The sequence below is a fragment of the Phoenix dactylifera genome, chromosome 12, assembly GCF_051530095.1.
Source record: "Phoenix dactylifera cultivar Ajwa chromosome 12, Ajwa_hap1_PhDact_Kaust_v1.1, whole genome shotgun sequence".
Lineage (NCBI taxonomy): Eukaryota > Viridiplantae > Streptophyta > Magnoliopsida > Arecales > Arecaceae > Phoenix > Phoenix dactylifera.
The window spans coordinates 8184938-8257026 of record NC_143201.1 but is presented as its reverse complement, the minus strand read 5'-3'; the positions used below and the strand labels follow the sequence as shown (position 1 = coordinate 8257026).

At 38.5% G+C, this 72089-nt stretch overlaps 3 protein-coding genes and 1 long non-coding RNA gene across 16 annotated transcripts in view; 3 read left to right on the top strand and 1 right to left on the bottom strand.

Moving 5' to 3' along the window:
* Positions 1–14040, top strand: part of LOC103715413 (Tetratricopeptide repeat (TPR)-like superfamily protein) — a 16489-nt gene extending 2449 nt beyond the window's left edge. The window contains exons 1-2 of one of the 8 annotated variants that reach the window (XM_089926556.1): positions 1–67; positions 1085–14040. The exon at positions 1–67 is cut by the window's left edge and continues 2448 nt beyond it. The gene's annotated coding sequence lies outside the window, so the exon portion shown is untranslated. Of the gene's footprint in view, positions 980–1077 lie in introns of all 8 variants that reach the window. The other 7 variants (XM_026807806.4, XM_088708220.2, XM_026807805.4 and 4 more) reach the window with 7 other exon arrangements.
* Positions 14041–17049: 3009 nt separating this feature from the next.
* LOC103715396 (NAD(P)-linked oxidoreductase superfamily protein) lies at positions 17050–50433 on the top strand. 2 transcript variants are annotated; one of them, XR_015971834.2, is made up of 10 exons: positions 17083–17458; positions 17780–17864; positions 18800–18916; positions 47031–47095; positions 47213–47301; positions 47440–47519; positions 47586–47697; positions 47806–47925; positions 49596–49804; positions 49923–50433. XR_015971834.2 is itself a non-coding variant. In XM_008803009.6 (9 exons), exons 1-9 carry the CDS (start codon positions 17149–17151, stop codon positions 48241–48243), a joined length of 1164 nt encoding a protein of 387 aa, XP_008801231.3. In that variant the 5' UTR covers positions 17050–17148; the 3' UTR covers positions 48244–48785. The 2 variants fall into 2 exon arrangements, 1 of the variants encoding a protein (XP_008801231.3); XM_008803009.6 differs by lacking the exons at positions 49596–49804; positions 49923–50433 and adding an exon at positions 48058–48785 and having other exon boundaries at positions 17050–17458.
* Positions 18923–47030, top strand: LOC148700391 (uncharacterized). Its single transcript, XR_016398030.1, has 2 exons — positions 18923–42903; positions 43046–47030. It is a non-coding gene; the product is annotated as an uncharacterized LOC148700391 (long non-coding RNA).
* LOC103715395 (histidine-containing phosphotransfer protein 2-like) lies at positions 50399–64707 on the bottom strand. 5 transcript variants are annotated; one of them, XM_088708217.2, is made up of 7 exons: positions 64584–64691; positions 64391–64430; positions 63751–63881; positions 63580–63648; positions 62288–62380; positions 59195–59267; positions 50399–50630 (listed from the first exon to the last, which is right to left on the bottom strand). In XM_088708217.2, exons 1-7 carry the CDS (start codon positions 64613–64615, stop codon positions 50586–50588), a joined length of 483 nt encoding a protein of 160 aa, XP_088564343.1. In that variant the 5' UTR covers positions 64616–64691; the 3' UTR covers positions 50399–50585. The 5 variants fall into 5 exon arrangements, with proteins under 5 accessions (XP_088564343.1, XP_008801230.3, XP_088564345.1 ...); XM_008803008.6 differs by having other exon boundaries at positions 62309–62380; positions 64584–64689; XM_088708219.2 differs by lacking the exon at positions 64391–64430 and having other exon boundaries at positions 64584–64707.
* Between the last annotated feature and the right edge of the window lie 7382 nt (positions 64708–72089).

The following is a 72089-nucleotide window of genomic DNA, read 5'->3' as shown; positions in this document are numbered from 1 at the left end:
TTAATAAAGAAAGTGGTAATCAGTACACTCAAAGTTTTCATGAGAGGATACATTAATAAAGAAAGAGGTAATCAGTACAACAAACTTTTCTTGTAAAGATACTCAATAAGTTGTATTAGATATTCTACAAAAACAGGAATCAGCTCGTACAGTTTTGAGCCGAAGAAGTAAGTTAGTCCACATAATTCATCAATCTGAATTAATGTCAGTTGATTTTTATGGATGCTTAATCCATTTGCTGTTCTATATTAAAAGGGAACCAATGATCAGCTTCAACTATGCAACAGATAGTTGAATTACAAATTGGTTTTCTTTAATAAGGGAGAAGGGACTGATCCAGCACATGCAACGCTCACAAATCCAGAAAAGTTTCAACAAATTATAAGTAGCAGAAACATCTCGAGTTAGTAATTCTAGTCAACATAACATGCATGGTTGTCAAGTTTCTGCATCTCCATGCCTACTCAGACTGCCGGGCACCGACAAGAATGTGGTCAGTGATGGCACAGGGAGAAGGGTCAATTTTGGGCAGCAACTACAGTACAACATGATAGAGTCCGGATAAATTGAAGCAAGTGATATGGATGAGTATGAGCCTTAGCGCAATGGTAAGGTTGACCTAGATGTCATGGATTTGAAACACGAACATAGTGTTTCTGCATGTGGGAGTAAGGCTGCAACAGCCGAGCCTCTTCAGACCCTGTGATAACAGGAATCTCATGCACTGGGCCTCCCTTTAAGTGATACAAATGAGTTAAACAACTAGGTTGAAATTTGAGTTTGGTTCTGTTCATGGGCTGATATCCAGCATATATCAGCAGGAAATTGTGAAAGCAGTTCATGCTTCGAAAACTCTGACCAATGCTGCTGGTGTAACCTTTTATGAATATTTGTTTAATGCTACCAGTTTCACTGGGCATAAATAGAAAGTAAACTTACAAATTACAGCCACATTTTCCACACCAAGACAAATTTTCAAGTATGGAATGAGATTTTATACTATCATACATGTTTTTTTCATCTCATAACTTAAAATGAATTCTCTAAAATCAAAGAACTTATAATTCTTTTTTGCAGTATGCAGGTAATAAGACTGTTTTTGGTGTTCGAAGAGCAGATGCTGGTTATATAATATCTGAGGGAGATTGATGATGCTGATAATCTAGTGATGGCAATTCAGGCAAAGAAGAACAAAAAGGCTGTGATTGTTGGAGGAGGATACATCAGTCTTGAGCTTGGTGCTGCATTGAGGATCAACAATTTGGATGGCCCTGAATGTGCAGTAAGTTTAAATCGACTTCTAACGCATAAAATTTATCATTATATATAACAGCTTCATCACCTGTTAATTCTGCCATTCCCAAAATCAGTTACATAAATATCAAATATATTATGAAGAAAATAACAACCTTGTGATTGCAGAAGAAGCGCATCCTAGGCCCTGTTTGGTTCCACTTTAGTTTCAGTTTTTGAGTTGCAAAAAGTAAAGCATGGAAACTGATGAAGACAAACATATCTGGCAGTGTGGCTTTTATTTTCTGTTTTTCAAAAATACAAACTGGTTTTTGAAAAAGAAAAGTGAAACCAAAGATTACATTCGACATCGGTATTAATTTTGTGTTTCATAAAACCTGAAAACCGAAAATCCATTTCTATTTTCTTCCTAATTTCAGAAAACATAAATTTGTTTGCTATTAACTGTTTGTTGTCTAGCTATGCAGCCCAAGAAGGGGGGGGGGGGGGGGGGGGTGAATTGGGCTTTTCAAAAACTTTAAATAAAATGCAGCGGAATGAAAACTTAATATGTGTAACTTGCAATTGAAAAAATAAGCTGCTGGTAAATATGTAAGAGGACAAAGCACACAAATTAAACACTACAAACATAATAAATTTATAGTGGTTCGGTGCTAACTCAACACCTACATCCACTCTCCAAGACACTTTTCTTAGAAATTTATACTATCATTCCTCCAAGATTATGGTACGATTGTTTCGACCGGGCTCATAACCAATCCAGTTGATTTTCACTAGAAATTAACCAAAACCATCACCAAACCTTTTTCTAGGCTCAATATAATCCAATTCAAGATTTGGATGGACCTTTCCTCAAGTTTCAATCCTTGAAACTTGTTACAACAGAGAATGAGAAATGCAACAAAATAAATTACGGTTCCTTACAAATAGACAAAGAATTAATGGAGCTCTGGAAGCAATTGGTTGGTTTTGAATGATCTTGAATATTTTTTACCAACTCTCACTTAACAGAAAAAGATGTGATCTTTTAGCTCTCAATGAATACACTTGAATCCATTCTTCATTTTTTTATCTCCTTTTCTTTATCATCGATTCTCTCTTTATTTTTTTGGTGTTTTCATGCATTTATACCATCAAAAAGTGGTTGGAAGATGCTTGTCAGGCACAGACGGGTCGACTAGACTTCTGTATGGGTCGACTCATGATCTTCAGGGTTGACTTGTGATTTTCAGGAGTCGACTCGAAATAACTCTTGTTTTTACTGCTCTCTATCTTTCACCTGTGGCTATTGTCAGGTCAACTCTTTTAGTTTAGGTGTCATCACGTCCATTGATAAGGGTCGATTTGTTATCTTCTAGGGTTGACTCATTAACATACTAAATTTTGCTGCCATTTGTCTTTTGTTTGTGGCCATTCTAGGGTCGACTTGTTTGTTTTTAGGGTCGACTCTTGTTCAACAGGAGTCAGCTCATGATTTTTATGGGTCGACTTACTAATATGTTGATTTTGATTGCTCTATGTCTTTTGTCTGTGGCCATTCTGGGGTTGACTTGCTAACATGCTGATTTTGACTGCTCTCTATCTTTTGTCTGTAGCCATTCTAGGATTGACTCGTTTGTTTCTTGGGTTGGCTCTTCTTCAATAGGAGTTGGCTTGTGATTCTCATAGGTTGACTCATGAAAATATAGATTTTCACTACTATTTGTCTGTCTTTTGAGACTGCTATGGGGTCAACTCGTGAAAGTGTACCATTTTATATTACTGTGACATGGTTAACTTATTGTATTCTAGAGGTTGACTTTTGAGATAGCCTAAGGTTGAAATCTTCTGTCTTTGTCTATTGAGCATTCCGGGGTCAATTCAAGGTATTTCTAGAGTTGATTCTTCTCGTGTAGAGATTTAAAAAATTAAGTTTCATTCTTCCACATTAAGAGTTATATAATGAAATCTTCTAGGCTTCTTACGAGCTTTCTAGTACACTTCAAGCAATTGATTAGTAAACTTTTTGCTTAAATATTTTGCATCATCAAAATCATACCTTTTGGGTCAACAATTTTTCTCTTTTTTATGATGACAAAATCTTTGAGTATCAAACGAAAATAGTATAAAAGAAATAACATCCTTTTTGATACTTAGTCAATTTATAAAGTTTACTTTTACACTCTTAATTGAATATTACTTGAGTAATGTGAAGTTTCTTTAAAAACTACCACAATTTTGCTTTGTATCATAGTTTTTCCCCTTTATGTTTAAAATATTATTTCCCTCTTTTTAGAAGTTTAATTCTTCCCTTTTTAAATATTTCTAATTCTTTCCCTTTTTATAAATACTTCTTTTGCTTCCATATTTTTCTCTTTACTCCCATTATTCTCTCTCTTTTTGTCATAATCAAAAGGGTATATTAAAGAAAGAAAGACTTGAAAGGAATGTCCATGCAAGGAGACATACACATAACATGGATAACTTTATTTCATAGCATAAACTCATAAACTTGATAAAGTCATACATTAATTCCCAACATACATAAAGTCACAATTAGGGGTGCAAATAGGTCGGGTCGGGTTGGGTCTTGAGTGATTCTGATTCGCTCCGGTTTCTCGTTCGGGTCTTAATTTTAAACCCAGACCTGATCCAATTAAAGATCGAGTCATGTCAGGTCGGGTCCATAGCCATAATTTTGACCAACGGGTCATTCGGGTCGGGTTGAGTCCATGTATAATCTAGATCCGGCCCGAATAATTCGGGTCCAGGTCGGGTTAGGTCTGGTCTGGGTCGGGTCCTAGTCCGAGTCGGGTTAGAGTAGCAGTGCACATATTTTGCAGTAAAACATCACAAAATACTTTAGGATCAAAGCATCGGTAACATCACGAGATGTTGCTTAGAAAAATGAAACATCTTCTCATTATGCATAACCATCTCTGAAGCCTGATATGCGACGAACAACCCTTTCAAAACATGTAAAATAGCTGCGCATCATGTAATTAATAAGGAATCAGAATAGCTTCCCATCTTTGCAGTAAACCTTCCACCAATTCTTCAAAACATATAAAATAGCTTTGAAACAAAAACAAGAAGCAGAAAATGCTAGCATGTAATTCCTTCATGACCCTTGCCTTCATGACCCTTCATGACCCTATAGCAGAATCAAAACATCATTTACCCTTTCAATACTAAGTCGCGTCACAGGATTAGAAGCAAGATGTTGCGTTAGCATTATGTTCACATCAAGATAAGCAGGCATATGCATCACAGCATCAGCATCATGTTAAGTGAATTTCAGAATTATATAATTAAGAATATACATAATGAACCACATTTTCCTCAATATAAAATGACCTACAAAGAATGAAAAAGCTTTGAATGCTGCTGTAAGGCAGAACTACCTATACAAAATTTGCTAAAAATCTATTCGACCACAGCTAAAAGATCACCCGCTCGGCAGGAACAATGATTCACATCTTCATCCTCCATGGCTCCGGTTAATAAGCACCCATGCATCTATGGAAAATAAAATAGATATAATTAAATATGCATAAAAAGCACAATATTCTTAATAATGTAAACATAATAATGAAGATGATTGTTACCACTTACTAGCATAAGCGAATCATCAGTATTAATAACAACAGCAACGTCGCAATCTTCAACCTTGTATTTTGTATGAGTAGGTAGAACATCTACAAATGAAAAAAATTACAAAATTAAAAATCTCATAGTTTTAGAGCACTAGTACATGATAAATTTATGAATGTTCTAGAAATTGAACCTGCAAGATGAGGTAAGATGTCTCGAAACTAATCTTGTGTGCATATCAATAGCTCAACCGTATTCATAGATAGACTACTACAAAAATCATCCAAAATCCTACTAGCACTGTTGAAGACAGAATCAGATGCAATGGTAGAAATAGAAATTACCAAGATATCACGTACTATGCTAGACAATATTAGATATTTTGATTTATTGAATCTTCAATACTGTAGAATATCAAAATTTTGATCTCCTAATGGATAAACCTGCTCAAAAAAATTATATGGCAAGTCATTTTTATTTGTATTGTTGACTTATATTTTAATGTAGGCATCCAAATTAGAGATCAGAAAATACCTTCTCTTCCAAATAAGTCTCTAATTCTGACTTAGATGGTTGGGTAACTTCTTCTTCTTGGATAAATTCTTCATAGTCATGCATAAACGATTCTCATCTCCTCTATTTTGGGATGTAGACGCCATCTCCTCCACTTGAACATGAGAGACATTTGCCCCATATAAAATTGTATAATTATCATAAAAAGTTTGAAGAACATCACGTACTTTATTGATCTCAAATGAAGCATGGTCACCATTACCATAAATTTTCTAAAAGTAATACCTAATAAGCTTCATCTTATGTCTTGGATCAAGAACAATCCCTACAACAAGAATGTGAGAGCATTCCTTCTAATACTTGTCAAATTTTTCTTGTACCTTTAAGACCATTATCATTACAACTATATTTGAACTCCTAGATCTTTAATCAAGAGCATATGTATTCTCCAAATTTCATAAAAATACAAATTTGCAGTTGGATATTTTGTTTGTGAAAAAAATTCAGTTATAAGATGAAAAATCCTTAAGAAGTTACAAATAATGATGCCTTGTGACCAATCTTCCTCAGTTGGTGCATCTTTAAAATTAGGATCCTGGGCCACAAGTCGCATAAATGGATCTTTGAATTGTATAGCATCATTTAACATGAGGTACATAGAATTCCAACAAGTAGGTACATCTATGCATATCCTTTTTTTTACCATTCACAATTCCCATAAGTAATTCCAAACTTGCTTGAGATGATTTTATATATTTAACAACCTTGCGAATCCTATGAATAGCACCTTCCACTATCTTCAACCCATCTTTCACAATCAAATTAAGAATATGTGTACAACAACGCACATGAAAGGATTTACCATTCAAATATAATTTTTTTCTAAATTGTTTTTGAAGTTCTGTTGCTACAACTGTATTTGTTGACAAATTATCAAGAATAATTGAACCCAATCTTCTCTCAATATTTCAAGATAAAATATAGCTAGCTATACAATCACTAATGACTAAGCCTGTATGTGGTGAATGAACCAACTTAAAATTGATAATATGCTTTTTAAGTTTCCAATAATTAGGGATGTAATGTGCAGTGAGACACATGTATCCCAATGTCTGATTTGATGTCCACATGTCCGATGTTAAGATGATTCTTCCACAGTTTGTCTTGAACAAATCTTTAAGTCTTCATTTTTTTCTTTTCATAAGTTTTAAAGCAATCAAAAGCCAATGCTATCCTTGAAACAATATGAAAGTCTGGTCTAAGGTTCCTAATAAACATCTAAAAAGCTGGGTGTTTAACTATTGTAAATAGCATCTCTTGTAGAATTACCATCTTTGCGAGGTCCTTACGGCTTCTTTTCCAATCAATGAATATGGAGTTAACTCGTTCAATGCAATACCATCTTTTGAAGTCACAATATTTTTTGTTTACTTTCAAGATATTTTTTTTTGTTTTACAATTCTTTGTATATTTGTGAAGATGACTTGTTCCATTTTTAGGATCAGTTGAAAAAATAAAATGGTAATAATTGCATTTAGCCTGGCCTTTTTGGTTTTCTACCTCACTATATTGATTCTATATCTCCGACCTTCTCTTTGTTCTCTTTGGAGCTATCTGTATTATAGGGCTTTATAGCTTGAGAACTACTACAACGAAGTACACTTTAAACTTCAACCATGTTTTCATTGCTATCCATCATAGACATTAACCTATTTTGCATAAAATTCAATAAAGATGTATAAACATGAAATGCAACTAAATACGATGGAAACAAAAAAAAAAATTAATAGTTTCATAATGATGAATAAGCATGCTGAACAATTGCATAGTACGTAGCCGAAGAGTAACAAAACTGTAAAGATAAAAAAAAAAGAGAAATTGTAGGATTAATTGGTGGCAACTGGTAAATAATCAGTGAAGTTGTAAAGAGAAAAATTGCAGAAAAGCTAGGTCATCTCCCGGAATTAGATAGAATAAACTAATTGAATAATATATTTTTTTAAAAAGGTTAATATTCCTTGCAAAGAGTTAATTAGGTGGCTTTGGAGAGCAAACAGAGGCACACTTATATGAAAGCTAACAAATGAAAGTAGCCTAACCTTCCTTTAAAACACGACCATCACATGATTCTATTTAGTTACAATTGAAGGCCTCCAATTATTGCAGCTTGCGTGGAAATCGCCTCCAAGTACAATTAAAGGCCTTCTTTATTGAACAATCTAATCTTTCATCATGACACGTTACCAAAATACAGTCAATATTTTTGACCAGTTTAAAATGACTCAGTCCACCATACTTTCGCTGCGCAACTCTAATTAATATTCTTTAAAATTTCTTAATGATTCCAGATCATCAACATTTTTTTTAATAATATCCAAACAAAATTTTATCCTTACTTTCCAAGTACACTAGATCATGATTAATCCTCAAGATAATTGCCATATTTGTACCATCGTATGATCAAGTAATTATATTTTATATCTAATTTGAGCTAAGCCAACTCTAAATTCTCTTGACAATTCCTTTCTACAATTTGATATTGATCTCTCTTTTAAGAATATTAATTCTACTCTCTGATGAGAAAAATTCTAGATTAACTTACTCATAAGCATATTCAACCTTCTCGAATCTTGTCTTCTAGATTGAACTCATTGAGGCCTCTCATGAAATTTCACTATCATTTCACTTATGGTGATCCATGATCAACTCATAGCCTTAATTTGTAATTTTTTTAAAAAAAAATCTAACAATCTGGTTCAAAGATTTATAGAAAATTTCATCAAGATATAAGCTCTATAATTTTATATTGAGATCAATTCTTTCAAAAAGAAAAATATTTTTGTTTGCAGTATTGCAAACATACACGATCTTGCAGATCTACTAGACTATTTGAACTAAAGAGACTAGTCTACCTTAACATAGAGGATCTACTCAAAACATCATAAGTCTATCAACTATTCATCCTTTTAGTAAGTCTCCCTTTTTTTTCTTAGCTTTTTTTTTCGTTCTCAAGACAAATAAATTAATCCAATTCCTCCAATTCTGAATCATATCCATAATTTGCAACATGATTTTTTTTGTGTCAAAACATCAACTAATGTTAATTTAATTAATCTATCACAAGATCATAAACTACCACACTGTATCCACAGTAGGACATCCGAACATAATATATTCTTCAAGAGTGCTAATTATTCTCGAATTCTTTCAAAAGCATAAGCTACAAATCTAAAAAGAAAAGAGATCTATACTAAAATATTCTAAATCCAAGATAATTTATGCATAACCAACATTCCATTAATCCTAGATTTGAGATGATAGATTTCTCCTCCTTTTTTTATAGTAGAAGAACCTACTAATAATACAATGATATCCATATCAGTCAAGAATCAAAATACTATTCCTTTTCTTTAACAACGAGATCTTCTTAACAAGAAAAACCATCAATATTACCAAATCACAGAGTGCATATTGTTGACCAGCTATAAAATAATTCAAACCACCAATATTCTTAGAATTTACTAAATGATTTTCAATCAAAATACCAATCTGCATTGTAATTTAAAAAGATCTAAAATTTCAAATTTCAAGTAAAACAAAAAAAAAACTCTTAAATTTCATTCTCAAATATATTTTTCTTCTATATAATAGTTTCATGCATAATTGTCATATATATATTTCAACCTCGAAGAGTATAAAATCCAAGCCTCAAACAACTTATGAATGAATCCTAACCTGCCACCAATATAGTTAACTTCAAGCTTGAAGTAGTATCACAGTACCCGATATCAAGTTGAACTTCCAGATTAACTAATAAACAAATAATTATATTATACGATAATATTTCATAGCTAATACTCCTTCACTTAATTTAATCAAAATTGAACTAATCATAACATGAAATATAAATTGCTCTACCGACAAAACTCCAAAATAGCCTAAACTTTTGTAGTAAAGCAGTAAAGTGGGAGCAGGTTTGAAAAAGGATATTATCGTGTCTAGGATTGGGCCAAGAGCATCTCTTAATGCCTTCTTTGATCCCGCTCTTAATGAGTTGAAGAGAAGTGCATGAAATGGTGGAGCTACCATTGGCCAACAAGTTTTGTGGACTTTATTATCATTGATCATGTCTATTTCGGAAAAGTAGTATTCTTTTTTAACTAAAAGAAGAATCCAACTTAAATTGTGCAAGGACAGACCTCATTAATTAAAAAAGAGGCTATACAATTAATTTATTATTCATTAATAAAATAAAAGGAGACCTAGACTCTATATTTGCCAACTTTTTTATTTTTTCTAAATTTTCTTAAGAGATTCGAGTTCCAAGTAAAACAAAGAAAAAACTCTTAAATTTCATTCTTAAATATATTTTTCTTCTATATAATAGTTTCATGCATAATTGTCATACATATTTCAATCTCGAAGAATATAAAATCCAAGCCTTAAAACAACTTATGAATGAATCCTAACTTGTCACCAATATAGTTAACTTCAAGCTAGAAGTAGTAGTATCACACTACCTGATATCAAGTTGAACTTCCACATTAACTAATAAACAAATAATTATATTGTACGATAATATTTCATAGCTAATACTCCTTCACTTAATTTAATCAAAATCGAACTAATCATAACATGAAATACAAATTGCTCTACCCACAAAACTCCAAAATTGCCTAAACTTTTGTAGGAAAGCAGTTAAGTGGGAGCAGGTTTGAAAAAGGATGTTATCGTGTCTAGGGTTGGGCCAAGAGCATCTCTTAATGCCTTCTTGATCCCGCTCTTAATGAGCTGAAGAGAAGTGCATGAAATGGTGGAGCTACCATTGGCCAACAAGTTCTGTGGACTTTATTTTCATTGATCATGTCTATTTCGGAAAAGTAGTGTTCTCTTTTAACTAGAAGAAGAATCCAACCTAAATTGTGCAAGAACAGACCTCATTAATAAAAAAAGAGGCTATACAACTAATTTATTATTTATTAATAAAATAAAAGGAGACCTAGACTCTATATTTGCCAACTTTTTTATTTTTTTAAAATTTTTTAAGAGTTTCAAGTTAAGAGGGCTGAGAGAATTATTACCTTTTCACCGATTAGATCATTATGAATATGAGGTGTTCTGCCATCATATGTGTGTGTGTGTGTATTTGAACCATTTCAAGTATTTCTCAACTTTGGAATTTTCTGTTTTTTGCATTAGCAACGACCACCACTGATTAAGAGAATGAACTTTTGGCAAGTATTTTGAAATTGAAGGGAAGATAAAAACCAAGAAAATTAGTCAAAATATAACAATGATAGTCGCTTGGATTTTAGTGCATACTAAAAATTTAGGAGCTGCTAACTACTTTATATAGATCTAAACTTCCTTCTCATAGTCTTTTGTAGCTACATTTGAATGAGAACATAGTAGAGGAATAAATAACCCGTGGATGCCTTGATGCTTTGGTCTCACCAAAGAGTCCATTGACCCATTAAAACGGGGCAGTTTAGGTTTGTTGAGAAGTGAAAATTTTATTTCCCCTTTAGCCAAGGTACAATGCACAAAGAAATTTGAGATTTGATTTGATCCATCATGTAGATAAGGTGTCCATTAGTTTATTAAAAGTTATCATAGGATCATTCATGAATCTCAAATTTTTCATGCATTCGGCTACTAGGGCAAGTGGAAATATAGTTTTAGCCACGTGGAATGTGTCAATTGGGTGTAGTTGCAAAAATTTCTAATAAAAAAACTTCTAGTTTACTTTGATCTTAGTCTCTGGTTGAAAGATACTGAAAAGAAATACTAATATTTTATAGAGGCGATTAAGTACATATTTTTTTTTTGAATCTCATAGAAAAAGAACGATTTGCTCTGTACCCTTTTCCTGTTTAATCACTCATTTTCCATTTAACATCTCATTCAACTAAGTAACTATCTTTCATGAAGTACTAGGAATAAGATACATAACTCGAACTAAACTAGTTTTGGACTAAACCTAGGGATAACAATACTTTGGAGGGAAACTCAGAGATATGGAAATCTATGCCTCCATTTTCTATCCAACTAAGAAACATAGCCTAAGAAATTATGTATTGTAACTATTATTAGTATCTTGATGGACGTTCTACTATTTAAGCATTTATACTTGGGAACTCAACGGGATTACTAAATCTGTGGCAAAAAGAAAAAAATCAGGAAATATCTTAACATTTTCTTGAAATTTTCAAGACCAACATCGCATTCAATTTTAAATCTAGTAAATAAAGCGGCATATGCTAATGAAATAAGTAATAATGGACATTTTTTTTTGATAGAAAAGGGTAAATATCACATGTCAATAATGTGAATCTAAAAATAACATAGACACATTCCATCATAAAATTAATTAACAATTAGCATAAGCTATCTAACATATAACTATCTTCCTAGTGGCTATATATATAGAAGCTTCAATGTTTCCTTGGTACGAAATCTTTCACACTAATTTATACCTAAACTACTCTTTTGGTACCCCACTTAAGCTGCTCTTATTTTTCTTATGAAAGGACTAAAAGGATAAAGAAAAATTCTCACCTCACCGACCCTCCTCCCTCCTCCCTCCTCTTTCCTAACTTGGATTGAAACCCACTAATCCAACATTTTCTCCATCTCTTTGTCGGTCTCAGTGTTTCTATGCACTTAACTGGATCTTTAAGCAAAATTCCCTTTCTTTGAGTCTCACTAATTAAGGTGCAGGAGCTCGAGTCCTAATTTAATTGAGTCCATGGTGTTGAGGAGTTCTTAATTGATTAGGAGTTTGCTGATTTGTTTCATGTGGCATTTGAGGAAGAGTTTTAGTTGATTTGGACTCTTTTCCATGTACCATAAGGAGTCCTAGTCCTATTAGGAATCTAGTTTAAATTTGGTTGAGTAAGTCAAATGTTTAAATTAAATTTAAAAGAGTCCTTGTTAAAGTAGGAGTCCTAATTAGAGAAGAAGTCCTTTAAATTTCAGATTGTAAGAGTCCAATTTAGCCCAATCTCTTACTCTATATAAAGGAGAGGTTGAAGAATAAATTTCAGATTAGATGTTTTTGAGAAATTTTAAGTGCTTCACGTAAGAGAAGTGTTTTCTCTTTTTCTTGGTGAGACTTCATCTTCCTTTCACGCCCACCCTAGGATTGATCCTAATCCTTAGTTTTCTCCTCTTATCCAAATCCCACTCCACCAATCCCCTTCCTTTGCTCATGCCAAAGCCATCTAGAGTCCTTCCAATAGGACTTCTCATCCATTCACGTCCTCAAGCTTCCCACGTCCAAACCCAACTCGTCTTTGGGTCCAAACCAACTCCATCCACCTCTAACCCAATTCTAGCACCTTTTCAAGTTTCAGCCGCCATCCCCTGACCCAATTGGTATCAATTAGCCATCTTCCCATCTTCTTCTTCCTCCCTTTTCCATCCAAGAACCCTAGCTACCATTGTCAAAGGAAAGAGAGAGAGAGAGAGAGAGAGAGAGAGAGTTTCAAACATCATCCACAAAAATTCAGCAACACCCATCCCCGACTGTGTCACTCACCATCAAATATATAAAGGACCTTTTTTTAAAAAAAATAAAAATGTAAGGCTATCACTGGAGATTTGATATTTACTCTGGGCAATAACTTTTTCTCCTAGAGCATATGCCTAGTCTCTCGAAACATGGTAAATTTATTATATAAGCTCAATAGAAGTAGGATTTGCCTGGTGTAAATGATCACGATCAATCATTCACGTAATTGCAATTAATACATGGACAAAATTTTGAGAGCACTGACAAAAATGAGAATGACGATGCTTTCAAGATCAACTTATGTGGATTTTGAATAGAAAGTTTGTACCAAAAATTGCAGCAAAAAGTGGAGTGTTTTGAGTGATGATGTGCAAACTACAAAGCAAGTGAGAATTGAGAGGGGTACTATAGGATATCATACAGGATGGGACTCCTATTTTACCATATTTTTTTTGCATCGATTTTAAAGAGGAAACCCAAAAGTCAACTAAGGACCAAACTTCTCTTATTAACAGAGTCCATCAATCCTGTAACTTAAAAAAATTGCATGCGCTAAGAGAAATCGTTCACGAAGAGAAACCATCTGCATCATTTGTTTTCCTCGACAAGCTTCTTCATTTATCCTTTTTCTTATCAAGCTATCTTTCCATTCATGAGGTCTTTCTTCTCTTTCCAAGTGCTTTTCTCCTCCAAATTTTTTTCTCTTTTCTAAGATCTTTGCACTTAATATTTCATGGAATCTACAGTATGGTATGTATATAGTTTTTTATATTAAATAAATCTAGAAGACTATGTACCGGTACTGATGAACAACATATTTTGAAAACTATATATCGATTTACCTAGAGGTGTGTATTAGCTTGCTAGATGATGTGTATCATCTGGTCATTTAGTGTGTATTAGTAAAAAGTATGTTCTCGAAGCTGTATATTAATTTACCTAGAGGTGTGTATTGGATCACTATTGGGTGTGTTAAATAAACTTACAGTATGTATCAGAAAGTTGACAAGCATGAATCATCATTTATATGGTATGTATTAGTAAACATGATGTTCTGGAAACTGTTTTAATTTGTTTAGAGGTGTGTATCGGGTTCTATATAAGTAATTTAGTAAATGTGTATTACTTGGTTGTGTACTATATACTGGTAAATACTATATTTTAGAAACTATATATTGATTTATTTAGATGTATGTATTGGCTTGCTAGATAACTAATTGCTTGGTGTGTATTACTTAGCCATTTAGCTTGCACAGGTAAAATGCATATTTTGGAAACGAGGGAAAAAAAAAGAATGCCACATGCAATCATTTCATTTTTCATTTTTTTTAAGCACGAGACTAAAGACTTAGGAGTTTCTGAGTTTTGGTTTCTTCTTTAAGATGGGCACTGGAAGAAACGTAGCAAAATTACAAGCCTACTCTATATTTGTTTCTCTGGTATCCACCCTATATATACCACCCTATATGATTTTTTTCAGGATACTTGTAGGTAATTTACCAGTATACCCAGAAATTGACAAGTGCATCTTGGAAGAGATACAATGTCTCCCTCGTCCACGACTATTTTTGTCCTTAGCGTTCTCGTTGTTGCCTTTATCAGTAGTTTCTCTTGCTCGTTTGCCCCCTAATTTCTATCTGCACAACAGAATGGCTACAGCTGCGACAGCCGGCTATCATCTCTTCGGCTCCAATTTCTCATCCACTCAAATGGATGCGCTTAGAATCCAATGCCTCCCTCCTGTCTGATTCGCAAAGGCGAGCGAGATGGCTGGGCGTGTCTAGCGAACAACAAACGAGACGCTACAGATATGCCGCGTGACCAATGGGATGTGGCAGGCGAAAGGAGGGTGGGGGACGATCGACCCCGATGCCGCTGTCAATGCCATGCTCCATCACACTGATGCTGGCTTCACCACCTTTGGCATGACCAATATCACCTCATCTCATTTTTGTAGGCCTCATTTATCTTGCACTCGTCTAGATGATTAGCTCACAGAAACAAGATGAGGTGATTGGCGTGGTGCATGACTACATTGGTGCATAAGGTGTCGGATATAATTTCTCCTTTGAAAAATTATACCGTACACCATATGTACCATGCCAATCACCTCATCTCATTCTTGTAGCCCCTATTTAGGGCTGTTAACGAGCCGAGCCGAGCCCGAGCCTTCGCAGGCTCGGCTCGGCTCGTTTCACAAATTTCCTGGCTCGGGCTCGGGCTCGGTACCGAGCCTTGTATTGGGCTCGGGCTCGGGCTCGGGTGGCACAGCCCGGCTCGGGCTCGGGTGGCACAGCCCGGCTCGGGCTCGGGCTCGTAAAGCTCGTTTGCCCGAGCCCGAGCCCGAGCCAGAGCCCGAGCGGCGAGCCCGAGCCCGCCCCATCCCCATCCGGCCCCCATCTCCGTCGCCCGTCGGAGAGAAGAACCCAGAAGCCGGCCATCCCTATCCCCATCCCTGCCCCCATCTCCGTCGCCCGTCGGAGAGAACAACGAGCAGCCGAGCTCGGTTCCGAGTCCCGACGGTTTGTCGTCGGAGAGAAGAACGAAGGAGAGAAAGAAAAGAAGAAGAAGAAGAGAAGAAAGAAGGAAAGAAAGAAAAAAAGAAAAAAAAAAGAGAGAAGAATAGACTCACCTCATCGCGTGCGGCGGCCGCCGGCTTCGGCCGCGAGCACCTGCACCGCCGGCACGGGCGTCGGCTGCAGGCACGGCTGAGGAAGCCGCGAGCTCGGCCGCGGGCGCCGCCGGCCGTGGCCCGACCCTCCCGTGCGAGGGACTCCTCGGCTCCTTTCCTGATTCGCCGGTGGAGGAGGGCTTCTCATCCCCTCCTCTATCGTAGTCTCGCCGGTAGAGGAGTCGGCAAAGAGAGGAAAAGGGAGGGGGAGAAACGGAGAAGAAAGAGGGGGAGGGGCCTCGCGTGCTTCTTTCCCAGGCAGCGGAAGGAGGCAGCGAGGCATCGGCAGTGGTCGGCGGAGGAGGAAGGCGAGAGGGGACTCGGGGGAGGGACACCGCCACACTGACACCGGGTGCGGGAGCCGGGAAGATTCTGGAAAAACCCAGAAGGAAGGAGAAGAAAAAAAAATAAAAAGAGAGGAGGTGGTCGGTGGAGGGAATGGGTTATTGGTTGGGCTCGTTTGGGCTCGTGAGCTGCTCGGGCTCGAGCTCGGGCTCGGGCTCGGATTTAAACGGGCCTCATTTTGGGCTCGGGCTCGGGCTCGTTTGACTAACGAGCCGAGCCCGAGCCGGGCTTTTACCGAGCCGGGCCTGAGCCGAGCCCGAGCAGCTCGGCCCGTTGACAGCCCTACCCCTATTCATCAAGTACTTATCTTAGTGACAATCACATTGGTGCATGCAGTGTAGGATATAATTTCTTGTTCGGAGCGAGGGCCGAGGAGACAAATAGGCCATAATGGGGTTTTGTTGAGAAGACAAAATAGAGATTATATCCCACACCGTACAATGCCAACCATCTGGTCTAGTTCTTATGGGCCAATCATCGAGACAAGCACATATTGAATGAGGCTCACAGTAGCCAGATCAGGTGATTGATGTGGTACGCAGATATGTGGTGCACATAGTGTAGAGTATAATTTCTTTCTCGAACATAATTACAAAAATTTCTTACCTTTGTGCATTGACCGGTCCATCTTAGTCCGACTCTACTACCATTCTAATTTTTTTTGCATATTTTTTTAAACGACAACCAATTGGCTAAACTAATAACCTGTCACAACTTTTTTCTGCATTGGAAAAGAATCGTGGGATGCCCAAGATGTGGCACATGAGCAAGCCTACTCGAGATTTATTAGTGGGTCTTAATTGGCTAAACCATTTAGAGTAAATTATAAAAAATCTCTTAAAATTAGGAATAAATTATACTTACATCTAATAGTTTGAAAAAACTACGTTTATTTTTTTAAAGTTTATTTTTATCCAATATTTTAATCATAATTTAACATGATATTAGTCAAACTATTAATCTTAAATAAGACCAAAATACCGTACTAGAAAAAAAAAGACTAAAATAATCTTAAATAACATGGCAACTATCAAAAGATATAAAAAATATATATGTGCATCCTCGTTTTTATTCAAGAATAATTACTAGCACCATTAATTTATTTAATTGGATGCAAGTGCAAACTTTACAAACGGCTTGATGCAATATAATACGCATAAATTTTATGGAGGTTTGTAATTTATTTATTTATTTTTTTAATGGCTGAGGGCCGAAGCGGGGCGCCAAATCTGTTTAATCTTATCCATTCCTCTCTCTTCCCCTCCTCCGCCGTGAAACGATGTCGGCTTTTTGTGCGGCCTACCACCCCTGCCTCCTCCTCTGCCGCAACCCCACAACGGCATCGCCGGCGACCGGTCGCCGGTGGCATAGGCGACCGGTTCGGTGTGCGACGGTGACGGAGGAGGAGAAGAGGAGCGCGCGGGTGGCGACTGTGAGTAATCGCAGCGACTCGCTGACGATATGCCGGGTGCTGAACGGGATGTGGCAGACGAGCGGCGGGTGGGGACGGATAGACCGCGACGCTGCCGTTGAGGCCATGCTCCGCCACGCCGACGCCGGCCTCACCACCTTCGACATGGCCGACCACTGTATACTGCTTTCCCCCTTTTTTCCAATTAGAAGTTCTGAAACCTTGATTCCTAATTCCGAAAGTCCCCATCTTTTCTTTTAATGACGCTGGCAACCGAAAAAATCTCAATTTTCACTAGGCATGTTTTATTCCTTAGTCTTCAGTGATTTTTTTTTCCCGTTCTTTTACAAAATTTGGATAGTAATATATATGGGGTGTTGAAATAATTGAATAGAATGGGAGATATGTTAACGAACAGTTCTACTCAATGTGCTTGTTGTGTGCATTCTACGGTGGAGATTGTAAGTGAAACTGAATTTTGAATGCTTTGGCTTTGCAGATGGGCCTGCGGAGGACTTGTATGGTATTTTCATCAACAGAGTTCGTCGAGAGCGCCCACCAGAGTTGCTTGAAGAAGTTAAGGGGTGAGTTGGAACTTGCATTCTCTCTGTTTATCATTTTTATGGAGATTAAAGTGTTATGAATTGAAGGAAACTTTGGAGTTAGTTAAATCACACCTACCAATTCATATTTGCACTATATAGCCAAATCATATAGAACCTACTTATAGCATAGTTCCGTTCCCCATCATATCTTGCCTGTTCACTCGCATAAAGATGTTTCTTAAGTTCTAAGCAATATCTGGATTGTTATACTCTATAATTGAATATGCTGAATGCTGAATGAGCTTGGATTACCAAAACATTATTTTCCAAATAACACTTTGCGCGAGTGCATGCATGCATCTAATTCGATATTGTCTCACCTGATTTTTAGTATGTATGTAAACTTTTATGGCCATGTTTGGTTGGGGAGAGTTGGACTTTGGAATGAAAATGAGAACGAGTGGCTTCCATTCCAGCTGTTTGGTTGGAGTAGTCCCATTTTCGTTCTGATTTTAGGAGGAAATGGGAATATGTCCCAATCCTCCAAAACCCAATCCCTACTTTTTCCTAGTATTCAAATCCCATTACCAGATATGGCCATTCCGACTCCAATTAAAATCCATTCCGATTCCAATTCTGATTCCGGTTGCGAACCAAACACACCCTAAGTATACTTATTGCTTTTTCAGTTTTTTGCTTCTTTTGTTTATTTCTAATTAAAATGGTGAGCTTGAAAGATATGTATTAAATAAAAAAGACTCTGCAATTATATGAGGTGTTGCTCACAGTCTCACACACAATCATGCAGCCATGCCTGGGCTGTTTGCACCATATCAAGTAATTTCTCATTATTCAATCTACTAATGCAATACCTAGTTGTTGTGGGTCTCCAAGAGATCTCATGCCCATGCATCAGCAGTAGATTCTTGCATGTTGACCATGTTTAGACTTACTTCAGAAATCATGTGCTGCAGTCTTACAAAGTGGGTGCCACCTCCAGTTAAGATGACGGGCAGCTATGTTCAGGAGAATATCAACATATCACGGAAGAGGATGGATATTGCTTCACTGGACATGCTTCAGTTTCATTGGTATTCTCTTGCACCTTTAGCATCTCATGCAGTTGAGAAGGACTGTTTTCAGTATTATGTGATATTTGGATGTGAATTGGTGCGTGATGACTTGTGTGCTTATGGAGAACAATCTCTTAAAGCAGAATCTAGATAGTTACCAGCCATCAATTTCTCTTCCCTTCTCTTTCATGGTCCATAAGGCTTGCTGTATAAACATGCATACAGAATTCTGCCACTTATATGCGAATTCAATTCACATTTTTATAGGTCCATAATTTGGTTTGCTCTATGCTACAAAACTATGCCATTATATGCATAGCTTCTTCTAATCTGCAATATATTTGGGCCAGCTAGTTCACTTGATATGGACCCAAAATCTGCTTTTCATGGTTTCCTTTCTTTTTAATATATGAATTATTTCCCAGGTTTCTCTTTCAACTGCTGAAAATGAGACAGTATGTTGTTGTGTATCCAAAGCATAGAGTGAATGATTATGTTAGGAATGTAACCAGATAGATGGTTTGCACTGAGGCAAGCCAATTCCAAATTGTGGTGAAGAACCAATGTTACTTGCTGTAGATGTTTTTGCAGGCTTCACATACATTGAATTAATGTAGCATGGATGCTTCAATTGCATCCTATGCGACAGATAAGATGCAAGTTCTAAACATTACATGCTTTGCTTGTTTTAATCAAAGTTTTATATGATTCACACACCATGTCGATGGTTGGTGCATAATTGTTGATATATGCACATCCTTCTCAGCATATGTGTGTATATATATATAATCTCCTCAATCTAGACAACTTTGGTAGTTATATTAGTGGTGATTAAATACGCTTTGAGCCTTATATAAATGTTTGGCTTTCATAAGCACTTCACACTGTGAATCCTCTACAAATTGAATTTTGTTCATGATAAAATTGATGAGTCGCATAATTGTTGATATATGCACATCCTTCTTGGTGGATATATATTATCTCCTCAATCTAGTCAACTTTGGTAGTTATATAATGGTAATTAAATATGCTTGGAGCCCCAAAAGTATATGTTTGGCTTTTATAAGCACCTCACACTATGAATCCTCTGCAAATTGAATTTTATTAGTGATAAAATCAATGAGAAAACACTTACTACAACATGTTAGAAATTTTCAAATACATAACAATGCCAAAATTGCTTTTCATAGTCAAGAAAATCTTAGAAAAAAAAAAAATATAAAAGAGTCTGGATTTTGTAAGTATCAATTAGATCTCTATGCACCATGGGTTCTCTTATGTATTGTTTGATTCATGCAAGGCTATATTAATTATACTAAGTCAACTTGTACTCCTGATGTCTGAAGGATGTGTTTTGACTATGTGGCCATAGTATTGTACGTCATGTGACATGGTCGGGTGCAAGAATTGCCGAACCGGTATCGGGTACCGTACTGGTCGGTGCCCGAACTGTTTTGGACCGGTACCGAACCAATCTACATAACACAGCACGCGCGGGCGTGCTGCCCATAGCGCGCGCGCCGCGCGCTGTGGCGAACTAGTGCAAACCGACCGGTTCGCACCGGTTTCTAGCTATATCGGATGCATCTAGTATTGGCCGGTTCCGGCCCGGCACCGTTAGGTTTTGGCCCCTATGGGGCCTGAACCATTTTCCACCACCGAACCGGACCGTTCGGTATGAACTGATAGCAACTTAGTACTTCATACCTAATAGCAATATCTATAACATAACTAACATGCTAATTTTATAACTAAGGTGGGAAGAAAGGTACCGATAGGTGACAGGCATTCTGGCTGATGACTGGTCCATATCGTGCTGAATTGCGACGTACTGGAACCATGGGGAGGGAGAAGGCCCAAGAGGAAAGCTAGGGTTTTGAGCTTTGTGGTGGGTGAATCGGCTAGTTCTCAAAAACCCTACCTAGGGTTTCCTTGAGTTTAGAGGGAGGGTGGAGTTGGGGGGGGAGGGAGTGAGGTGGGGAATTTACTGGAGGTGTTGGCGACGAGGCGAAGCGAATGAGACCCATCAAAGGTCTCGAGTTTCGAATGATTGAATGAACAGGTGGGGGAGATTGAATGAAGTGATCGAACCAATAGAGGGCTTACCTATTAGTTGGCGAGGGTGAGATGAGTGTGTTGTGTGGGCGAATGGGAGAGAGAGATCGAGAAGAAAACCTGAGTTGGTAAATGAATTTATAAGCCTAATTCGAATTTAGAGGCTGAACCGTGCCAGTAACTGACTGGTCTGGTTCAGCATGCCCTAGACTGACTGGTTTGGCATGGTTTAGCAATCCATGGTTATAACCATTATGTAGCTAGTTAGCTTGAAATCCCCATGCAACCTAACCATCAAACTCACCTTGCCCTATTCACATGGAGATGCATAACAATGGACCACCATTTTGGCCTACATGCGGTCTAATGACATTTAGTAGTTGGATGCAAGAAATGAAATTTAATCAAGGGATTGCATTCGCATATGTAGCCACATACACTGTATTTTAAAACACCACTATGTACCATGATAATCCATCTAACTTGTGCACATGCTTATCACTATATATGTGAGAACAAGTCTAGACCGGAAAGTAACTGTGATGAAGAAACAACAACAGTCCTAGTTCTGCTGATTTGATGCCACCCCATTTGGATCATGGGTTTTCCTTGTTTTATTTCCATGTTAGAAAATTTTTTAGGCATCAAACGAATCCAACAAGATGCTAGAGGCGTCTCCATTTAATGCACTTTTTAGTCTTGCTTATGACATCCTCATCTCTAGAACCAAGGTAGCGTGAGCCAACATTAAGTCCTGGCGGGATGCTGGCATCCTGATCGTCTCGTCACATTCTTGTGAAAAAATGGGACTGAGACGGTGTCGGGACTCCAAAACCCATCCATACGTGGAGAGACGAAAAAGAAAATAAAAAGAAAGGAAGGAAAAATGAAGAAAAGGAAAAAGTGAAAGGAAAGAAGAAGAAGAAGTAAAAGGAAAGAAGGAAAGGAAGGGAGAAGAAAAAAAAAAGGAAGGAAAGAAGGAAGAAAGGAATGAGAAAGAAGAAGAGAAAGGAAAAAAGAATTAAAGGGATAAGAAAATGAAAGAAAAAGGAAAGGAAAGAGAGGAAGGTAGAAAAGAAAAATGAAAGGAATGAAAGGAAGGTAGAGAAAAAAAGAAAGAAAGGAATGAAAGAAAGAAGAAAAAGAAAGAAAGGAATGAAAGAAAGAAGAAAAAGAAAGAAAGAAAGAAAGAAAGGAAAGAATAAGGGGAGAGAGATGGAGGATATTTACTAAGATGTATAATCAAGACAGCTGCCGGGATGGGGCAGGACAATGGGGCATCCTGTTCCATGGAGAAACTAGGACACCCTTGTCCCATGGGATTTAAACCCATGGTGTGAGCAATCTAAATACAGAGATGCATGGGTTAAATGTTAAATAAGTTAGTTTACATTGATTTGGAAGACATGGGAACATATTTGGACCCTTCTCCCTTCTTTCAATTGAATTTTCAATCTGGTGATAGGCTTTATTTCTTTTTAGGACATTTTCCTTGGCAGATTATTCTACCATCTAAGACAAATGAGATATGCTTTTCTGTATACATACGACAAATTTTTGTTGTCAAATAGATTTCATGACATGTTGCTCTACATTATGTTTCTATAATTTCTGGCTAAATCAATCACAAGAAATTAGTCCAATATATAGGTATAGGGCCACTAAAGAATATTAAAATGTTCTGTTGGTAGCTTTATTTCTGTTCTATTTACGTCCCTCTTATTCTCATCAATGATCATGCAATGTTTCTGTTGGGTGCATTGCTAGTTTATATTTCTGTTGCCATGAGATATATTGGCTGCTGCTGATCAATTGATCTCAATGAATTTTGGAATGGGTGAACTTGACAATATGAATCACTTGAGAAAAAAATGCATCTGTTTTGCGGCAGACCTATTACAAGATCAATTAGGATTAGCTCTTCTAATCATAATTAAAACATTTAATCTATGGAAGTATTGCCTAGCCTGGGCACTATTTAAACCTACCAGGATTTGCTGTGGCTCAGTGGTGGAGTTAGATTTCATCAAAAATCTTTTTCAAGCCTTGGCTATGCTGTAGAGCAAGAATTGTCTTTCGGCTTCTTTTATGTTTTTCTTTAAGGTGAGCGGGGAATGGTTTTGGGGAGAGGGGGCGAGGGGTGTCATGGAGATATTTGTGCTTGCTTTAGTTCTTCCTAATGCTCCTTGTGTCCGTCTCATGGTTTATGTTGGTGTTTCTAGAGGTTGCAAGTTTGCATGGAATGAAATAGTTTTCCATCAAATACATACAAAAAGGCCCTAAAGCAAAGTAATTGATGCTATATTGTGTATTTGTGCTTGTAATCAAAGAAACCCTTGTTTCATTCCACAAGAGATCAAGAGGGCACATATTGCAATACTCATTCTTAAAGATTGACTTATTAGAAGTTTGTCATCCAGATTCCATTCTTTGTTGAAGGGGCCTTTTTTGAATTATCTTGTTGCCAAGGATCTATATAAACCATCAAAAGGGAAAGAAGCTGAACCCTTGGAGATGGAGATAGGGAATGTGATGGAGATCATGGAGCCTTTTCAAGACTTACCAAAGGCGCTGACAAAGGATCAAAAGTCTTTGGATGAAAGATGAGTAGCTTTTAGTTGTCATTTGAGTCTCTAGTTATCATTAGGTATTGTTTTATGTTAGCAGTTGTGAGGGTTTGGACTTGTTTTAAACTTTATAGGGACTTTTATGTAAACTATTTTTTAAGTAGGGGACTTTCTTTTTTTTTTTTTGAAAAAAATTTGCCACTTATTCTTACGTAAAGTGGCTGGTCCTAAGATTTGCTCAGATGAATTTTACAATGAATAAAAGAATGCTGCCTTCTTCGCTGTTTTGTTTTCCTTCGTGTAAGACGAAGTGGGCATGAGGCCTCTAGGAGTTTGAGAAACTTGTATTTTCTCTGAGCTCTCACTATTTTTCTTCACCCCTTATTCTTTGAGCCTTTCTTGCTGAATATTCTTTCCTTCCCATTCATCTAGATGTCCAAAACCCTAACCTCAGGTTGTTAACATCTCTTATTGCAAACAACCACTGGTTGTGTTGTTAATGGCAGTTGTCTTCACCAGGTTGCTGTTGGCAAGGATGCGGAACTTGTTGGGAATTGTGTCCCAAAGCCAATTTTTTAATTGTAAGAAATTGGTGTATGTATATGTTTTATTAAAATGAATAAAAATTTATTCTGGCATTTTTCTATTCATCACAAGTGTTACATCTTCAAATTGAACTCCTGTGTATTGTGATGAAGTCCTTAGGACTAATTTAGTGGATAAAGGAGGTTTTATCATTTAGTTCTTAAACCAGTTCGCGACCAAATGATGAGCTGTCAATTAGACGATAGCTAGTCAAGTATAGGTCGTTGTGTGCTATTTAGTTGGTTGTCCTCTTAAACCAAGAAGTGTGGAGACACTGTATGGCATACAGGTGAGATGTAGGAGTACATCGTCACTAAACAGTGGCTCACCTGCGTAGCACTCCACTCTCAGGAGTTAGCTAGCAAAGCGTATGGGCATAAGTACCCCTTAGACCTGAGACTGTCACGGTGACTTGAAAGCAACTCAATGTACTTAGGCACTGGACGACCTGAATTTCTAATTCAGGGATCGGAAGGATGCTGGGTGCAGTCAAGTACTCGCGAAGTCTGTGTATGAGTCAAGATGGGATTGACCGCTTCAGATTATAGGAGTTGATGTCTCGTTGTATTTCGATTAAGTAAAACCTTGGCCAGGGTAAACCAAGTGATAGGTCGCTTGATTTGATTATTTGAAATACACTATGGATGACCGGACCCAGAGTTCGACAGTCCACTCTGAGCTTATCTTGAGCATCGATGGTCATAGGGATGAATTATGCAATAACCATACGTATAGGTTCTTGAATGTTGCTTTGCATATTCGACTTATCCGGACGTCGGGTACATTGCTAGATGGTCACCTCGATTAGTGCATGAAGTAGTCCATGTACTATCGGCTTAGTGTTCGAACCTATCGGGGTCACGCACATTAGTCGAGCTAAGTAGGAAGGTCTTGACCCAATTTAATTAAGAATTAAATTGTGGGTCATTTGGAATTTGGTTCTGTCTATGTTCAGCTAGCACTGAACATGAGGTACATGCTAAATTTCATGGATGAACAACTAATTAAGTCTGTATTTAGGATCAATCAAGTTTCATTTAATGTAATGGAACTTGATCAGGACTCAATTGTTGAGATTGGGTTTGATTGGGTCTTAATTAGAGTAATTGAGCTCGATCATGATTTAATTGGGATTTAATTTCGTATTTATTTTGATCTAAGTCGGACTTGGATCGAGCCGAGACTGGACCCAATTGAACCTCCCATGAGTCGGACTCATGTGGAATTTTTTTTGGTCAAAAATCATTCAATTGGGCCATCAATTTGGTTTAGAACCAAGTAGGCTAACCCAATTGATTGAACTGCTGACCCGATCCCAATTTAAATAACCCATGGACCTGTGGACCCTTAAGCTCCCATGGACCTTAAGCGTCCCCTATGAACCGCAATGGATAAAAGCTATGGACCCTTAAGAAGTGTCCTGTGAACCGCGATGAGAGAAACCCTGGGAGAAAACAGAGAATTTTCCGCCGATGCTTCAAAACCACGCCATGTCGCCATCCGGACTCCATTTGGATTGCCGTTTGGACTGGAATGTTCAGTTTTGAACCGGCTACATTCCAGTTCAATTTGATTTTTGAAATACGGCAGTTATCGGCATTAATCGCTGTTTTTTTCCCATGGTTGTTTTTGAAACAAACGTTATGAAATTCATTCATATTAGATAACGAATGAATACAATAATGCTCGGCCATTTACGCCTCTTAACTCCTCTCGGCATTGGCCTATTTGTAGGCCACCGTTTCCTCAAAGAAGAAGAAGAAGAGAATTTTTTTTCTTGGGAAGAAAACATCAGACAGAGAGAGGTAGTCTTGATTTAGCGAAGAAGAAGAAGAGAGAGGAAGAAGTTCTCTCTCTCTGGTGGTATGGAGTCCGGCTCAGATCCGGCGTTCTCTCCTGCCTTCCCTCTTCCTCTGTGATCAGGATCAAACTCAGGCGTTACTGCTCTCGGGCGTGCCGTGAAGAAACGGGAGAGAAAAGAAAATAGTGATTGCTGTTAGGGAAAAGGAAAAGAAAGAGAAGAAAAGAAAAGGGAATTTCTTTTCTTCTAGGGTCCCTTTTGCAAAAGATGTTTTGCACGAATATCAAAGTCATCCTACCTTCCTACGAAGCTCGACGTGCGTGCGAAGTAGAGGACCTGCAGATCCAGGCCTCGCAGAGCTACCTTCAGGGATTCAGATCCAGATCCGGCATACCTCATCCAACTTCTGCTACGGGATCGAGGTATGTTTTACATATTAGTATGTTTAATATTTATAATTGTTATAAATAAAAATTTTAAAACTGATTTTTCATGCCTGGCGTCCGATTTTATCAGACAACTCGGGAAATTCTCCCTTCAACTGGTATCAGAGCCAGGTTGGCTGATGGAATGGGTCTATAATATCTAGAATTATGCATGATTTAATTTTTAAATTTAGATTAGATCTAGATTTAATGATAAAATATCAATCTTGTGCTGAATTATAAAGTTGTCCTGCTATAAGATTAACCCCTTATAGTGAAAAGGTTGTCCTAGCACAAGATTGAGATTAATTTGTATCATAAAATAAATAGTTTATTTTTGTGAAATTATGCAGATGTTTATAAAATTTCAGTTTTAAATTTATTATGACCACAAAATTTAAATATAAATTGTTTGTATTTGGAATAAATTGACACCTTGAATCCATGATCATAATACATTTAATTAAGAATTAAATGTTGAATTTAAAATTTAAAATTTGAATTTCAATTAAAGATTTAAAATTCAAAATTTGAAATTTGAATTAAAATTTAAATTTGAACATGGGATTTGGGGCATGGGTTAGCACAATCAGATTAGTTGACTAGGTTAGACCTAATCATGAAATCAAATTGAAATGAACTAACTTAAGAAACATGATTTAATCTAATCAATAGTTGAACTAGACTAAATCAAGGTTTATAAAATGATCACACTCAGTAGTTGTAGTTTATCATATCCAAACATTTCAATTGGATCTGATTGTGGCTCAGTGGTCGAGCCCGAGTTCCCAAGGATAACCTAAATCAACTTGATAAATCAATTGGTGTCTAAGATAAGTCGGCATTTGATCATGGTTTTTAATTGGGGCTACCTCTTACCTGGCCAACATAGTTGGTGTCTAGAAAAGAGGTTAATGGCGTAACCCTCCCATGATCTCTCTTACCTGGCTAATTTGGTCGATCAAGTTTTGATTAAGGTACCTTGAGACTTGGCACTCACCCACGCCATTAAGAAAAATCAGTGTGACTGATTTAGGTGTTTAATAGACCAATAAGAGCTAGTCCTTTGTATGACTTGGTGAAGTCAGTGGGAGGATTTAGAATTATCGGTCAACGTCACATCAATTAAAATTCTCTAAATTATTAGGTCCTTAAAATGATAAAGTTATATAGATAACTAGATCATAGCCTTCCATTAAGGTGAATGATAATGGGTCCAATATTACAGTTGAACATGCAGGACACTTCCGTCTAGTGTTCCTCTGAATACTAGAATTATCCTTCATTATATGATAGCTTTTTGAGCTATCTAATTGTGATTAGGTTGGCCGAGTCTTCCTCGGGCCTGATCATACATTAGGTAGTGTCATCGAGTTAGTTCATTAATGGTTGGACCTAACCAGGATTTTTAGTGAAGGCCTTCGCCTACTGATTACCACCTGGGGCAAAATTGATTACTAGAAATTGTTTAGAGAAACAATTGGTAATGTACCTACTCTTAGATGCACATGGGTTGGCCGAGCCTTCCTCGGGCCCGTATGCAGTCTATGCGGATTTTAGTACCCACTAGGGAATTAAAGTAATTCCTCGAGTTAAAGGTAGAGGCTATTAATTCGATTAACATAGTGGGAGAAAACTTTAGACTAAAGTCCAAGTCTTTAGGATTAAATAAATCATATACTGATTAGTTGGGTTTTTTCTTTATTTTTCAGATATGGCTAACTCATTGTCCCTCCGAACACTATTAGACAATGATAAGCTTAATGGACCTAACTTCGATAGCTGGTATCGAAAGTTGAAAATAGTATTAGAGTATGAACGGATCTTGTATGTGATATCGGATCCTGCACCTGAGGAACGTGCAGCCAATGCACCACGTGCAATCAGAGATGCTTATCAGAAGTGGCTCAACGATCGTACTACAGTGCGCTGCATCATGAGGGCCTCGATGAATGACGAGTTTAGTCGTAAATTCGAGGAAGCGCAGCCAGTGAAAATCCTTCAAATGTTGAAGGAGTCTTTCGGCACACCTGATGATGTCGAACGACATAAGACCTCTTGCGCTATATTCAATGCCTGCATGAGGGAAGGGGCATCGGTGACCGATCATGTATTGTACATGGTTGAACAAATCGATCGCTTGAGTAAACTTGGCTTTCCTTTGCACGAGCAATTGGGAAAGGATGCCATTTTGAACTCACTTCCCAAGTCTTACCTGACCTTCCTTAGTCATTATAGAATGACTAAACTTGAAGTATCCTATCATGGTTTGCTAGGTTTACTGCAGACCTATGAGAAGGATCACCAACTCAAAAAGGAGTCAGTGAATGTGGTAGGTGGGACTTCTGCAGGACTTTCTTCCTTTAAGAAAGGAAAGAAGAAGAAGGTGCAGGAAGCTCGTGCTGGGGTCTCTAAGCCCAGCCAGACTAAGAAGCATAAAGCCGATAAGAGCAAGGCAGAGTGCTTCTTCTGTAAAAAGATGGGTCATTGGAAGCGGAACTGTTCGGCTTACATAGCGTCCCTTGATCCAAACAGGCTTAGGAAGAAAAAGCAGCAAACAGTTGCTGCATAAAGTAATTATATGATAACACCTTGTAATTTTTCTGTTTATGATTCTACTGCTTGGGTATTAGATACCGGAAGTCCAATTAATATTTGCAATTCGTTATAGGAATTTCAAGTTAGTAGAAGATTCATGAATGGCGAAAGATTCCTGAAGGTTGGAGATGGAAGATCAGTTCCAGTCCTAGCTTTAGGAGTCATTAAGCTTGTTTTTGAATCTAGAGTAGTCATATTAGATGATTGTCATTATTGTCCAGCATTTTTGATGAATATCATCTCTGTAGGCCTTTTGGCCAAAAATGGTTATTGTTTATCAATAAAAGAAAATTTTTGTGATATCATTTTGAATGGTATTAAAATTTTTTGTGGACAATTGACACATGACATTTATACTCTATCACTGCCTGTGAATGTAATGTACACTTCTAATAAACGTCCTAAGTTAGCTAATGTCAATGAAGCCTATTTATGGCATTGCCGACTAGGTCACATAAATAAAAACAGGATAAACAGGTTAGCCCAATAGGGCATTTTAGAAATCAATGATTGTGAATCGTTGTCAACTTGTGAATCCTGTCTTCTGGGTAAGATGATCAAGTCACCTTTTTCTGGAAAGGGTGAACGAGCCAGCAATGTTCTTGGCTTCATACATACTGACGTATGTGGACCTATGAATATAAGTGCCAAAGATGGTTATGCCTACTTCATAACCTTCACAGATGATCTATCCAGGTATGGATATGTCTATCTGATGAAGTATAAGTCGGAATTTATTTGAAATGTTCAAACGATTTTGTAATGAAGTAGAAAAACAGACTGGAAAGAGTATTTAGATCCTTCGGTCAGACCGAGGAGGAGAATACTTTTTCGGTGATTTCTTGACTTATCTAGAGGAGAATAGGATTCTCTCACAATGGACCCCTTCAGGAGCACCTCAGCACAATGGTGTATTTGAAAGGAGGAATCAAACTCTGTTAGACATGGTTCGATCCATGATGGGGTTTACTAGTTTGCCTCTTTCCTTTTGGGGTTATGCTTTAGAGTCTGCGTGTATAATACTAAATAAGATTTTAAGTAAGTCTGTTGAGAAGACTCTATATGAGATATGGACTGGGCGTAAGCCGACACTTTCATACCTTAGGGTTTGGGGATGTCCGGCTTATGTTAAACGTTCTCAAACTGACAAACTTGGTCCTAGGTCCGATAAGTGTTATTTTGTAGGGTACCCCAAGGAAACTAGGGGTTATTACTTCTACCTTCCTAATGAATAAAAGGTGTTCGTAGGACTTAAGGCAACCTTTTTGGAAAAGGAATTCCTTAGTAAAGGAATTGTTGACTCTAAGGTTGAACTTAGTGAAGTTCAGCAGGTGGAAGATTTAATACAATCTACTGAACCCACAGAACCGGATTCGATTAGATCAAACCCGGAGCCCAATGTAGAAGCACCATTAAGGCGATCAGGTAGAGTACCGCGTCAAGTGGACAGATACTATGGTTTCTTCCAAGATGCGGATCCCATTGAGCTCGATGAGAACAATGAGGATCCGATCACCTATATGGATGCTATGTAGAGGTCCGACTCTGAGTTATGGCTTAACGCCATGAGATCCGAAATGGAATCCATGGAAATTAATAGTGTATGAACACTAGTTGATCCACCCGAAGGGATAAAACCCATAGGGTGCAAATGGATCTTCAAAAGAAAGAGAGGTGCAGACGAAAAGGTGGAGACTTATAAAGCCCGTCTGGTTGCCAAGGGGTATCGTCAACGTTATGGTATCGACTATGACGAGATTTTTTTCCCTGTGGCAATGCTAAAATCTATTCGGATCATGCTTGCTATAGCGGCATATATGGATTATGAAATCTGGCAAATGGATGTGAAAACAGCTTTTCTAAATGGAGAGCTGGAAGAAGAGGTGCATATGATACAACCTGAGGGTTTTACATCCACAGACGAGTCTAAAGTATGTAAGCTACAAAAGTCTATTTATGGACTTAAGCAAGCTTCTCGAAGTTGGAACATACGTTTCGATAAAACTATCAAAACGTATGGCTTCGTTAAGGACGAAGAAGAACCTTGTATCTACAAGTGGGCTAACGGTTCAGTGATCCCATTCCTTGTCTTGTATGTGGATGGCATTCTCTTAATTGGGAATGACATTCCTGCATTACAAAATATGAAACTCTGGCTGTCATCACAGTTCTCTATGAACGATCTGGGAGAAGCATCTTACATCATAGGGATGAAGATCTATAGAGATAGATCTAAAAGGTTACTAGGATTGTCCCAAACCACATACACCGATACTATATTGAAGCGGTTCAACATGGAGAATTCCAAGAAGGGCTATCTTCCGATAGGCCAAGAAATTTCTCTCTAAGAAAGATTGTCCGATAACTTCCGAAGAGAGAGAGCGTATGAGTAGAATCCCATATGCTTCTGCAGTGGGATCTATCATGTACACCATGACATGTACGAGACCGGATGTTGCTTACTCATTAGCAGTAGTGAGTAGGTATCAGTCTGATCCGGATGAGAACCATTGGAAGGTGGTGAAAACTATCCTTAAGTATTTGAGAAATACTAAGGACCAATGGTTAATCTATGGAGAATCTGACTTAAAACTTGTGGGGTTTACAGACTCCAGTTTTCAGTCAGATCATGATGACAGTAAGAGTATGTCAGGATTTGTGTTTATCCTGAAGGGAGGAGCAGTCTGCTGGAACAGTTCTAAGCAGCATTCAGTAGCCGATTCCGTATGCGAAGCAGAATATGTTGCCGCATCAGATGCGGCAAAGAAAGCTGTTTGGATCAAGAAGTTTGTAAATCAACTTGGTGTTGCTCCCTCAATCAATGGTCCAGTTCTTTTGTATTGTGACAACATTGGAGCCATTGCACAAGCGAAGGAGCCAAAGTCTCACCACAGGACCAAGCACATTCTGCGTTGCTACCACCTTGTACGAGAGATCGTAGAATGAGGTGACGTCAATCTTCAGAAGATCGATGGAAAGGAAAACCTAGCTGACCCATTCACTAAAGCCCTTTCTGTAAAGGAGTTCGATTATCACAAATCGAAGATGGATATAAGATACTGTACAAATTAGCTTTAGTCCAAGTGGGAGTTGGAAATTGTGTCCCAAAGCCAATTTTTTAATTATAAAAAATTGGTGTATGTATATGTTTTATTAAAATGAATAAAAATTTATTCTAGCATTTTTCTATTCATCACAAGTGTTACATCTTCAAATTGAACTCCTGTGTATTGTGATGAAGTCCTTAGGACTAATTTAGTGGATAAAGGAGGTTTTATCATTTAGTCCTTAAACCAGTTCGCGACCAAATGATGAGCTGTAAATTGGACGATAGCCATGTCAAGTATAGGTCGTTGTGTGCCATTTAGTTGGTTGTCCTCTTAAACCAAGGAGTGTGGAGACACTGTATGGCATACAGGTGAGATGTAGGAGTACATTGTCACTAAACAATGACTCACCTGCGTAACACTCCACTGTCGGGAGTTAGCTAGCAAAGCGTATGGGCATAAGTACCCCTTAGACCTGAGACTGTCACGGTGACTTGAAAGCAACTCACTGTACTTAGGCACTGGACGACCTGAATTTCTAATTCAGGGATCGGAAGGATGCTGGGTGCAGTCAAGTACTCGCGAAGTCTGTGTATAAGTCAAGATGGGATTGACCGCTCCAGATTATAGGAGTTGATGTCTCGCTGTATTTCAATTCAGTAAAACCTTGGCCAGGGTAAACCAAGTGATAGGTCACTTGATTTGATTATTTGAAATACACTATGGATGACCAGACCCAGAGTTCAACAGTCCACTCTGAGCTTATCTTGAGCATCGATGGTCATAGGGATGAATTATGCAATAACCATACGTCTAGGTTCTTAAATGTTGTTTTGCATATTCGACCTATCCGGACGTCGGGTATCATTGCTAGATGGTTACCTCGATTAGTGTATAGAGTAGTCCATGTACTACCGGCTTAGTGTTCGAACCTATCGGAGCAGCATATTAGTCAAGCTAAGTAGGAAGGTCTTGATCCAATTTAATTAAGAATTAAATTGTGGTTCATTTGGAATTTGGTTTTGTCTATGTTCAGCTAGCACTGAACATGAGGTACATGCTAAATTTCATGGATGAACAACTAATTAAGTCTGTATTCAGGATCAATCAAGTTTCATTTAATGTAATGGAACTTGATCAAGACTCAATTGTTGAGATTGGGTTTGATTGGGTCTCAATTAGAGTAATTGGGCTCGATCATGATTTAATTGAGATTTAATTTTGTATTTGTTTTGATCTAAGTCGGACTTGGATCGAGCCGAGACTGGACCAAATTGAACCTCCCATGAGTCGGACTCAGGTGGAATTTTTTTTGGTCAAAAATCATTCAATTTGGCCATCAATTTGGTTTAGAACCAAATAGGCTAACCCAATTGATTGAACTGCTGACCCAATTCCAATTTAAATAACCCATGGACCCTTAAGCTCCCATGGACCCTTAAGCATCCCCTATGAGCCCGCGATGGATAAAAGCTATGGACCCTTAAGAAGTGTCTTGTGAGCCGTGATGAGAGAAACCCAGGGAGAAAACAGAGGACTTTTCGCTGATGCTTCAAAGCCACCCCATGTCTCCATTCGGACTCCATTTGGATTGCCGTTTGGACTGGAATGTCCGGTTTTGAACCGGCTACATTACAGTTCAATTTGATTTTTGAAATACGGCAGTTATCAGCATTAATCGCTCTTTTTCCCCCACGGTTGTTTTTGAAACAAACGTTATGAAATTCATTCATATTAGATAATGAATGAATACAATAACGCTCGGCCATTTACGCCTCTTAACTCCTCTTCGCATTGGCCTATTTGTAGGCCACGGTTTCCTCAAAGAAGAAGAAGAGAGAATTTTTTTTCTTGGGATGAAAACGTCAGACAGAGAGAGGTAGTCTTGATTCAGTGAAGAAGAAGAGAGAGGAAGATGTTCTCTCTCTCTGGTGGTATGGAGTCCGGCCTAGATCCGGCGTTCTCTCCTGCCTTCCCTCTTCCTCTGTGATTGGGATCAAACTCAGGCGTCACTGCTCTCGGGCGTGCCTTGAAGAAACGGGAGAGAAAAGAAAACAGTGATTTGCTGTTAGGGAAAAGGAAAAGAAAGAGAAGAAAAGAAAAGGGAATTTCTTTTCTTCTAGGGTCCCTTTTGCAAAAGGTGTTTTGCACGAATATCAAAGTCCTCCTACCTTCCTATGAAGCTCGACGTGTGTGCGAAGTAGAGGGCCTGCAGATCCAGGCCTCGCAGAGCTACCTTCAGGGATCCAGATCCATATCCGGCATACCTTATCCAACTTCCGCTGCAGGATCGAGGTATGTTTTACATATTAGTATGTTTAATACTTATAATTATTATAAATAAAAATTTTAAAATTAATTTTTCATGCCTGGCGTCCGATTTTATTGGACAACTCGGGAAATTCTCCCTTCAACAGAACTGTTTTGACCGCCCGGTTTGGGGCATATTGAGCCATGCCGGCGGCGGACTGAGATGGTACCGGCATTCAAAATGGAAAACCAGCGGGTGAGGAGAGAGGGAGAAGGAAAGAGAGTAAAAGAGAGAGAGGAGGGGAGGAAGGGAGAGGGAGAGGGAGGGAGGGCCGCCCGAGGCCTCTGGAGGCTTTCGAAGGGCGCTAAAGTGGCCCTGAAGGGCCAGAGCAGGAGCTCCGCCCTCTGAACTCCTGTTTCGTTCGAAATAAGGGTTTGTCAGGGTTTCTTTTTTATTTTAAAAATTTTAAGTGAAGTCTGCAAGAGGTTTGCCAACCTCCTTTTTTATTTTAAAAATTTTAAGTGAAGTCGGCAAGAGGTTTGGCAACTTCACTTAAAATTTTCAAAATAAAAAAAACCCAAATTTTAGGTAAAGTCGGCAAATTCCTTGCCAACTTCACTTCAAATTTTCAAAATAAAAAAGAATTCCCAACAAACCCCTACTTCGAACGAAGTAGGGGTCCGGAGGGTAGAGCCCCTGCTCTGGCCCTTCGGGGCTCCTCCGGTGTCCTCTGGCGCCCTTCAGCAACCTTCCCTCCCTCTTCCTCTCCTTCCCTCCCTCTCTTTTTCTCTCTTTTCTTCTCCCTCTCCCGCTCCCTCCTCTCTGCCGTGTCGGTACGGGCCCGACATGGACCACACCGGGGTGTACTGAACCATGCCGCTGGCTGACTGGTATGGGCTCCGATACCGGCATGGTAGATCTTGGTTGTTGGCCTGTCTATATACCTAAAAATAGGCTTGATCTGGTCCAGAAACAGCCAATACCAGCCACTTTGCAGATTTGCGTTGTTTCCCTTTGGGTTTAACCTTTTCTTTGATCCCCATTAAAGACTCCCTTATTCTATCCAAACATAAAGCCCTAATGACCTTGGGTAATCTGAAGAGTACTTTTTCAGGCTTGTTACAACTTGCTGTTATCCCACCATCATAGACTTTGAATACTGGTAACATACCTTATACCATTTTTCAATCAAAAGGGCATGGTATATGGTACTAGTACTGGCGGCAAGGTCGGTAAAACTGGTACCGGGTACCTACCATTTCTTCGGTGGCACGAGTCAGTATGGGCCGTGCTAGGCTTATACCGACGGAGGAGATGACATGCAGATCGTGGGAGAGAGGAAAAGAGAAAGAGAGAAGGGAGAGAGGGAGGGAGAGGAAGGGCGGCTGGCGGAGGGCTAACAGATGCCGGCGAAGGACTGGCGGAGGTCGATCGAGGCCGCAAGAAATGAGGCCGCGGCCGGTTCCTCTATTTCGAACGAAACAGGGGTCCGGCCATGACCTTAAAAAATTTTGCGATTTTTAAGTGAAGTCAGCAAGCGATTTTTAAGTGGAGGGTGGAGCCTCTGCTCTGGCTCTCCGGCGCCCTTCGACGCCCCTCTGGCACCCTCCGAAGGTCTCTGGCGGCGCTTCCTGCCTCTCCTTTCCTCCCCTTCTCTCTTTTTTCCTCTCTTTTGTTCTCCCTCTTCTGCTCTCGTGCCCTTTTCTGCTATGTCGGTACGGGCCCGACACAGAATGACATGGGGGCGTACCAAACTGTGCCACCGGCCGATCGGTACGGGCTCCTATACTGGCACGACAGACCTTGTTACAATACTTTCTAGTTGCTTATTTTGATTTTCGGCCTTAATAAGCTTCCGTTGCATAGGTGTCTACACAAAAGCTAACTAATGGTAGAAGGGATGTTGTTGCTTGGGATCTGATGGTGGCTAGTTGCCATCGGCTATAGCTTGCTTCAAGATCTGCAATGGTTGCCGACAGTGGTCTAATGTCGACTAGCTTCTAAAAATAAACAAGTTGTCCAATCTGAATCTTACAGTATGTTGGTTGCCATTTGATGTGATTTGCTTAGAGATGCATGCATTGACCTGTTGCAATTAGTTGATGGCCCATGGAAACAAGATGCCGCCGGCAATTGAAGCTTTAGCCATGTTAGTAGGCTGGACCTATTTTAGGTTGTGTGTATGGGGTGTGGAATGTCTGTGAGTGATTGACAAGCTAGGATGCAAATGCTGCTGAGATAACCCTAGGGAACCCGAACAAGCCCTCAAACCACCTTGATGAAATAAGTGAATTTCTAACACACTCACAACTCAAGCAAGAAATTAAGCAGATCTCAAAAGCAACTAGGAATTCGAAACTAAGCAGGACTTGGAAAGCAAATTGTATTTCAAAATAATCATTTTTATTTTTAGTTTTTTTGAAAATGGTGATGAGTCCTAATTCAATTGGGAATCCTACTTCAACTAGGAGCCCCAAGTCAAACTAGGTATTCTAAAGCAAATAGGAATTAAATAATAATTTGAAAAGATCTAGAAATTCTAACTTAACCAAGAAAGAATTTGCTTTGTTATGAAATTTGTGAAATCAGATTTGGAGTCCAAGTTGAAAATCAACTTTTTTTGACGTTATTTATAAATCCTAAACTAGAAAAAATAGATCGTTTCATGTAGTATGCTAAATGGGAACGATGCAAGGAACCCAATGGGTATCCTTAGCCTCCACTAGATCAAAGTAGCACATCAAAAAGCAAGAACTAAAACCAAAATAGTAACTAGAAGTAAATAAGATTAAACTAAAAGCATGAATTATTAGGAAAAGAACTAGAAAATAACTAAAAGGTAAAATTTGAAGAGAAAACTGGAACTAAAAGAGAAACTAAGATTAAAGGGATAACTAGAAAGCCTCACACCTTTGTTGTTGGACACTTGAACCTTCAGCCTCGCATCTTTGGTCTTTAAAAGGACCCGATAGAATATTCTAGGCCTCTCACCAGTATGCTCTCTTCAACCATGGCCTCATAGCATGGGCTCTTGTGCAACCTCACACCACACAAGAATTGAGATGAATCTCAAAAAAAACTTTACTTAATTTGCTGTGTTTTATTGAAAATTGAATACAATTGGGCTTTTTTAGAGGAGAGATTTTCTAAATCCAATGGCGTAATTCTCGTTTAATACAGTTTGCCTTAAAAATAAAGAGATAATATCCACTTATAGAGGTAAAATAATTTTCTAAGCTCTTTGGGCTTCTAACTCATCTAATATGACTTTGTGGAAGTAAAAAACAAGGAAACTTTGGTAAAAGTAAAGGAAAAATCATTCTTAATTGTGGAATGGCATTTTCTTATATATCTGGACCTTCGTCAGCATTGACATGTCTTCGATAAATTGTCTAGACCTCTCTCACCTGACCTTTGTTTTAGATGATTCAAGTTGTGATGGAAAGCTAACTTGATATTGCATGCAATGGAAGTGATCTCATACGGGAATTTTATCGTATTGGCAAAGTTCTCTTGGACTGATATGCATTGGATTGCTCTTCTCAATTTGGCTTAATACAAAAATTGGATTTTAAGTTTATTAGGCATCTGCAAGTCAAGTATCACCTTGTATGGTGATCGTTTGGTGTATCCCATGATGCTAGTAGATCTTAGCACGGATCCAAGGAACTGGCCTTCAAACTTTTTTAAACATAGGTTTCACTGTAGCCATGCGATTCTCTTGAGTTTCGTTGAACTTTTGCTAACATGTGACCTCTAGAAGACCTCTTTCTGCATATATATAAATCCTTCTTAGTTCCAATATCACCCCAGGTTGGAATGCTGCAAGTATGGGGTCCTCCATCTGCATCACTGAATTTAAGCATTGTATTTTTTTTAAGGGTCATATGATACGTTCATTGCTTTACTGCTTTATGTAGGTGATATGTTCACTGTCAACAATGATCTAAAAGATAACAAGTATCTAAAGATTGATATGTCTAAGCACTTTTGCTGCAAATGTTGGACCCAGTTTGTTTCGGGAAAAAAAAAACAGCTAAGAAGGTTTTTAGCATACACATTCAAAGAGGTAGCAAGCATGGTTTGGTCTCAGTCTGAGTGCACATCTGAAATTCTTGAAAGTTTTGGCATGCATAAGTATAATCCTATTCAGCATTTCAGTCTGAGTGCACATCTGAAATTCTTGAAAGTTTTGGCATGCATAAGTATAATCCTATTCAGCATTACTCAGAAACTTCAATTGTCCAGAAGAAATTCTCCAAAGGGTGAGATTTGAAGAAAGAAATGAGGAATGTTCCCTCCCCTCAAAAACGGAATGAGGAATGTTCCCTATATTTCTACTGTGGTAGCTTGATGTATGACACAATTTGTACAAGATCAAACATATGCAGTTTGAGTTGTTTCAAGATGAAAGGGTGATCTAGGACAAGAACATCAGCATAGAGTGAAATGAATCCAGTATTTGAAGGGGACACTGAGTTTATGCTTGTTATTTGGAGGTTTTTTGTTGGAGGTTGTGGTTTTGTTGATGCAATACTGGTTGCAAAGAACCACACTCCACTACTGGGTATATTTTAATAATTTGTGCTGCTGCAGTTAGCTTTATGAGAAAGTTTCAAGACATAGCTGGCTTATCATCTATAGAAGAACAGCATATTTGCATTGATGGAAGCAGAAAATGAGATGGTTTGCATAAGGATATCTCTTGGTCAGCTTGGAGTGGACTAAAGAAGCATTGTGTGCATTGTGTTTGCTAAAGCAAAAACCATCAATGCAGCTTATCACTCTAAAAGCATATAGATATCTAATATCCCTTTATTCAATTAGATTTGGAATGCTGTCACGTGTAAGCAGTCAAGTTTCGAGCTAAGAAAAACCTTATGTTGACAAAAAGTTTTTTCGTGCTAAAAAGAATTACATGTGCAGGAGGCTTTCTTATTAATAGAAACATAGCATAGGTGAATGTAAAATAATGCATGAAGAATGATAATTGAGTAATTGATAGTTGGAAATTTGTTTTCAAGTGGGAGATTGTTGCATTATTCCACATGAATGCTGAAATCCCCTTACCTCTCCTTTTACTTGGTCACTTATGCATGTTTATTCTAAGCAGTTGGATCATGAGTTGATGTAAGGGCTGCTATTGGGTTTAACTTACAAGGTTGAAATGTTTATTCTAAGCAGTTGGAGTGATGTAAATTCTGCTATAGGCTTTAACTTACAAGGCTTCATATGAGAATGAGAGAGAGAGGGAGAGAGAGAGAGAGAAGAGGGCTTCTATTCTTCTAGAATTTTAGTGTATTTTGACTTTCTTGAAGAAGATCCCATCATTCTTAAGGCCTGTTGTTATCCTCTTTCGCCAAGTAAAGAGATTCCAAAAAAGTTGTATACATCTTCCATAAATTTCAATATCCTTGTGGTGAATGGACCTAACTTTGTTTTGTTCTTATGAAGGTGCCAACTGATTCTGTTGGTAAAGTCACTGATTGTTTGGTACGAGTGAACTAGGTTTGAACCCACCTCAAAACTGATTTCGGTTGAGTTCTTTCGATCATAGTTCTAGAAAAAAGGGAAATAAAGAAAAAAAAGAAAAAGAAAAAGAAAAAGAAAAAAGAAAAAGAAAAAAGGTCTCTATTGTCTTTAATGGAATAGGCTGTGGATTTGGCTAGATGTAAATACTTGCTCTTACTTGTGGCTCATGCACAAGGAGCAAGGATTGCAACTTGAAAGTTTGTCTGAAATGAAATAGAAGTCCATCAAATGCATGCTAAAAGGCCCCAAAAGGAATTCGTGAATGCTTTATTATGCATTTCTGCTTTTACTTAAGGAATGCTAGCCTCAATGGGGCCCCTTATCTTTTGTTTGTATTGTCTGATTGTACCATCACCACTTTGGTGGGTTTTTGTTAGTGCTAACTTGTGAAGAGGTATAAAGAGAGTACGCTGCTCCATGTGCTCTATTGGCTGCTATAAGATTTGGATCATTTTTCTTACATTTTTGGAATTGATTTGTGAGGCATCTTTGTTCTGTCTACCTACATTTTTCTTTAAACAAGGAAATGGTAGAGGTGGCGAACCAAGGTTAGCCAAATTGGTACCAGGACCTTTACCGGTTGGCTACCAATTTGGTACTATACCGACACAGTATGTAGTGGTGTGCCAGTTTCGAACCAGCATGCCATATTTTTTTCAATTTTTTAAATCTTTAATGAAAAGTGATCAATTGTTTTTTGGTTTTTTGAATGATTTTATGTCTAATTTGATGTTTCTTGATGTTTCTATTACCTCTGTACATCTTAAATGATTTTTCTACATTACCGTGGCATTGTTCTAAAACATTGCAACTTTGGGCAGGCAAAAATGGGCAAATCTATGCAATTGGGTTTGCTACCCCCAGCTTTTTGCATTAGCGTTAGGCGAAAACCAAAATGCAAAGAAAGAAGCTAACGACTCTGGCATCACATGTGAGGAGAAGCAATATGAAATATCCTAAAATCAATTTGTGAGATACAAAACATACAATAGTACAATCAATTATATATATCTAAAGTACAATATATATACTGGCATTTAGAATCTCGTTGAGTGGCGATGCTTCTTAGAGATATCTGGATCATTAGCATAATCAAGAGGCACATCAGCCCATTTCTCTAACCAAACGGCATTGTAGTCTTGTACACTCATCCCATAAGATACGTGCTCGGGTTATAATCAGTCTCAGATCTCTTGTTAAAGCTCTAGCTCTAAGAGGTATTCTTTGGCTGATAATATGGCTGATAAAGCTCTGACTCTTCCACTCTCCCCATTTGGGCTGTAACTGCCTTTTCTTTTATTTCAGGCTGCATTGAGCATCTACTTTCTTTTCCTTGGTGCCCTTCTTTACTTGACTATGCTAGGAGGATGGATGTTGCCCTCTTGACTGAGTCAACTGGGTAGCATGATGGCCTCATCTCTCAATCATATCTCTAGGAGGATTTCTTGGATGTGGAGTCGTATGATGATCGGCTTCCTAGTAACCCGTATGGCTATGGCTGATCAGTTGAAAGCATGCATGGAATATTGCGATCTGCCTATTGCTCTGCATCCACCATAGCTTTGCTAGCTATGAAACTAGCCGGTTGTAGAAGTGATCCTAGTTTATCAAGCTCTGGCTCCTGCTGCTGGCCTGCAAGCCATTCGATCATAGGATCATCCTTATCTTAAACAAAAGCGTTATAGATTGGATCCGCATACTTCAGTTGTACTTCCTCTTGAATGTACTTTAACCTCAATCTCATATTATAGTGAACATATACGAGATTATTAAGGTCCCTCTGTGTTAGACGGTCCCGTTGCTTGCTGTGGATAAGGACAAAGGTTGACCAAAATGAATCTACTATTTAGCTGCAAAAATATTGAAGAAAATTATGTAAGATAGTATTATATTAATAACCATAAAATGTTAAGTACTAGTTATCGTTGATATCTAATATACTTGGATTCATGCTTTTCTTGCTTATGATAGTTGTCGAGACTCCAAAGCTGTCAATGCCCTCCCTAAATATTTTCGTCTGTGAAAATATGTGTTATAATATGTTAATGTTGAAGACACGAGTTAACTTATGCATGCCACTTAAGTTAACTTACCTCTTGTAGACATAGGGCTGCGACTTCGAGATTAGGCTCCATTTTGTAGATCACATTATTTAGGGCAGCCAGAAGTTTTCTGTCCATATCGATCCCAGGTAAGATATATTGGAATCTCGAGTTTATATAGTAATTTGCAGATAGAGTTTGTAATTGTTTTAGTAAAATTGTACAAGTGCAATAATCAAATTTTCAATATTCTTGCCTACTTGCTAGATGCAAGTCCTTACCTATCTTATAGTCCCACCACTGCTTAATGATGTTCATATACTTTTATGCATGCTTCAGATCTGCTTTTTTGATTTAATTCTTTGCCCTCTCCATCATATGATATAGGAAGTCCATCTAAGGGTACCTCTTGCTATTCACGGTCTGAAGCACTTTGTATAATGGTTTGATAGCCTTTACTATCTTCGCGGCCTGCTGCCTGAAAATCTGTCTCACAACAAGTTCTTCTCATGGCTTCCCTTCGTGTCAGCTCTCACAAATCTGCTTTTCTGCTACTCGACACTGACAAATATCTGACACATGCCTGTTTTTCTCTCAATGAGGCTATCAAGTGCAATACAGTTAGCGGCAAACCGTGTCACATTTGGTTTCAAGATCCCTTACCCTACGTACCTCCTTATTAGTGATAGGACCTTTGTGTGGTCATAAATAAATTTGGTGATGGACTGAGTTGTCTCCACTATCTGCTACATCCTACGAATCTTCTTAATCTTCATCAACATGAGGTAGATACAATATGTAGCACATGTGGTCTAGAAAATATGTGACTGCCGTTCCATTAAGATCTTCCTGGTGGCATTATACTATGTTCAATTATCAAGGATGACCTACATGACATTCTCCTCTCCTACCCGATCAATTACCTTCTCCATCAATCTGAAGATGTATATGGCATCATGCACCTGATTGGAAGCATCAATTGACTTTTGGAAGAAAGTCTTCGTGTTACAGTATGCAAGAAGTTGATGATCTTCTGCTTGGTAGAACCGGTTCAACCATCACACATCATCGTCAGTCCATATGTGGGCCACTTGCTGATGAGGTAATCCACTTTTGTAGCTTCTTGTTGTTGTCAAAAGGCTCACCATAGATATTCTTTAGTCTTGGAGGATCTACACCCGGATTGGCAGCCTATATGGACGAAATGGCAGACTTATATTACGTATTGCTCGCCGTATTCGCAGGGATGTGGTTGAAGTAGAACCAAGATCCAATAGCTCGCCACATATTCTTCTTTTTGTCGGTGTCAACCCTATGTTGGTTCGAATCCTTGTTGGAGAAGGCATGTGAATCTAAATGATGGATGGTGGCTTATGGTGGTATCTCTCTTGAGACTTTCTTGCTACCAAAAGCCCTCAGCATAGATGCAATATGGCTACTGCCTCTACTGACGACCTCCACAATTGAGAACTCTGGATCTACTCCATTGGTTGCAGAACCAGAGCCCAACTCGTAGTGTGAGGGCTCAAATCAAGTTCTATGCCTAGCTACCTCATCCTACTACTACTGATCATCTAGGCTTGCTTGATGGTTGTCTGGATCTATGCCTCTTCGTCATCTGGAGCGGAGGCCTCTGACTTTTTGGAGTGATATGAAGGTAGCTTTGCTGCTCGACTGTCTATCTTCGCCTTCTTTTTGGCCACCCTCTCTTTTGCTATTTAAAAATCGGCAAAGTGCTTCTTCATCAGCTGTTGGCCCTCTTTTAGGCATGTTGGCATATAGATACGTCGGGATAACTACTAGCCAGGTGCTGCTTCAACTTGGTTACCTCTCATCTCTTGAACTCTATGTTGTACCAATTGTACGTCTAATGGTGCCGATCCAAGAGTATTTGCCTATAATTCTAACCAATGTCACGCTCTAGGTTCTTTTTCCTCAATATATCCAATCTTGCTGGTTTATCAAGCGTGTAAGTTTGTTAATTATTAAAAATAGTAAATTTTTTATAATAATAAAAAAATTACTTTAGAAAATACTTTTGAATTATCTAATACATAGTACTAATTTTTATTTTTATATTATTTTTATATTTTTATTAATTTTTAAAATAAAAAATAATATCAAATATCAAAAATTCAGAAAATATATTTTCTACTTCAGAAAATACTTCTAAATTATCTAATATACTAATTTTTCATATTTTTTATTGAATATATATTTTAATTATTTTTTAAATTAAAAAATAATTTTTGGATACAAAAATTTTAGAAAACTAATTCAAGCTCAGATTCATATAGAACCCTATCATGGCTGTTAGATATATTTTTTTTAGCCTATGAGCATGAATAAAAGGCTACTTATTTTTCAATTTCATTCAAATTTGAGCTTAGGCTACTGTGTGTATGAGTGGATCCAAACGTAAATAAATGGATACCATATTTAGATATAGAGTAGCTTGCATGCTTCTAAACAAGATTCTAATTTTATAGTTATTTTTTGAATTTTATTTTATTTTATTTTATTTTTAATCTAAAAATATATTTTTTAATTTAAAAATTATAGCTTTAATGAAAATTAAAAATTTTAGTTTAATTGTATAGATTACTCATAGATCTATAACTTTCCAATTTTCTTAGTATTTTTCGACGTTGAAAAAGAAAAGGGAAGAAATAAGGTGGGGGAGAGCTATCTTATCTTGTTTTGAGTTGGATCCTTCTTTAATCATTGAAATCATTGAGTTTTTGTCAAAATCGGAGGGGGGTTTTGAAAATGAAAGTCAAAAAAGGCCTGAGAAGGCAAACTAGTTCAAACAAGTGCGAACCAACTAGTTCGTACAGGTTCGGCTCCGAACCATCCAGTTTGGCTGCGAACCATCTGGTTCAAAGTGGTTCTTAGTTTTTCTCAGAAATACCAGCCGAACCGTGCCAATTCCGCACCGGTTCGGTTTTGTACGTGGTAAACCGGGCTATTCGGCCTGGTTTGGCATACCATATAGTGAGCAGTTGCAGTCTCGCTTCCTTTAAGAGTTTATTTTAAAAAATAATTTGCTGTATTTTTCTATTCTTTGTTGCTTTTCCAATGTTTTTGAAGGTTTGTTCATTTATAGCTTTGTTTAATTTTGCTAGGATAGCGTTTTCTTGAGAAATAAAATTTATTTCATCAGATAGATTGTTTTGCGAGGAGTAGTTGATGTGTTCTCTTATGCCTTAATTGCTAGAGAGAAGTTGATTTGTGCAAAAGTTTCCTGCATGCTTAGACATTTTTTGGTCTTGGTTTAAGGCTTTTCACTTTTCCCTTCGTGTTTTGATTTCCTCTGTCCTCTTTTTCCCTTTTTTTCTTGTTTATTTTTTGGAGGGGACTAGGATGTATTTTAGTGTATCATGGGGTTTTACCTTGTCTCTTTTTATCTTTTTCCTTGGTGTATCTTGAGGTGCAGGGCCGGCCCGAGCCCTAGGCGACTGAGGCGGTCGCCTAAGGCTCCGGGCCAATGGAAGGCCCCCGGGAGGCTGACCAAAAGGAAGCAAAGGCCCCGATCTTGAGCTGGCTACGAGTCTTCCCCCTTGATGGAAGGGAGGTGGAGAGTATCCAGGCCTGCAGAGGGGCAATTTGGGATGTTGGGGACAGTAGTTTTGTTTTGGGTGGGGAGAGCGAGAGAGAGAGGAGGGATTTGGTTGGCTTGATAGACGCCTGAAGCCACTCTTATCTTTCGTCCCTTCTCTTTTTTGGTTTTGGTCTTGGTTTTCCTTCCCTCACATTACTCCTGATCCAGCTGGGCCATCCGGAAGAAAGATAGGGGGATTGGAGATGGTCTTCTTCGAGGGTGGAGATTCTTTTAGTTTTCTCCTCTCGGTTTCTTCTCCCCTCTTGGGTGGTAGAGAGAGAAAAGGAGGGAGGGGGTTGAATGGCTGCTGTGCTGTGATATTGCAGTTGCCGCTTGGGTACTTACTTGAAGGGGAGATGGTGGGATGGGGTAAATTTTCCATAATGACCCTACTTTCTCTTATCAAGAGGTTCCTTTATGGACAAATTCTTTTCTTTACCTTGACCATGAAGTGCCATGGGATGACCTTTTCCTATTTGGTTCTTGCTTGACATGGTAAACAGTATTGCCAAGCATTATCTCAGTTATTTAATCAGTTTCATAGCCCTTCATTTAGTATAATTACTTTTATGTGCTTCCATTCAAGAATTATATTAAATTAAAAAGGCTTTTTGTCTATCTTTGTTAGATTCATGTATCTTTGTTAAAATAGTGTACTTGATAGCTATCTATTTTTATATATTTTTTAAGTATTTTATATTTATTAAAAAAATTATTAAAAAAAAAAGGCCTCGTTCATTGGATTCGCCTTAGGCCCCAGAATGTATTGAGCCGCCCCTGTTGAGGTGTTTTTGGTTGTTTCATCATTTTCTTCTAAAATGTTTTTTGTTTAATTCATTTATGTTTTACTTTGGTTGTCCTTAGTCTGCAAATTTTAAATTTTTATTACTGTTTGGTTAGAGTTCATGGGTTAAATTTGCATTTGCTATAGAAAGCCAGCTTGTATCTTGATTAAGGATGCTGCATCACTGCATCTGTAATTAAAGTATTTTTTATGGTAGGATGCTATGGTATTTAGTTATGGTATTTCACGCTATCATTAATCAATAGCAATTGTCAAGATGTTTGTGTGTGTATTATGGTTAGTCGGCTTAGGATTTAAGATTTTGGTGCAGCTGTCCGTAATAAGTGCTTGACCTTTTTCTTGACATTATGCATCTCTCCTTATAGCTATTTTTTCAAAGATTAAATTGTGTGCGTGTGTCTGTGAGAGTGAGTGAGTGAGTGAGAGTGAGAGAGGGATTTTAGTGCAGGTGTCCATAGTAAGTGCATGAACTTTTTCTCTTGACTCTGTGTATCTATCTGCATAGCTGTTTGTTTGAAGATTAAAAATGTCCTTGATAAGGGATAGAAGACTATATGCAAAAAGAAGATCATGCGAGTCATTCAAGCTAATCTTTGAAGGAGAATAATAGAGGATGCTCTCTGCAGTGAGCAGTCTTTTCCCCTTTAATTTTTGTTTTGAGAGGAAAACTGCAATGAACAGGTTAATTGGTTGTCTAGTAATTTTGGGAACATATAAGTGCTTTGATTTAATGAAGGTAGTGTACAGTTTATGAAATTATTTCCTTAGTGACATTTTAGTTCATTCCAACTTAGTGTTTCTGTTATGGTTTTCCTTGAGACAGGTGGGATTATTCCAATCCAGGATACCTTGATGCCCTAAAACACCTAACTGATCTGAAAGAAGAAGGTCAGTAAGGACGATATATTGTTATTATCCAATTGCTGACTTTAAAAGTGTGTTATTGTTTCAACTCTTTAGGGTTTGTCCTGATCTAATCAGTTTTCAACACTGAAAAACATGCAGGTAAAATCAAGACTCTAGCTTTGACCAACTTTGATACCGAAAGATTACATATAATACTGGAAAATGGGATCCCAGTTGTTAGCAATCAGGTAATGGATTTCCTTGAGAAAATTCCTCCTCTCAGTATAGAGAAGGGGCAACAGATTGTTTTTAACTTTGTTTTTATTTGTTCAATTGTGTCTTGTTTGGTGCCCTGAGATGTTTATGTAATCAAATGGTGCTATTAGGTACAACATTCTGTCGTGGACATGCGCCCTCAGCAGAGAATGGCAGAACTTTGTCAGCTTACAGGAGTGAAACTTATAACGTCTCTCTCTCTCTCTCTCTCTCTCTCTCTCTCTCACAATTAGAGCTGATAGATTTTAAGATGCAGGTATGGAACTGTAATGGGCGGTCTACTGTCTGAGAAGTTTTTAGATACCAATGTGTCCATTCCCTTTGCTGGCCCTCCTCTAAATACGCCATCTCTGCAGAAGTATAAAAGGGTACGCTTTTTTGATAGACAGGCTGCTTTCTTACACTTAACTGTCGACACAGATGTGCATAATTTGTTTTAAAATCACATTCCGGGCATTCATTGCAAACTTTGACAGATGGTTGATGCTTGGGGGGGATGGAGACTCTTCCAAGCTTTGCTGCAGACACTGAAGAGGGTAGCTTCCAAACATGGGGTCTCAATCCCAACTGTTGCTGTTGGATACATACTGGATCAGGTAAAACCAATTATATCAAATTACGATAAAATGGTAATCTAATATTTGTTGTGAATAATATTAGTGGATCGACAACTCTTACAGTGATTGATTTTCTTATTGTATCTTGTTTTGGTTCAATTGTGAGAGCAGCCATCAGTTGCCGGATCAATGGTAGGTGTTAGACTTGGTCTTGCAGAACATATTCAGGATACAAACGCTGTGTTTTCTCTAGCTTTGGATGAAGAAGATATGAACGAAATCACAGAGGTATCCAAAAAAGGAAAGGATTTGCTTGAAGTAATTGGCGACTGCGGTGATGAGTATAGGAGAGCATAAATTTATGCTAGGCCTAATATCGCATACTTTTTGATGGTGAGACAGTGGCTCTCCTGAAACTGCCATTTGATTGTAACATCAATCAATCAGTGGCTACCGGATATTGACAGATTTGGAATCTGTGGTATATTGAAAATATAAAATGCGGCTGAATGTTCTTCCTGTCTGCCACTAGAAGCAGCACCTGATATTTTTCAAGTGCGATGACAACCGTTGTACAGTACTTAGATTCGCCAGTACTTAGATGATAGTGCCAATGCTCCGCTTGATTGAGATCCTGAAAGCAAAATGACAACTGTTGCACAGTGTACTTTTTATATCACCGTTTTGGCAGTGTTATCGCTGTTATAATGGCCATTATTAGAGTTTCTACTAGTTATCATTATGTTGTTAAGGAACATACAGTGGAGTCTAGCAAAAAAAAAAAAAAAAACATACAGTGGAAAATATAATGGCCGCTATTTTTTATTATAATGTACTGTTATAACATAAATATCCTTCATTACAGTGGAAAATATAATGGCTGCTATTTTTTATTATAATGTACTGATATAACATAAATATCCTTCATTATTTTCTTTTGCGTGCTGCTTCAAGCACGTCTCTATCGTCTCTATCTACGCATGCATATATATATATATATATATATATATATATATATATATATATATATATATATATATATATATATATATATATATATATATATATATATGTATGTATGTATATATGTGTATGTATGTATGTATATATGTGTATGTATGTATGTATGTGTATGTATGTGTCCCAAATGCAAACATGTCAATGATATGGGAGTTAACATGTCAGTTTCGATCAGCGATGGGCTACAATCCAAAACTAATTCATTGTTGAATTGGATTAAAAAATGGAATTCAAACCTAATCCAGTTCCTTCACATTCCATTATATTGGCAATAATTTTATCAGTCCATCAAATTTTTGGTTCAAATTGGGTCAAAATTAATTTAAGCACATATTATAATAAACATAGTTAATTGCTTATCTAATTTTATCGTAAATATATGTAATAAAATAATAGTAAGCAGCATGTAAATTTATCAAAAATTTATTCTACATAGGATTCGGTTGACAACCATGCATAATTATAATCCATAAATTATTAACAAATCATATAATGAGAAGAAGACTAATATACATACATACATACAACATATACACACACACACACACACACACACACACACACACACACACACACACACACACATATATATATATATATATATATATATATATATATATATATATATATTCAATGAAGGTTTGGAAATATATAGTATACTAGTTCTAAATTGATTGAGGTCGATTCAGGTTCGTATTGGGAATTGAAGAATCCAAAGCCAATACATATCCAAAACAGGTCATGTTTTCCTCCGCTCATCAACCCATAGATCTTGCCCCCTTTCCAGTCTCCCTCCTCCCATTTGAGTACTGGGACAGTTCGATGTCTGCTACTGCATTTGCCACCAGAGGTCCCCATGTTGGATTCAAGGATCAACGGCTGTTATTGCCACCTCTCTGTGAGAAATTTGATGATCAGCATCCACTTTCCCTTTATTTTTCCCTTTTTTTTAATGTACATTCTGGTGCCCCTAGAGTGGTGCCCCATAACATACATGATCTTTGTCTCATATGCAGGGCCTAAAACTGGTGTTGTACGTAGACAGTAGATTGCACCTTGCAGTTCTTCGTGTGTCAGCAAACGGTTTCTGAAAAATTCACGTCCACAAATCTCCAAGTTTGCACCCTAACCACATGCATGTACGTACAGACAACACCACGACGCTTTTGTTTGTGTGCATGCAGATTGCACAAATACTGCTCGTCAGATCATTTTATCAGCAAACATCAAACAAAAGCCTTCTGAAATGTATATGCTAAGGAAAATTGCTGTTATTATTCCATCTACAAAGATGTCATCATCCTGTTCCTTGCGTAAAGAAGCCAGTGCAAGACAACAAGCACTCATCATTCAGAATGCTACATGGCAACAATATAACTAATAAGCTTCCTGCTGAATGTTGATCCAAAAACTGTAACACTGACACAGGCTTCAAATGCTGATCAAGCATTATCGCCCATTTTGAAAGATTAAATTACTTTACAGCACCAAATTTGGAAATGGTAAGAGGCCATGACAGTTTAATTATCAACTACCCTGCAGAATTTTTGATTTAATTTACATAACAGAACTTCTTACACGATCTCACCATGTATTTGTCGTACAGTTATTTCAGGATACTGCAGATGTTCAATAACTTAAAGAAACAAGAAGCTACTAAGATGATATCACCAGAAATTCTAATTTTGCTGTTTATTTTCATAAGCTTGAATTCTGCTCTCCAGCTGCATTAAACAAAAAAAGTCCATGAGAAAACCAGAGATTAATAAACAGGTAACTAAACTCAACTAAGCCTTAACCTCAAACTAGTTGGGGTCAGCTAAGATGAATAAACCGGTACACAAATTTAATAAGGTACAAGTATCTCAAAACAGTTTTGCTAATTATAAAACTAATGATGAAAACATTCGAGGAAAATCCACTAAACCATCTCACTACTGATTCCCTGCATTCGGTGTCAGCAGCTGCTGTAAAAACAGATGATGACTAATTCAAGAAAGTTAATTATAATGTCAACACAACTCCATGTTATCATGGCAATTTTCAAAATTAACTATTTAACACCACTATTAGAAAATTTTCTTAATAGTGCAAGTGTCAACCTCATTCAGTTATCTAGTAAAGCTGGAAGACAACAAGACTTGAAGAAAATGCAGCAGCACCCTTTATAAGGAATGCACTTAAGGGCTCATAAGAAGGGCTCAACGATCATAATTTAAACCAATTAAATAACAGCATCTCTAATGAGGAATGCAAGTAAGCAGTGTTACCTCATGTCCAGCTCCGAAAATCCATGTTGGATATCTATCTGACTTGGATACATATCGGATACTTAGATACTTACGACGTTTTTTTAGTAGACACTTTTAAAAATTAGAAAAAAGTTGGACTCTTCCAACAATGAGTGAGTTAAACTCTTTCAATAACGAATTTGATCCTCAAATTTGATATTAGAAGCGAGTAGTTGTTCTTTTTCGAAATTTTTTAAGAATGCGAACATTATAACATCTTTGCAAAATATTAGTTTGTTACTAGCCTTAAATTAATTAGAAAGTTCAAAAGAGAGAAAAGTATATTAAAAGATCTTAGCAAATAGTGCCTTTCTAATGTTTTCCTTTTAATGTTTAAATAGATAACATTTAAAGGTATAAATATATAATTTAGTTAAATTTATATGTTATTCTAAGTTCCCATATCTCTCTTCTATTAAAAGATCTTAGCAAATAGTGCCTTTCTATTTAATTTATATTAAAAGATCTTAGCAAATAGTGCCTTTCTAATGTTTTCCTTTTAATGTTTAAATAGATAACATTTAAAGGTATAAATATATAATTTAGATAAATTTATATGTTATTCTAAGTTCCCATATCTCTCTTCTATTATATTATATGGAGGCTCAGTTGTGCAAACTTCTCCATTCGCCATATAGACACAAATATTAATCGTGCCAGTATTAATATGTTTGGTCATCATTAAAGATCACTGCTTACATGCAATAAAAATTTGACTATTAAAGCTTTCTTATTATAATGTGTTATATTGTTATATTGCATTTCAAAAATAGTTGGAAAAAGAAAAAAATCCGCATCACACAGGGTTCATATTAAATATGCCAGTTGTTGACGCTCAAAATTCGAACTGACAGATGGACAGGCTGACAAGTGAGCTGCTTTGTTCGGTAGAGTTGGAGAAGTGTAGCGCGGCGCTGGAGTTATTCTACAACCACATAAAACGATCAGGAGGTCACTAGAAACATGTCCAACTGAGGATCCTCCGATGCTTTAGTTAGTTTTGAGAGGAAATAGGAGAGGTAAAAGAGAGGTAGAAATTTCAGAATATGGTGATGGGAGCTTCCTTTGTTGTACCGAGGGATCCCCGTGCTAGATATTTATAGAGAAAGGGATGCGAATCTGCATGATTAGGGCTCTGAGATTTGCGAACGAGCAATTGAGCTCTTTCCATATTTGCTAATTGGGGCGGTGGGGATATTCCTTTTTAGGTGCGCTATAATTAAGCACTTTTCTTATCTATTGGTCAGTTACAATATTCTTTTTTGGACGGATTGAGATTGCACCAAGCTATAACAATCGCTAATTATTTGAAGATTTGCTTGACTGTTGATTTCATTGGACGCCTATTGTCGTTCGATTCGGCAAGCTAAGCTGTCATGCGATATTTTAGGGATTGAAAATCCAAGCCATATCACTTGCCCCCCACTTTTGAGCCCAAGCTGTACTTGCTCGACTCAAATGAAGTAGTTAAATCATTTGTCGAGTGAGCCAACAGAGCTAAATTTGAGTTGTTAGATCAACCTTGGGCACTCCAAAAAAACTGCATTCAATGACAGGCATGATTCCACAGATCGGTTTTGTTTTTGAAGCATCGCATATACGGGTAAAATTTTTGCCGCTACCATCATTCCTTCTCGCAATTTGATAATGGAACAATCTATGGGAGCGCATAAACCCAAAATGTTGAGTTTGCATGTGGCAGCTGATAGACAAATGAGTGGACAGATGATGTGATCAGCATCGTCCGCAGCTCTATATAAGGGGCGGAAGCCTGAGGCGATTCCTCCCACTTTGCAATCGCCTTTCCATCTCTTGGAGCTATCTATTCCGATGGAAGCTTCCACCCTTTCCCTTCTTTCTTTCTCCATCCTTTCTTCGGCGTCCTTCCATCGGTTATCCTTCATGACGAACTGCTGTAGGTTGGCTTCCTGATGTTTAGGCGAAACGAAGTTTTATAGCTCGTTTTCCTACGCCTAAGCTGGTCGAGATTTGTTCAGGCTGCCTTGGCAGCTTGTCTTTGATTTGGACCAATGTGTCGGAGTCCGAGGCAGGAGTTGCCTGCTTTGTGTGGGGATCTTACTCCTCATTCTCAGCTTATTTTGTCAAGGTTGTAGACTTGTCCCTTTTTTAGGCATAGGCATATAGGTCGTAGATCAGAGGTTGGAGTTTACTGAGTCCCTATTTAGACCAGATGAGGTCGAGAACTTCAGAGCAGATTTTTATGGGTGCGTTCATAGTTAGGTCGGACCCTTGTCCCTTGTTCGTAGACAATCTTTGGTCAGTGGGTCATGCCCATGTTATCATTGTTGTGTAGTTTGGGTTCCGATCTTGGTGCCTTATTTCCTCCCTACAGAGGCGGGTTATTCAACCCTCCTAGTATTTGGTCGGAGTTCGGCTCTTCATCTCGGTGTCCGATTCCCCTCGCCTAAAAAAGATGGATCGTTTGGCTCTCTGGATCTTTGGTTATTTGTTCGGACTTCGACTCTTCGTCTCGATGCCTGGTTCCCCTTGCTTGGAAAGGTGAATTGTTTGGCTCACCAGGAATTCTATCGATTAGGTTTTTTGGATAGCTAGCATCTGGTTGATCAAGCCGAGCATACTTCTTCCCATTCGAGCCTAGCCTTGACTGGATCTTTCATTGGTTCTTGGCCATTAATAAGCTGGTGGCTTCTCCAAAAGCTCGTCCTAACCTGCGGCGCTCAAGTGCGGCGCTGTCAGTGGTCTCTTGGAAGACTCATCCAATAGTTCATCCATGATTTGGCTATTCGATATCTTGGGTAGGCCCGCGGGAATAACATATTGGTAATCTCTTGGGAGACTTGTTCACCCTGTGACGCTTGAGTGTGGTGTCATCGATGGTCCCTTGGGAGACTCACCCAACATTTCGTCCATGCTTTGACGCTTCAGCTTTTTAGATAGGCCCACAAAAATCTTGACTGGGGGTCTTTGGCAAACTCGCCCGATCCATCGTTATCAAAGATTTCTTGGTCAGCGGTGATGTATCAAAACCAGCATTACTCAGCTATTTTGGAGCACAAAGACAAACTTTATTTATTATTAGCAATAACGTATAGAGTTCGAAATTCTCTTACCAGTGGTACACTTGGAGGTTATCAGAATTCCATGCCCAAGGTACTGGAGTTCCGTCAGGTTGTTCAAGTCAATATGCATCGGATGACTTCCGCAACTCTGTACGGTCCCTCGCACTTGGGTGCAAGCTTCCGGCGGTCATCTTGTTAGGCAACCTTGGCTTTTCTGAGGACGAGGTCCTCTTGTCGGAAGAGCTTTGCCTTGACTTGGGAGTTGTAGTATCGGGCCGCCCGTTGCTGATAGGCAACCATCTTGATCCAAGCTCATTCCTTGACTTCATCCAATAGGTCCAAATCGGCATAGAGGTTCTAGGCATTAGCTTGCTCGTCATATCTCCACCCAATAGAACGGAATGCCAATCTCCATAGAAATGACGACTTCAGTGCCAAAGGAGATTTTAAGAGGAGTCTCCGATCGGTGTCTGATGAATTGTTCGATAGGCCCAAAAAATACTAGGCAGCTCATCTACCCAGAGGCCCTTAGCTTGATCAAGTCTAGTCTTCAAGTTTTGCAAAATAGTGCAATTAGTCACCTCAGCTTCTCCATTGGCTTGGGGATGGTCGACTGAGGTGAGCCGATGGTCGATGTCGAGTTCGAAGCAGAATCTCTAAATCGAGCATTATCAAATTATTGGTCGTTGTTGGTGATGAGAGCCTGAGGAATCCCGAACTGGCAGATAATGGATTTTCAAATGAAGCTGTGCATTATCCTCAGTGATCCGAGCTAATGGTTTCGCCTCGACCTATTTTATAAAGTAGTTGACAACGACGATAAGGAACTTCCTCTATTCGATAGCTTGTTGGAAGGACAAAGAATGTCCATCCCTACTCGGCGAATGGCCACGTAATGCCGATCAGAATTAACTCCACAGTCGGTTGGTGCTGAATATTGGCATATCTTTTGCACTAATCGAACTTCTTCATAAACTTAGCAGCATCTTTCTACAATGTGGGCCAATAAAATCCATGCCTTAGTTCTTTATGCTCTAGGGCCCTGCCCCCTAAATGAGCCTTCATGAACTTCTCGAAGGGCATACTCGGTCTCAATAGGTTGAAGGCATTGGAGGTATGGCAAAGTAAAAGACCTCTTATATAGTCGGTCGCTGACCAAAGTATACCTAGTAGCCTGATGCTTGAGTCTACGAGCCTCCTTCTGGTCGATGAGTTCTCCCTCCTTGAGGTAACGAACAATGAGATCCATCCAACTTGGCTCGTCTTTTATTTGGAGTACTTGGTCATGATTCTCATCAATGCTGGGTTTGTCAAGTGCTTCAAGGTAAGTCTCGCTCAGATCGGAGCATCATGGGCTGGCTAACTTGGATAGGACATCCGCCTTCATATTCTCTTTTCGAGGTATCTGTAGAATTTCAAACTTGTCAAAGATAGAGGAAATCTCCTTCATCTTCTATAAGTACTTCACCATTGTAGAATCTCGGGCTTCATATTCTTCTTGGACCTGATTAACAACGAGCTAGGAGTTGCTATAAGTCTTGAGTTAGGTTATCCCAAAGGTTTGGGCTAACCTCAATTCGGTGATTAGTGCTTCATATTCTGCTTCATTGTTGGAGATCTTGAAGTTAAACCTTAGGGCATACTCGACCACGACGTCCTCATGGTTGGCGACGATCAGCTCAGCTCCACATCCACTTGCATTGGAGGATCCATCAACATGAAGCATCCAAAAGGGTTGTACCTCTGATTCTTGTTGCTCGAGCTCGGCTTCTATCCTCAGACTTAGCTTCCTGTAGCATCATGCACTCGACAATGAAGTTGGCTAATGCCTGTACTTTAATAGCTGACCGGTGCTGATAATTTATCGAACTCTTCAAGCGTCCAGAAACTTCTGGCTTCTGTAATACCTACTTCAATAGTTGATCAGTCATGTCAATGATAGTAAGAGCTTGGAAGTATGGTCGTAACCTCTAAGTTGAGATCATTAGAGCGTCAGCCATTTTTCCATTCTTGGGTACTTTGTTTTGACACCTGGAAGTAGCTTGCTCACATAATAACAAGCTTCTAATTTCTGAGCTCTTCCCAAACAAGAACCGATCTAATTGCTGAGAGAGGCAAGTTCTTTGTTTCCTCATCGAATAACAAGCCAATATGAATTGTCTGATTGTCTTCTTCGTCAAAAACAGGAACAGAGATAAGTTCCTTGGCTAGTTCTCCACACTATTCCTTCTGCTCATGCTGGATGTCTAGATCTTTGATGGGTAATGTCTTCAAGGATTTGGTGGTTCTTTTGAGGATGGCGACGTAGCACTATCGAACTACTGCCTCATCACCTCTTAATTCGCCGACTTTGTTGCTCATAGGGAATCTCATTATCAAATGGTAGGTTGATAGCACAACTCACATCATGTTTAATCCAGGCTAACCAAGGATTGTGTTGTATGCTGAGGGGACCTTAACAACCAGAATGTCTAGTGTGACAGTCGCCTGTCGAGGTTTCTGATCAGCTGTGACTGAAATGGTGATTACTCCCTCCACCAGTACAGAGTAACTAGAGAAATTGATCAAACAAGAGTCAACTCTCCCTAGCCGATCTGCATGCATATTCATTTTCTAGAATGCCTCGTAGAACAAGATATCTGTAGAGCTTTCATTATCTAGTAAAATCCTTCGTACATCATGGAGGGTCTGTACCCCCTTCAGATTGGCACCTGAGAAAGATGACTTTCTCGAATCTTGGTATCTTCAGGGCCAAGTCCCCACTTTGAGTTGCTCAAGCATAATTCTTTTGAGCCAACAAACTCGACCGTCCTATTGCAGGTCCTTCTAATATCGTATTAATGACCCTACCATGGGTCGGTGGTATTCCAACTTCTCCAGTAAGTGCCTATCCCATCGCGCTCCCTCTTCTCGGTGTTGGTTCTCCACGTACTGACCAAGATGTCCTCGGCCGATAAAAGCTTCAATCTTATTCTTTAGTTTGACGCACTATTCAGTGTCGTGGCCGTGATCCTTGTGAAAATGATAGTATTTTCTAGGATTCTTGATTGCTGATGAGGTCCTTATCTTTAGCCGCTACAAATATTCCCGACATTCTATCTGGATTCTAGGTATGTTGAGAGGAGTATATCCGTCAAATTTTGATTGTGGGCTATTTGATCATCGACGGTTGTCCCCTTCGCATATGGGCCTCTTGGTGGGTTCTCTTTCTTCTCGGCCCCTTTTTCTACCCTTTCTAGCTCTATTCTCCTCCTTTCGAGCTGCCATTGCCTCCTCGATCTTGATATACTTCTTAGCTCGAGACAGCAGCTCGACCAAATCTTTCGAAGTCCTCTTTTTCAAGAAGTAGAAGCAACAAGATTTCAGCCTACTCTTTGTTGTTCATTCTGTGATCTTCTCATCCAGATCATGAATCTGCAACATCTCCAAGTTGAAGTGGTTGATGTAACTCCTGAGCGACTCGTCTTCCCTCTGCTTCATTGTGAATAGATTTGTGGTGTCCTTCTGCCTTCGATTGCTCACAAAGTGAGTCACAAACTGTCGATTGAACTAATAAAAAAAAATGAATGGGTTGTGGTTGGAGGATGGAACACCAAAGGCATGCTGCTTTCCTCAGAGTGGCTAGGAAAGCTCGGCATAAGACTGCATCGATAGCCCCTATAACATTATGAGAGCCTTAAGCTCTCGAGATGGTCCATCGAATCCGAAATGCCATCATACACCTTGAAATGGGGCATCTGGAATGTCCTTGGCAGCGGTTCGTCCATAATTGCCTTGGAGAAAGGCAAATTGGTGGTAATTTCCAAATCTTCTCCCTTGTCGGCTTGCCTTTCTCCCAAGGCTTCCATCTTAATATTCATCTCCTCGAATTTTCGATCGAGGTCAGCCTCTTTTTTAGAGAGCCTTTTTGGCTGGAGGGATTCCAAATCTATCAGATTGGAACACATTTTGGAAAGCCATATCACCGATATTAAGGATGGAAGTTTCTGCATAGAAGCACTTGTGTAGAGTTATCCATTCACCATGTGGATGCCAATGACACAATGTAATGTCTCACTTTCAGAGATACCCCTTGAGTATATTTTGTTATATTACTAAGTTGCATATCAAGAATAGTTGGAAAAAAGGGGAAAAAATCGTACCCTATGCATCGCATGGGTTCTATGCTAGTTTTTCCTATTATTGAGTCAAACATCTGAATGCGTTTTTGAATTTGAATCTTATATTCATGTCAATGCAACACTGCAGGCAGTGCTCACAATAAAGGCCCAGGATCACCAATTTAACTAAATTAATTGGGTGTTGAGTCGGAAACCTACATATGAATTTCAATAAAGATAGGCATGAAAACAATCTACTCTACAGAAGACAATTTGGTGGTGTGGAACACAAACCATGCTATTTCATATAAGATGACCATTTAACTCCTCCAAGATTTGCATCACTGATGCAGATGCAGGCACCAACAACAAGGAACAACCTTTCTTTCCGTTTGAGCAAAGTGAAAATGAAGATACTCATCAATGTTGTAGAGTTCACAATTTCAATATGACATCGAGGAAAACTATAATTACCCCTTAAGATATCATGTTGTTTCAAGATGCATAATCAAGCATTAGTATTGAAGCCTAAAGTTTTACCAAAAATTCTGGCTTCACTCCTTATAAAGAATACATGGAAAAAAGAAAAGGAGGAAGCAAAGTGGAGCCCAACCTAAATATGCAGATGCTAGCAAATCCAAGAACCCCATATTCCAAGGAGGCTTGAGGTTGAACTTTAAATTTCTCCATGAAAGGAGAGAGAACAAGTGAAGCAAAGAGAGTTGAAACCTCTAAATATATAAATTAGTTTTCTGTAATCAAAAAATAATTAATAGGTGATGGAAACCAAAGAAAGGTTTTCTCAGATATGCTCTCAATTCCAAATGTAAAATTAAAATTAGCATATCAAAATTACCTGCAACATGGTCTCAAATTTGCTTCGCAGATGACAATATTCATGCTTGACCACATTCAGAGCCCTCACACACCTGATGAGAAAATGAATTTGCATCAACTTGGGTAAAGGTCCTCAAATAAATTAGACATAAACACAATAATGCCAGTTACTTTAAAGAGAGTATAAAAGGAAAGTATAAGAGCTGTATCCATAGCAATATCAACTTAAGTATCTTAAAGGTTTCAAAGATTCAGTAATTAGCTTCACTAAGCTTATTTGATATCTTCAACATTCTACATGCATCAAAATAGTCTCTTCAAATGAATTGGTGTTTATGTTTTTAGTCATTACCTTAATATCATTATATAATTTGAAGTCTTTTTTTTTAAAAAAAAATAATGCTTTGAAAATCCATCTTTCAAATTCATCTATAAAAATAACATCATGTGCCTAGCAGGCACAACTAAACAAGTGTGTTGCTTCTTTTTCCAAACGGAGAAGGAAAGGAATATATAAGTTAAAGTGGCATATGCATTTCAGAAAAAACCTGGAATCCACCCAACTAAAACCACAGAGAACATTTCCATTTTCATCCAAAAACCATTCATAGTTTCCTTGCAAAAAGGAGACGATATAAGAAGAAAAATAGGAAGAGATGGTGGTTGGCGGGTTCAAAGTTAAGGTTCATCCTTGAATGAACATAGCTTTAGTTCTGGAGCATCCATTGATTAAATTTTATTATTGTGGTTCCCCATTTAATAATAAATTCATTAGCTAGCTTTGGGCAGAAACTTGGTTGATCAAGTGGGCGAATATTTGCATATCAGACGAGAAGAAATAGGTGTTGCCGCATCTTAAGATCCTAATTGTCATGGTTCCACAACATCAGAAGTGATTGTGAAGAAATGCCATTCTAAAAATACTCCACCTCTATTGCCATTCCGTGACGTCTTTGCTCCTGAAAAGGTCAACGAGATCTATAGAGAATTTTCTCCCAACCAATATAAGAGCTCGAGGTCATTTGCAAGGTTGTCAAAATGCCTACGCAATGGTCGCTGAAATGCCTAGGCTACAGTCAAGCAGATTGCCTCGAGTTAAAAAATCTCTAAAAATTAATAAATTTTACATTCTTGCCTTTTATAATCAAGTTATAGCAGATGCATGAATTTTCTTCATAGAAAATACATGGGAAAACACTGTGTTCATTAAATATACCCCAAATTACTAGGTAGCAACTAAATTCTATACTATACATAAAGAATCATGGCTGGAATTTAAAGTGATAAATAATATCATGAATAGGCACCCTCCTTAGCATCAAAAAGTGGCGAAGTGCCAGACTAGGCACCAGCCTAGCTGCTCAGGCAGTTGTCTCACTCAGCAGCTATGAAAGCATGAGGTGCCTAGGCATTGTGGTTGCCCAAGGTCTTGGTGGGACTGCCTAGGCATGTAGGCACAACACTAGCCATTCACTATTCAAGCACTACTTTCTATAATTTGATGGCTAAGTTATTCCTTTATTTCTAGATCATTTCTTATTTGTATGATAAGGACAACCCTATTGGCATTATTAAACATTGCCTGCTCCATTACTTTATGATTCATGAAACAGACAACTGGAAAAGAAGTGAATTCCAGATCAAGCAACCTTCCACCAAAGGAACCTTCCTTTAAGAAACCTATCCAACTACCTCTCTTCATAGATCAGCATCAGATGCATGTGCTACCTCCTTGTGGACCACTTTCTTTGTACTTTGGCTAGGTGGATGTGTTGCATTTTCCTCTTTTCCTTCAAATATCAATCCTCAAACTTTATTCTACCGACAGCTAACTAGCCCTCTATTGAGATTTAACCCCTGCTGCACAAGTCAGCTGTTCCAGAGCCTCTTCAAATCATTTGTTTATCTTAACGTTAGTCCACCAAAAGGGGCTAGAAATAAGAAAATAAAAAAAGGGAAAAAAAAAAGAATATGCCAAAAAGTGCTGTCTCATGCAAAAGAATGAGAACAGTGCATGGAGTTGCAGGTATCACCTCCACTATGTGCCCTGTGTTGGGGTCAGATAATCAAGATAAAATTCAAAGACAGAGGAAAAGGAAAAACAAAATAGAGTGAAACTTGGAGTCACACATATCAGAGTTCCCATTATAATAGTATATTGCGGATTCCAATTTGAATTTGGTAAGGAAGTACTCTCAAACTTTCTAGTTTCATATCCTTGGTACCACATTCTTTGAAAGTCCATCTTTCACACTTCAACTTTAATCAAAACTTAGGTGCAAACTGAAATTTCCAGCAATTTTAATCCTTGTTATCAGAAGGTCCCAAGTCTGGCTGCTACCTCTCCTATGACGTGTGACATATGAAGGCAAAAAAGACAGATATCCTCAGCACTAGTCTGGTCCCATCAGCATATCTATCTATGCCAGATGATTTTTTTTTCTAAGGAAAAATTATGTTTATGATGTGACTATAGCAATCAATCACTTCGGCACAGGTTGACTTTAGGTTGACTGTGCACCTAAGGTGGCTAGACCCTTTTTTTTTCTTTTTATTGGGCCACTTTTTCAAATAGTATGTTCCCCTTGTAGACCGTTCTACATCACTGGTATTTCCATGTGTTCAAGTAGCAATGCAGGATGATCTGATAAGAATTTCGTTTTGTGTAATACAGCACACTATTCTTTGATAGTAAATTTTGTCTATAAAACTTAACTGTTTTCTGTCCCGAGGAATCACTCATGATTTTAATAAAGCTTTCATAAATACTATGCTGAAGAAATTTTGAGAAAATAGATCTTATGCTAAAAAATGAGAAAGAGAAGATGCATGGAGCCATCCTAAATTTATACATCATTCAACAAATTTTACAGAATACATTTACCAGGCACGTGCAAAGAAAAGTTGACAAAATTGTAGATTCTGCAAATTGGTGAGTTTCAGCTGTAGTGAAATGTAAAAAGGCAGGACAGACAACTAATAAAATATCACATAAGTTGCAAAAAAATAGAAAAAGAAAATCCAGTAAGTTGTGTTTAAAACTAGAATTAGTTTAACATGATGAGTTTGAGAATAATAAAGTAAATTATCTGTGATTTTAGTTTCACACAACTGAAAATATGCTAATACCGACCCTTCCTTGTTATTCTCCTCACAGAATTGTCGGAACTGAATGCAGGCCAGTTTCACGTTCTGAGCACCCACGCTGCAAAATAGGGACCCCACTTAGAAACATGTTAGACAAAGTCCTCAATATAGAATGAAGCACAAAATAAGAACTCAGAAGGAGATATCAGATAAATACAATTTATACCCACTAAGTATGATGTTAAACCTGCTCTATATGCTAATTAAATTAAGTAAATGTTTTCCAGGATGATCTGAACATGAACAGAATGCTGTTTCAACATTGGCATGTGCTTGTCACAACCTTACAACAGCATTCAGTGGATGGCGGTCAGTAAGTCCTGGTTGGGGTATTCATGCATAATAACCACCATAGTATCTAGATTGCTAAAGTCAAGAATCTCTATATTTGATTGGAAAGCCCAGATTCCAGCATGCATGTGGAAGCCTTATGCCTTCTCACTCTTGCCTTTTTTTTTCCTTAGTATTTTTATTAACTTCTCAATTTGTCAGGTATGGGCCCTCATTGCAAGACTGCTCTATGTGAAGCCAGCCTTGTTTGGAAGACTCGGCGTGGACACCAATCCATCGCAACCACCAAATTTTTTCTCCTACAGTGTTAGTTTCACCTCACATGCAGTGCACATGTCGGACTTTAGTAACCTTTAGGTGAAATTTGTATGCTTTTTCTATATCGTATTATATATAACATGAAAGCCTTTTTGAGGCTGCCTTCGCAACCCTCTAGCCATGAAACTTTTAATAAGGATGCAGGTGCAGGGATGAGTATTCAGGGTGATGTTCAAGCAGACCAACTCTACCTGTGGTTGTGAGGGGAAAAGAAAGCGAGCAAGTAAACAAGCGCATGCGAGAGAGAGAGAGAGAGAGGGTTTCCTAGTCCAGTCACACGAATAAAATATTTAAAAATTCAAACATGGGAATAACCAGTCAAGACAACACCTAAAAGATTATAAAAACAAATTTGAGAAATTTAAAACCACAAAATAATATTTACCTTAAATAAGTTTTAAGGTTAGAATGGCACATCCAGTTAAAGCTAAGGATTCAATGATTTCGGCAATTATTAAAACTAAAAGAGAGTCAGAAATGGATATCAGGAGAAGGGTTATAGCATATCAGGAGCAGCTAAATGATTGTCTCAAAAAATCTTTTGCATATAGCAAGGTGGGAAATAATGTCAATCCTGTCATTAAAGAATCCATAATAAAAAAACAGAAATATGAAAGACAAAATAAAAAAAAGGAAAAGGACAATAACCTAGAGCTGCTTCCTTTGAGTTGGTGAACGTAAGCATCCACCTTTGAGTAATCAACAACAGCTTGATCCCTGCACAATAAGCACACGGCACCATTTCAGAATCAAGTAAATCAGCAAAAAGAGCTCGAAATCTATATCCAAACAGACATGAAACAAACATATGGGCAATACATTAATTTGGTCAGCTCTGTAAGTATCCTCTCTGAATCCTCGCAGAACAAGGTCACCACCTCTGCCACGAAGCCAGGGGTGCTCCCATCTTGTAGCATCTGAAGCTGCTGAAACTGCTGATCCAACAATCCCTGAAACAACAAAAGTGCGTCGCTAGATGACACAAAATCGTCGTAATCTTTTACGTCATACCCCATCCTCACTCCCTAGTCCACTCAAACCACTCAAATCAAATACTAAAAGAAAAAAAAAACACCACGAAAATCTTGACCCATCTAATCGAAGACGAGATTTTTGAAACACTAACATGGAAACAATGGAAGGAGAAACGAAAATTTCAACCAAATCGAAGCCAAATCTGTCGAGTTTGGTGATCCAAGAGGCTGGAAAAACGCTGAACGATCATGAATCGACAGAAACAAACTTCCTTGAGATCTAGAAGCAGACTAGTTAACCAGTCGATCAAAATCAGTCTGAAACAAATGAAATCAAAACCAACAAGAGAACCAAAGATTCGAGAAAAAGAACAAAAAAATAGCGCAAAGTTTTCCCGCGAGAAACCCAGGAATGAAAACCCCAAATACCAACAAACGATTCTAGAAGAAAGAACAAATCAGATGCACTGAAGGGATTAGACTACCTCCGCAAACATGGAGTTCACCAATCCATTGAGCTGCTCCCTGAGAGCCGTTGCAGCCATGGAGAATAAGATAGAGAAAGGCGGACAGAGAGAGCAGAGGAAACAAAAATAATGGGTAAAAAACAGAGAAAAGAAACCCTAAACAGAAACGAAGCGAAGAGGAAATAGAAGGGAGACAGAGAGCATATCCTGCCTGCAATTAAATGACTCGCGTAAACTTTCCATATGAAGCTCGCAGGACGAGAGGCGGAGAGAGAGAGGGAGGGAAATTAAAATAAATAAATAATAAATTAAAATAAATAAACAAATAAAGAAGATGATAAATAATAAATTATAAGAAGATAATGTAAACACCAACTAACAAATAATAATGAGTATATTATATTGGTCTGGGGTGGTGATGCTGTTTGCTGTGCTCGGTTTTTGGTAGTAATATTCTTTGACTTTATGAGGTGGAGGGGGGGGCAACACCATCTCTGGCATCTGTTCTCACTCCCTTCTTCTTTTTATCCCCCTCTCTTTCCCTTTCTTAATTCTTTTTGGACCTAGGAAGTGAGCGTTGGACCTGGATGCCAATGTGACTTTCTTTCTTAATTCTTAATTTTGAGGATGTGACCAATGGAGATGGGACACATTGATCCGTTGACACATGGTTCAGAGTCCAACGAGCATCATTTTAATATTAATTTTAATTTTTTAAATATTTTTTAAATATTAAATTTTGCATGGATACTTACACACACATATATCTATATATATATATATATATATATATATATATATATATATATATATATATATATATATATATATATATATATATATATATATATATATATATATATATATATATATATATATATATATATATATATATATATATATATATATACACACCCCTCTTCATAAAATACTTATTTTATTATTCTATTCTTTTTTTAGTCTTATTTTTGCATATGTACCCATATCATCTAATGCCGTTAAAAAAATAATGGTTTCAAATTAAAATGACTAAAATACACTTAAGAGTTGATGTGCAAATAGAACCATTTACGCAATCGCGATGGGGACAAAAAAATAATTTCATATTTTTATTTTATTTTTACTAAAATAAATATGGTTTTTATTAACGATGTTAGAAAAACCATTATATTAGGGTATTTGTACAAAAACAGTGTTTTATGACGATATAAAAATAAATATAAATTTTAAAAGAGTGGTCATGCAAATTTGATTTTTTTCGAAAGATATTCATAAAAAAGAACTCTATTAATTTTAGTAAATTGATAGCCGGTCTCTTGATTAAGTTGGTTATAACTTTTAGTCTGAATTTTAATACCCACTACCTGTTTCAAAAAAAATCTTTAATTTCCAACCCTTAACAATTGTGCACGCTCATTCTCCGATATGAATAGGGCTATAGATAACCATATAAGTATTTACAGAGGTAATATTACTGTATACAGAAAAAAAATATAACTGTATGCAAAAACTAGTATAAAAATATATAATATAAGTGCAAATGTGTATAAATCCTGTATAAATGGGTGCAGGACTAAAAATTAAATGTGTTAAATTCTGGTCAAAGAAAGGATCAGATAATAAGTTTCACTATTATTTTATAGAAATCTTTTAAGGGTTCGGTGGATACATCATTCTTTTTTGCATACATTCATTACATATGTCTCCTCAGATTAGCATGTATATCATTTGCTGAGGAAGCAAAGAGGGGGAAAGAAAAAAGGATAAAGAATGCCAAGAGGATGGAAAGCCATGATTTGAGTTTTATAACTTTCAAGTGAAGTATTTTACTAAATACTATTTGAAGAGGTTTAAGAACAACTTCGCTTCTCTAGAGAATAAATAATTTGCATGACTTGCTCCACATTTGTAAAAACTAGTTCCAAAGATATATCTAATGGACTTGAGTCATTGGGTGCCCATGATAGGCTAACCTAATGCGACCTAACTCCATCTAATTTTGAAAGAGCTAGAGAAGGCATGATTTTGAGCAGTTGAGAAACCACCCAAGACCACCCTACATTGATAAACTCGCCCTCCTCTCACTTCTGTCAGTTTTATATATAGCAGAGTCTCTCTATTCAAGAAGGCTTGATTTCGAGACTCTAATATGAGAAAAAAGAGGAGAGTAATAGGCTCTATCACAAACTATCTGCCTACATATTTTTTTCATTGTTTCACCTTAATATGCTCATATGCTCCATTGAGCCAAAAGAACAAAATCTCCAATTTCGCTAGCCATATATGATTACATGTTTCATGTAACCATCATGTTGATAAACTATCTAATTCTATCTTTCTCAACTTTATTTAGCATATTAGAGATCTTTTGCTTGATAATTAGTTACGCAAGAGTCTCTTCATGATTAAATATGTATACAATATAGAAAATCCAACTGAATTCTTGACAAAAAAGCCCATAACTACTGAAACAAAAATAAAAAATAGTTACAGCACCCTACACCATAATTCTTCAGGATGTACTAGCATGCTACAAAATATAAATATTAGCATATGCATATATGATGCACATGAAAGATCGAGCACATTATATTTTCTTATCAAAAATGTAGTCATAGATTCATCTTCAAAAATTAAATTATAAAATCCTAAAAATGTTAAAATTTTAAGTTATCAATTAAAATAGAGCAGGCCTCTATTTTGTTCATTTAGTGGAGTTATATTACATTATGAAACATGGTCTAAGGAAGTGATAAAGTAAAAAGGAAGAAATAGAAGGTTGGAAATCCCTAGACATTATTGACAACATAGAACAAGCTAATAATTAGTATCAAGATCTCCCTCACTCTTTGCATAGAATATCTAGATGATACCCTACAAGTATATATCTTTCTTGAAAGAAAGAAAGAAAGAACAATTGTGTACAAAATCAAGTGTCAAAAATGCTGTTGCCCAGATAGACAACCCAAGAGGGGGGGGTGAATTGGGTTTTAAAACAATTTGGATAATTTAAAACGTTATGGATGATTAATTAAAAACTATGCCAAGTTATTTAATTAATTACTATGTGCTGTGAGCAATATGAAATGAGAAGAGGAAGAGACAATCAATCACAAACACAAGTTTTATAGTGGTTCGGAGCTATCCCTTGCTCCTACGTCCACTCCCCAAGTTTCTCTTGGGAATACACTATAACCCCCTTGGATTACAGCCGGTTGTTTTGCAAGCTCACAACCAAACTTGTTGTTTTACGAGCTAACAACGAACTCGGTCGGTTTTCCCAGGCTCACCGACTAGAACCAACCCCGATTGTTTTCCCGGGCTCACAATCAAACCCTTTCACACGTTGGTTTTAAAACTGGCTCACCAACTAACCTTTTTCCCTTTGATTCAATCCCCCGATTGAACCAAGTAAATACACGTAGTAGAAAGAAAACAGAAAATAAGCTTCTCAAAAGCAGGTATGAAACAATATATTCAAGGATGAGTTTAGAAGCCCTCAAACGCTTTTAAGCTTAAGTAGAGGAATGGCTTCTTGACTCTGGTCTCCTCTTGGATGAGTGATCGACTTGAATGTAGGAGGAGGAAGCTTTGAATGCTGGGGAGAAGTTGGTGGCGCAGTAAATGCTGATCTCCCCTTTTTCTCGTTGAAGAGCACTTGCAAAGCTTGAAGACTTGAATGCTTGGAGTGGAATGTATGTTCTCTATTTTGCTACAGTCTTCTGTGGCTATTTAAGCCAACCCCCACGGAAACTAGCCGTTACTCCACTTTTTCTGGCCGTTCTGCACACTCTGCGCAGCCTGACAATGTGACCGTTGGTGGGTTGGAGTCGACTCGCGCGATCAGGAGTCGACTCGGCTGTAGCGGGAGTCGACTCAAGCTTTTCAGGAGTCGACTCGGCAACTGTTCCAAGTTTGAATTAAAGTTGCCGTCACGACTGGGAGTCGACTCGTCTTGGCCCGGAGTCGACTCGCCAACTTCTGGCGCTGACCTGGCAATTTTGGAGTCGGCTTTTCCTCTGTAGACCGTGGATACAAATTTGAATTTTGCCCTCTCGAGTCGACTCGACTGTCCTGGGAGTCGACTCGAATCTCAGAGCCCGAACTCCCGATTCTCTGTCTTTTGGCTCATCCAGTCTTGGAGTCGACTCGAACTTCCTTGGAGTCGACTCGGCTCTCAGTTTCCGAAAGTTGGTCTTCTGCCTTTTGACGTGAAGCTTGTCTTGGTGTCGACTCGAGCTGTCTGGGAGTCGACTCGAATCTCAGTGGCAGTAACATGGTTTTCTCTGTTGATGGTCGCACAATCTTGGAGTCGACTCGCGTAATGCGGGAGTCGACTCGAATCTCAGAGTCCATAAAACACTCTCTGACTTTTTCTTTGTGCACCGGTGGGAGTCGACTCGCGTTCCACTGGAGTCGACTCGAATCTCAGAGTCCATAAAATACTCTCTGACTCTTTCTTTGTGTACCGCTGGGAGTCGACTCGCGTTCCACTGGAGTCGACTCGAATCTCAGAGTCCATAAAACACTCTCTGACTTTTTCTTTGTGCACCGCTGGGAGTCGACTCGCGTTCCACTGGAGTCGACTCGAATCTCAGATCTGAAAGACTGCTCTTCTATCCTTCTGTCTGTTTTCAGTCGGAGTCGACTCATACTGATTAGGAGTCGACTCGAGCTCGTGCCAGTGACCTTGATACGCTTGGAGTCGACTCGTGAAACTCGGGAGTCGACTCGAGTCTCAGACATTGGTTCAGCAGACTTCTTAACTTATCCAAAATACTGTAAACCATGTCTAGAAACACTTGAGCAGGATTTTCACTGAAACACTCAATTGAATTCATTAGTAATCACACGATATACTCAAATGCTTTGAGCTCATCAAAATCAAACGGGGTTTTAATCAATCACTCCACAATCTCCCCCTTTTTGATGATGACAAAACTTTGAGTATACGTAAAATGAATTGCTCAATAAATAATGAAATAAAATTCACAAGTGAATTCAAATGTCTGAAAATTTAATTTATCCAAGTTTGAAAGGTGTGAAACATTTAAATTTCGGAGTTAAAGCTCCCCCTTTCATTTGGAATTATATAAGCCTCCATATTATGCAATCAATTGTTTGGCTTATATGTTATCAATGATTTATCTTGATTAAAATTCAGATTCTCCCCCTCAACATATGCATTCAACTAGTTTTAGTTTTCTGAATTTCCTTTTAATGCTTTGAAATTTTTGAACTGAATTTTTTGTTTTTAGAGGGAAAATCTGTCAATTTGTTCTTGAGTACGATTAAGCTAATCTCCGAATATCCCTTGAATAGATTCTGGAGATTACTCCATTAGGAGCCCCAAAAGAGAGATAATGAGCCTCGAGGTACCGAATCCACTTAGAACAAATTTGTGTGTGTTTTTAAGAGTTCTTTTACATATTTTAACCATATTTCTCCCCTTATTACATATTTTATACATATTTCTCCCCCTTTTTGTCATCATATCAAAAAGGAGGTAATCACACACACAATCAATGGCACAAATGGCACAATCAAACATCAAATGGCACAGTCAATTGGCACAGAAATAAAGATAAGATGTCTACTCATTGTATTGATATGAAGGTGAATACATTTGAGCATACTATAAGTAAGGCAAAAACAATACAAAAGAAGATAAAACACAACTCAAAATCATCTATGTCCTCCTCGAGGATGTAGCTCCCCCTCTCGAGGATGTAGCTCCTCCTCTCGAGGATGTAGCTCCTCCTCTCGAGGATGCGTCTCCTCCTCTGGAGGATGTGGCTCCTCCTCCCAATCTGCTCCGCTCCATGAGGAGGGCGACTGCCTCTGTGACATGGCTAAGCTGTGTGATGATAGACGAGGTGGCTCTGCTGTGCATAGTGGAGAGCTCAGTCACCGACGTCTGAAGCCCAGTCACTGAGGTCTGAAGTGCGTCCAGCTTGCCGACAATCACATTCGACAAGCGCTCGGCCCCCTCGGTAGTGGTGTGCATGTCACGGCCTATCTCCTCTCGAAACTGTCGAGTGGTGCTCTTGATCTCCCTCATGTTGCGGAACTGGGCCTGCATCAAATCCCTGATATTATATATCTCTTCCCGCACTTTAGCCGTCATGTCTGTCACGGCTGTCAAGGATGGCACCAATGCGGAGGATGGAGTGGGTGCAGGAGTGGGTGCAGGAGTGGCAGCTGGCACGGAACCTCGGAGCTCCCGGAGCAGCTCGTCCCTCAAATCTCGGATGATCTCCTGCCGCAGCTCTCGGAGCTGCTCTGGATCAATACGGACCTCCATAGATGGTGGAGCTGAGGAGGAAGGTCCGGCAGAGGTGGTAGGAGCAGGAGGAGTGGATGGAAGGTCTGGATGATGTGGAGAGTCTGGGTAATCAGAGTCTGGCTCAGGACTGGGTGATGGTCTGGTGGTCTGAGCAGTGAGAGTGGACTTCCTAACCCAGATCCCGTCTTTCTTCCGAAATTCCATCCTGTGCATGGTCCCCGTACCCAAGCGATCAGTCCATCGCAAGGCACGAGAGGGTTCCCTCTCAGGAATGGAAATTTCGTACTGCCTAAACAGGAGAGTGAATATCATCCCGTATGGGAGGGAGAGCCTAGGTCTATCTAAAGGCTCACACATATACCTATAAATCAGCTTGGGGAAGTTGACCGGGGTGTCCTGAAGAATGTAAGACATAATAGCTAGGTCCCTCTCATTCACAAAATCAAATCTTCCTGTCTTAGGGAAGATGGACCTGGATAGAATGCTCAAGAGGATTCTCACTTCAATAGGAAGTGAGCTAGCAGATACCTCATCTAGGGGGGACTGAGGTGGCTGCCCTAAGACGATCGTAAGGGCCTCAAATCTATCCTCAGGATGTGCAGGAGCTACCCCTACCAGTGGGAGGTGGAGGATATGGGCAACGAGATCCTCCGTGACACGTAATGGGACACCTAATACCGTGCCCTCAATACCTCCATCTCCCCGATGGACGGTACTATAGAACTCTTGAACTAGGCCAGGATAGGTGGGAAGGTCCAAGGTGAGGAAGTACTCTAGACCCTGGGCTCTAAGCCTATCGCCTATGGTGAACCCTTCCCGGGAGAGGAAGTCAAAATCGACATACCTCCCGGTGGAGACGGCCTTCCCGGCCAATGGCCTAACATGAACCTCCCTAGGCGGGGAACGATCCGGAGGTGGTTGCCTCGCGGGATCATGCCGCGCCTTGGAGCGCCGCTCGGGAACGGCCGCGGGACGGGACCTCTTCCTAACGACGGCCTTACGAGGCATCTTGACCTAAACGGGAATAAAAATACCTTGAGGACGATGAAGGACGGACAGAGGAAGCTCGGGACGGACCGGAAATGACCTAGGAACGGATGGAAACTCAATGTCCGGCGAAGAATCGACGGGAAAAAGGCTTGGAGACGATCGGGGATGACCTAGGAGTCGGCTCTAGGGCTTTGTGAACAGTGGCGGCTTGAGGAAAAGTGTTTGCGAAACGACAAACCTAGGGTTAAAAAGTCGGATCCCGACTGCGAGTCGACTCCCCTGAGTCGCGAGTCGACTCGACCTCGAGTCGACTCCAGAATATGCGCGAGTCGACTCCCCTTTTGCTGCCAGCTTTGCGAGTCGACTCCCGCAAATGCGCGAGTCGACTCCCCCTTAGGAGCCGGCTCTGAAACTTACTCAAGTCGTCTCTAACCTTGGCAC

Bases quoted from the DNA above. Each gene is read 5' to 3' on its own strand.
- LOC103715396 (XM_008803009.6), top strand. From the start codon at position 17,149: ATGTCGGCTTTTTGTGCGGCCTACCACCCCTGCCTCCTCCTCTGCCGC. The intron at 18,917-47,030 runs GTATTCTCTTGC...TCCTTGAGACAG, and splicing joins GACATGCTTCAGTTTCATTG to GTGGGATTATTCCAATCCAG. The intron at 47,698-47,805 runs GTACGCTTTTTT...AAACTTTGACAG, and splicing joins CTCTGCAGAAGTATAAAAGG to ATGGTTGATGCTTGGGGGGG.
- LOC103715395 (XM_088708217.2), bottom strand. From the start codon at position 64,615: ATGGAAAGTTTACGCGAGTCATTTAATTGCAG. The intron at 59,268-62,287 runs GTTGTGTGAAAC...TTTTCTCATCAG, and splicing joins TCGGTATTAGCATATTTTCA to GTGTGTGAGGGCTCTGAATG. The intron at 50,631-59,194 runs GTAATTTTGATA...TGTTTAATGCAG, and splicing joins AATTTGAGACCATGTTGCAG to CTGGAGAGCAGAATTCAAGC.